General features: G+C 36.5%; 1 long non-coding RNA gene across 1 annotated transcript; it reads left to right on the plus strand.

The window, feature by feature from the left end:
- The first annotated feature begins 28,644 nt into the window (after positions 1-28,644).
- Positions 28,645-51,467, plus strand: LOC120851802. Its single transcript, XR_005718409.1, has 3 exons — positions 28,645-28,657; positions 45,589-45,594; positions 51,369-51,467. It is a non-coding gene; the product is annotated as an uncharacterized LOC120851802 (long non-coding RNA).
- The last annotated feature ends 20,622 nt before the right edge of the window (positions 51,468-72,089 follow it).

The following is a 72,089-nucleotide window of genomic DNA, read 5'->3' on the forward strand; positions in this document are numbered from 1 at the left end:
AATTGATGCTTTTGAACTGTGGTGTTGGAGAAGACTCTTGAGAGTCTTTTGGACTGCAAGGAGATCCAACTAGTCCATTCTAAAAGAGATCAGTCCTTGGTGTTCCTTGGATGGACTGATGCTAAAGCTGAAACTCCAATACTTTGGCCACCTCATGTGAAGTGTTGACTCATTGAAAAAGACTCTGATGTTGGGAGGGATTGGGGGCAGGAGGAAAAGGGGATGACTGAGCATGAGATGGCTTGATGGCATCACGGACTCAATGGACGTGAGTCTGAGTGAACTCTGTGAGATGGTGATGGACAGGGAGGCCTGGCGTGCTGCGATTCATGAGGTCGCAAAGAGTCGGACACGACTGAGCGACTGAGCTGAACTGAACTGATCTGATTTCCATGATTATCTGTGGCTTACACTTTTCACATAACTCTTGTTTTATTGGTGTTTTTCTAAGTCTGTATATATAAATGTGTCTTAGACATTTAAATTATTTCATATTGTACTGTGCATTGATATACACTTATTTTATCATTGGCAGAGATTTAGATACTTTCTACTTTTTAAGATAATATCACAGTTATGAAATATATATAAACTCTTGCTAGTGTATGGTATATATATTTTCGATTGTTATAGAATAGCAGCTGCAGTCTATTAATATAATATATTCTTATATATTAAGTTCATCAATATTCCAGTTTATTACAAAATGAAAAGTATAAGCAGAGAAAATAACCAACAAGGAGCTACTGTATAGCATATGGAACTCTGCTCAATGTTATGTTGCAGCCTGCATGGGAGGGTAGTTAGGGGGAGAATGGATACATGTATGTGTATGGCTGAGTCTTTTTTCTGTCTACCTGAAACTCTCACAACATTGTTTGTTAATTGCCTATACTCAAATTCAAAATAAAATTTTAAAAACCACATTATATCAATTTGTTATACAACATTATGACTCAGTATTAGTAAAAAAATAAAAAAAGGAAAGAAAAGAAAAAAACAGTGTTATGGAAATGACTGTTAACTAAAGTCAAATAATGATCCTCGAATTTTAAAAGTATTACATTATATGTTATACCAATATTAGTGACTGCTACTTATCTACTCAATAATAGGAGCCCTCTTTTGTCTTTATGAATAAAAAACCCATGTAGCCAAGTCTCAGTTAAGCATACTTAGCACTTCAGGCTCCGTACAGCTAAGAATGGTCTTGTAAAACTAGTCTTTCCAAGTAATTATAGAAAGAAATGTGGACATTGCCCCCAATGACCATTTGATAACACTGAGTTGAATAGGTTTCCATAACTGATGTATAATAAGTTGGAAAGTAATCTACCTTGATGATGTATTCAGTTATAATATTAGCTTTAAATTTTCTGATACCTAACTTTTTGTGGTGTGTGAAAATTAAGCCTCTATCTTTTTTAAGCTACAGTAAGTAGTAGAACTTCTTGTTATTTGAAATGTAGTCCTAACAAGCAACCAGAAATCTATAATATGCTAAAATTAGTTCTGTTAGGCTGATATTAACTTCCTATGTGAACATGTTTTTCTCCCTAATGACTGTAAGAACATCAAACACAGGAAGTTTTTATAAAGTAAGTATTTAATATATATACATAACTTTAAATGCTATTTACATTGGACACTACTGAAGTGACTTAGCAGCAGCAGCAGCAGAAATTTGAAATTAGAAAATTTCTACTTTTTGAACTAAAATTATCTTCTCATATCAAGTCTTACATAAGCAACAGATATTGTTCTGTCTCTCCTGGGATGTCTGACACAAATTTCAAATTTAATATAACCAAAGTTGAATGCTTAATCTTACTTAACAAATCTTTCTCCTCCTTCATTCTTCAAAAGCTCCACTCTGTTATTCAGGCAGCAACTTGGGTCACTTCCTCTTTACAGCCAACATAATCAAAATGTAGTATGCTACCAACGTGTATGACTGAAGTCTACTTCCAAAATTCTACCCTTTCCCTTGACCTCGAATTCAGCACCATGAAACATGTTATCATCTCTCACCACTGCTGCTGCAGTTCTCTCCCTAAGTAAACACTCTACTTTGCCTTCTACTCCCCCTCTTAATGGTTTTTCATACAGGAGTGATCTTTTAAAAATATAGGTTGAGTATTTCTCTTACGTAATTTTAAAAGCTCTCTATCATGCTATGAAAATTGTGGTTTTAAACTGTCCTGTATGACCAATTCCTGTGAATCACTTCAACTTAATCTTGTTTTCATTTTCCTGCCTTTTCATTATCTTCAAGAAATCATGTGTTATTTCAGTCCCTAAATCATTCTAGATTGTTTTCTATCCATGAGACTCTATTTACACTGTCCCTCTTTGTTGATTGTCTCCCTAGAAAATTATTACCTTTCCTTTACATCTAGGTTTTAATATTACCTCTTTCCTTAGTGTCCCTCACTGATATTCAATCTAAGTAAATATCCTCCTTGCTTTCTACCACTTATGTAATTATTCTCTTTGATAGCTCGCAGCACCATTACTTTTCCTTATTAGCACTTTATTAACAAAGGCAGAGGTCATCCATCTCCATTTACTTCAACACTGTATACTCACTAATTAGGGTAGAGTATGGTACATAGTAGCTGTCCAATAAAAGTATGTAATAATAGATGAATTTATTACAGAGTGAGTTTGCTGAAATGCATTATCAGTGGTTGCAGTGAAGGATTTCAGAACTGAGAGGGCAAATGAATACCACCAAGACATTATTTATGTTTCTAGAATATTTTGATACCATAGACCCTGGATCATTAAAATTCAATGAAACTATGGGTTTTAGTACATGATTTCAAAATTTTTTTTTTACACACAATCACATATTTATTAGTTCCCTCATAACTCGGTAAAGAATCTGCCTGCAATGCAGACCTGAGTTCAGTTCCAGGGTTGGGCAGATCCCCTGGAGAAATAAATGGACCCACTCCAATATTCTTGGCTGGAGAATCCCATGGACAGAAGAACCTGGCAGGCTACAGTCCATGGGATCATAAGAGTCACAACTTAGTGACTAGATCACCACCAAGGGGCATATTGGGCTTTTCCAATGGCTCAGCAGTAAAGAAGAAAAAAAGTGAAAATGATTGCTACTCAAAGTTGGACTCTTTGCAACCCCTTGGACTGTAGCCTACCAAGTTCCTCCATCGAAGAAATTCTCCAGGCAAGAATACTGAAGTGGGTAGCCATTCCCTTCCTTAGACTGTGATTGAGAACTCATTCACAGGGCATATTGGCAGTTCAGAATTCTCTTGTTGCTCTGAACACTGCATCTTGTAATCATCTACTGTCAAGTTCATAGATAATGGTAACCATGGGAAATAGGGTTAGGGACATGACTGAATAATTGAAAACATAGTTATTGTCCTGAAATTTGTTTGCAAATGAAATTATGTTAAATTTTCCAAAAGACTTAAATGAAAAACAAAACAAAACAAAACAAAACTGAAAGTGTTAGTTGCTCAGTCTGTTCAACTCTTCCAGATGCTTGTAGTCCACCAGGCTCCTCTGGCCATGGAATTCTCCAGGCAAGAATACTGGAGTGGGTACCATTCCCTTCTCCAGGCGATCTTCCCAACCCAGAGATCAAACCCAGGTCCCTCTTATTACAAGCATATTCTTTACTGTCTGAGCCACTAGGGAAGCCCTAGATTTATATGAAACAAAATCAAAATCATGCAGCCAACATGAAAGACACTTCCTGCTCTCTAAATTCATGAATGTAGCAGGAATAATTTAGCTGTTAGCACAGAAAATATAAAAAGAGACTAAAGGTATGAAGTCCAGTATTGGAGATTATAACTTCATATATGTCCATTTTGATAGAGTGGATTTTGTTATTCATTTCTCTTGATTTCCAAATGTAACAAAAATCTTTTGCAACGATTTCACACAAATATAGAAAATATTGCTCCAACTTATAGTTCATCTTGAATTTATTAAAAATTATGAAAGTGAAAGTCACTCAGTCATGTTCAACTCTTTGCAACCCCATGGACTGTAATAGTCTGTAGAATTCTCCAGGGCAGATTTCTGGAGTGGGTAGCTTTTCCCTTCTCCAGGGGTACTTCGCAACCCAGGGATTGAAACCAGGTCTCATGCATTACAGGCAGATTCTTTACAAGCTGAGCCACAAGGGAAGCCCATTAAAAACTATGAATGAATATGAACCTTAATGTGATCTAAACACACGTTAGCTAAATGGATTAATTTATCAACCTCAACATTTGCTGCTGTGTTATAAATCTTCATTGTATTACATTTTGTTGGTATTTACCTTAATCAAAGAAAATAGATTCAATGTTTTTGCTTTTCTTTATGGGGAATATTTTTGTCATTTATATGCTTTATTTTTGGAATACAATTTATAAATATATTTCCTTCATACTATTAGTAAAATACTTTCATATCTATTGTGAGATATACACTATCAAATGTGCTTGAAATACTTTATTTAATATCTTATCAAAGATATTTTTCTTTATATAGAGTGAATATTGACTATAATGACATTTGTGCAAAGAACATGCACAATAAAATGAGTAAGTCAGGAGAAAATTTGACAAATTATGTAAATATGAGTGTGAAAGTGAAAGTGAAGTCGCCCAGTCATGTCCGACTCTTTGTGACCCCATGGACGGCAGCCTACCAGGCTCGTCTGTCCATGGGATTTTCCAGGCAAGAGTACTGGAGTGAGGTGCCATTGCCTTCTCCGAGCGTATGAGTCAGTAAATATTTTGGCTATAATATTTCTAAGTTGATCATTAAAATCTAACATCCATGAATTCCCTTAGTTTTAATGTCTTTATGTTTTTATTCAGTTCAGTTGCTCAGTCATGTCAAATTTGCAACCCCATGGACTGCAGCACACCAGACATCCCTGTCCATCATCTGTCCATTGCTCTAACACACGTCCATTGAGTCAATGATGCCATCTAACCATCTCATCCTCTCTGATCCCTTACTCATCCTGCCTTCAATCTTTCCCAGCATCAGGCTCTTTTCCAATGAGTCAATTTTTCACATCAAGTGGCAAAATTATTGGTTTCAGCTTCAGCATTAGTCCTTCCAAAGAATATTCAGGACTGATTTCCTTTAAGATTGACTGGTGGATCTCCTTGCAGTCAAAGGGACGCTCAAGAGTCTTCTCCTATACCACAGTTCAAAAGCATCAATTTTTCAGTGCTCAGCTTTCTTTATGGTCCAACTCTCCCATTCATACACGACTACTGGAAAAAACATAGCTTTGACTATACAGACCTTTGTTGGTAAAGTAATGTCTCTACTTTTTAATATGCTGTCTAAATTTGTCATAGCTTTTCTTCCAAGCAGCAAGTGTCTTTTAATTTCGTGGCTGAAGTCACTATCTTCAGTGATTTTGGAGCCCAAGAAAATAAAGTCTCTCACTGTTTCCATTGTTTCTCTATTTTCCCGATGCCATGATCTTAGTTTTTAAGCCAGCTTTTTCACTCTCCTCTTTCACTTTCATCAAGAGGCTCTTTAGTTCCTCTTCAGTTTCTGCCATAAGGGTGGTATCATGTGCATGTTATTGATATTTCTCCTGGCAATCTTGACTTCAGCTTGAGCTTCATCCAACCTTGCATTTTGCATGGTGTTCTCTGCATAGAGGTTAAATAAGCAGGGTGACAATATACAGCACTGATGTACTTCTTTCTCAATTTGGAACCAGTCCATTGTCCCATGTCCAGTTCTAACTGTTGCTTCTTGACCTGCACACAAATTTCTCAGGACTCAGGTAAGGTGCTCTGATATTCCCATCTCTTTCAGAATTTTCTACAGTTTGTTGTGATCCACACAGTCAAAGACTTCAATGTAATCAATGAAGTAGAAGTAGATATTACTCTGGAATTATCTTGCTTTTTCTATGATCGAGCAGATGTTGGCAATTTGACCTCTGGTTCCTCTGCCTTTTCTAAATCAAGCTTGAACATCTGGAAGTTCTTAGTTTATGTACTTTTGAAGCCTAGCTTGGAAAATGTTGAGCATTACTTTGCTAGCATGTGAGATGAGTGCAATACTGTGGTAGTCTGAACATTCTTTGGCCTTGCCTTTCTTTGGGATTGGATTGAAAACTGATCTTTTCCATACAGTCCTGTGGCCACTGCTGTGTTCCAAATTTGCTGGCATATTAGATGCAGTACTTTCACAGCATCATCTTTCAAATAGGATTAAAAATATCTCAACTGGAATTCCATAACCTCCACTAGCTTTGTTTGTAGTGATGCTTCCTAAGGCCCACTTGACTTCACACTCCAGGTTGTCTGGATCTAGGTGAGTGACCACACCATCATGGTTATCTGGGTCATGAAGATCTTTTTTATATAGCTATTTTATGTATTCTTGCCACCTCTTCTTAATATCTCCTGCTCATGTTAGGTCCATACCATTTCTGTCCTTTATTGTGTCCATCTTTGCATGAAATGTTCCCTTGGTTCTCTAATTTACTCAGATCTCTAATGTTTCCCATTTTATTGTTTTCCTCTATTTCTTTACATTGATCACTAATATTTTTATTGGTGGTTTGCATTTAAAATAGTTATTTTTAAAGGTTTTATTTAACCCTTATACATTTTAAGTTTACAAAATCAATACAATCTTGATATAAGAAACTTAAAATATGAAGGTATATGAAAATAAACTTGTGTCTGCCATAATTTCATTATTCTCAACTGGAGAAAATTTAATATATTCAGCTATCTTATTATAAAATATCTTAAGTGCTTAATCCTTTCTATACATTACCCAGAACTATTTTGAACCAAAAAACCTTACACATATGTAACTGCCACAAGCAAATGCATTTCTAAGTCTTACCATAAAGCACGTGTAGCATCCACTGTAGAGGTCTATTCAAACATGTTGAAATAAATGAATCACAGCAGATTTTTCTGTGAAAGTAACTTTTCCTAAAATTCCTTTTTGTAAACTCCTCAACTTTCTAACACAAAGTTTTATGATTTTTAAAGTAATCTTGACCTAGTCATTCCAAAGTGAGTGTTCAGCCAAATTTTATTATGAATTGGGGTACTTCCCAAGTTTCACTTGCTTGATTCTGGCACAAATTAGTGTGACTAATTTTTAAAATAATTCTTTATTATTATAAAATTATAAATTTTAATTTTAATAATTTATTATAATATAATTATTAAAGCATAACTAATATTAATAATAATGTGTTTTTACTTTTTTCTAATTTCATACTTGGTTTTTAGTTAGATTGTTATTTTAAATGAAGTTTTAAATTTATTTTTATTTTATATTGGATTATTGTTGATTTGAGTATTTCATATTGAAGTATGTGTACAGATATGAAAGTTGAACCATGAAGAAGACTGAGCACCAAAGAATTGATGCTTTCAAATTATGATGATAGAGGAGACTCTTGAGAGTTCCTTGGACTGCAAGGAGATAAAACCAATCAATCTTAAAGGAAATCAGTCCTGAATATTTATTGGAAGGACTTATTCTGAAACTTCAATACTTTGGCCACTTGATGTAAATGGCTGAGTCATTAGAAAAGACTGATTCTGGAAAAATTAAAGGCAAAGGAGAAGGAGGTGGCATAGGATGAGGTGGTTAGATAACATCATTAACTTAACAGGCATGAATTTAAACAAACTCCAGGAGATGGTGAAGGATGGGGAAGCCTGGTGTGTTGCAATCCATGGGATCACAAAGAGATGGACATGACTTAGTGACTGAAAAGCAATAATTGATTTACAATGTTGTATTGGTTTCAGGTGTACAACAAAATTACACACACACACACATGCACACATACACACACGCACACACACACACATGTGTGTGCACACACACACATGTGTGTGCACACACACACACACACACACATATTCTTATTCAAATTCTTTATCCATGTAGTTTATTACAGAGTGGATAGAGTTCCCTGTGTTATACAATAGGTCCTTGTGATGATCTATTTTATATATAGTAATATGTATATGCTAATCCTAACCTCCTAATTAATCCCTCCCTCCTCCCCCTTTCCACTTGGATAACCATAAATTTGTATCCTGCCTGCTAGTTTGCCTGTTTTATAAATAAGTTCTTTGTATGATTTTTAGATTCCACACATAAGTGATACATATGATACTTTTCTTTGTCTGACCTACTTCACTAACTATGATAATCTCCAGATCAATCCATGTTGCTGCAAGTGGCATTATTTCTTTCATTTTTTTGGCTGACTAATATTCCAATATATATATGTGTACCACATTTTTTTAATTCACTCATCTGTCAATGGATATTTAGATTGATTTTATGCCTTTACTATTGTGAATAGTGCTTTAGTGAATATTGAGGTGCATATATCTTTTCAAAATATTGCTTTCTCCAGATATATGCCCAAGTGACATTGCTGGATCGTATGTCTGTGTTTAGATTTTAAAGAAACCTCCATACTGTTCTCCATAGGGACTATACCAATTTACATTCCCTTCAACAGTGTTAGAAGGTTCCCTTATCTTCACACTCTATCCAGCATTTAAAAGTATATATTTGTTGATGATGGCCATTCAGACCAGTGTGAAGTGATACCTCATAGTTTTGATTTGCTTTTCTCCAATAATAAGCAGTGTTGAACATCTTTCCATGTTTCTTTTTACCACCTGTATGTCTTCTTTGGCGAAATGTCTATTTAGACCTTCTCCACATTTTTTTTTTTTAATTGTGTGTGTTTTTGATATTGAGCTACATGTGAAGTTTGTATATTTTGGAGATTAATCCTGATTCCAAATTGGGAAAGAAGTACGTCAAGGCTGTATTTTGTCACCCTGCTTATTTAACTTCTATGCAGAGTAGATTGCCGGGGGCCAGCATGAGGAACTCCGCCCATGGCAAAGGTCATGAGGAAGGAGGCTTGGCATACGCAAAGGCGTGATCAAGCCTCAGGAAACCCCCTGTTCCCGAGCATCTACCCCAAAACCAGAGTCTGTTTTATGCTCTCCCCCATAACCGTTTCTCTCGGAGAAGGAGTAAACGTGCAGCTCCAAGGCAATAAAAATTCCTGGGCGTGACAAGAGTGTTTCAGCTTACGAACTCCTCTGAAGGTTATCTAGCCCGCCTGTATAGGTTTGTCCGGCCACATATGATTGTTTACAGCCTCCCAACCTGAGAGGCACGAGATGTTTTAAACTTACTAAAGGCAAATTCTTTTGGGGAGTTAGAAATTATTAGTATAATGGGTTGGTTAGGAATTATATTGGTGAAGGGTTTTTCATTTGTTGTACCAATAATTGCTGCTAATTCCCTGCTCTGGGTGGGACAAGGATGTCTCAGGTCAAACCTCTCTGCTGACAGACTAGCTTGTGTGACAGGATTATCCATACTCCTGCCACTACGCACATGATTGTTTACTACCTCTCAACCATAAACAGCACAGAGGGTTTTGGAGTATTTTGAGAGTCTTAATTAGCATATTGCCGCCAGGCCTCCATATCCTTAGGCACCTGGGAATATATTAATCAATGTATTTGAAATATAGAAAAGGAAATATAGTAGTTTTGATGTTAGCAATACTAGACTTTTAGAGTTAATGAATTTTCTCTTTTGTAACAGATCACTGTACTTATTATAAATCCCTGTGTCCTTGCCATGTAAAAATGTAACTTGATCACTATCTTAAGACTAAATAGATCTTAAGGGGAGCATTGGTGAAAGGATTTTCATTTGTTGGGCTGATGTTTGCTGCTAAATCTCCATATTCCCTGCCCTTATAATGAATATAACTAACATATAGGAGAAATAAGTATTAACCTTTAAGATTAATCCTGTTAACCTTGGGTTAAATAAATTCCTTTCTTGATTGTAACTCACTACACCCTCACCCTATAGGAAAGTAACTTTATTTGGAGGGTGGTGCCTGGTTTAAGAAAAAACACTGCTTGGAAGAAATAAAGTTTTTGGTTATCAGAAAGAAAGGATCATAAAATGTCAGCAGGTCTCATTCATGGCCAGAAGATGATGTAATATCCCTAAGACCTTTTTTTTATACATTTATGTGAAGCACCTGATTTTGATAAAGGTCAGGACTGCTGACCCCCTCTTGACTCTGTATTCATCCCTATGTGTAACAAAAGGTATATAAGCAAATCCAAAAATAAAGAAATCAGATCAGTTTCCGGAAAGACTGATTCCCCCATGTCGCTTCTTTCTTGCTCCCGTTTCTCTGGCTGAATTCCCATCTGGATTCAGCCTCCTTTTCTCCACTACACTATCTCTTACTACACTATCAGTTTCTAATCTCTCTCTGTATCTGTAATTAAATATGTATTTTTCCAAAGACGCCGACACCGTCCCCCCACCTTCGAATCACCCTGGATCCACTGGGGCTGGACCCCGGCAGTAGATCATGTGAAATGCTGGGCTGGATGAATCACAAGCTGGAATCAAAATTGCCTGGAGAAATAACAATAACCTCAGATATGCAGATGACATCACACTTATGGCAGAAAGCAAAGAAGAACTAAAGAGACTCTTGATGAAAGCGAAAGAGGAGAGTGGAAAAGTTGACTTAAAACTCAAAATTCAGAAAACTAAGATCCTGGCATCTGGTCCCATTACTTCATGGCCAATAGATGGGGAAACAATGGAAACAGTGACAGACTTTATTTTGGGGGCTCCAAAAATCACTGCAGATGATGACTGCAGCCATGAAATTAAAAGACACTGTTAGTCACTCAGTTGTGCCCGACTCTTTGCGACCCCATGGACTGCAATCCACCAGGTTCCTCTGTCCATGAGATTTTCCAGGCAAGGATACTGGAGTGGGTTGCCATTTCCTTCTCCAGGGGATCTTCCCAACCCTGCACTGGGTCTCCTGCACTGCAGGCAAATTCTTTACTGACTGAGCTACAAGGGAAGCCCTAAAAGACACTTGCTCCTTGGAAAAAACAGTTTTGATCAACCTAAACAGCATATTAAAAAGCAGAGACATTACTTTGCCACCAAAAGTCCATCTAGTCATGGCTATGGTTTTTCCAGTAGTCATGTATGGATGTGAGAGTTGGACTATAAAGAAAGCTGAGCGTCAAAGAAATGATACTTTTGAACTGTGGTATTGGAGAAGACTCTTGAGTGTCCCTTGAATGGCAAGGAGATCCAACCAGTCCATCCTAAAGAAATCAATCCTGATATCCATTGGAAGGACTGATGCTAAAGCTGAAACGCCAACCCTTTTGGCCACCTGATGTGAAGAACTCACTCATTGAAAAAGACTCTGAAAGATTGAAGGCAGGAGGAGAAGGGGACGTGTATAGAAATGCAACACATTTCTGTGTATTAATTTTGTATCCTGCAACTTCATTAATGAGCTCTACTAGTTTTCTAATAACATCGTTAGGATTTCCTATTTATAGTACTGTGTCATCCGTAAATAGTGACAGTTTTACTTCTTTTCCAATTTCAAATTTTTTTCTTTTTCGTCTCTAATTGTTGTGGCTTTGACAAAACTACTTGGAATAAAAGTGATGAGAATGAGTGCTCTTGCCGTGGTCCTGATCTTAGAGAAAATGCTTTCATCTTTTCACCATTAAGTATAACATTTATAATGTTAGCTGTGGGTTTGTCGTAATGGCCTGTATTATGTTGAGGTCTGTTCCTCTGTAATTACTTGCTAGAGAGTTTTTATCTTTAATGCATGTTGAATTTTGTCAAAAGCTTGTTCTATATCTATTGAAATGATCATATGATTTTCATTCTTTAATTTATTAATGTGGTGCACCACACTAATTGATTTGTGTACACTGAAAAATCCTTGCACCCCTGCAATAAACCCCACTTGATCATGGCATATGATCCTGTTCAAGTATTTTGGGATTTGGTTTGCTAGTATTGGGTTGGCCCAAAAGTTCTTTTGATGATAACATCCATAAAATGTTATAGGAAACCCAAACAAAATTTTTGGTCAACTCACTATTTTGTTGAGGATTTTTTGCATCTAAGTCCATTCGTGATATTGCCCTGCAATTTTCTTTTGTGTAGTATCTTTTTCTGATTTTGGTATCTGAAAAATGATGGCCTCATAGAATGAGTTTGGAAGTGTTCCACCCTCTGAATTTTTTGAGGTAGTTTCAGAAGGATAAGTGTTAACTGTTTGCTAAATATTTGGTAGACTTCACTTGTGAAGCTATCCGTTCCTGGGCTTTTGATTGTTGGAAGTTTTTAATCACAGTTTCAATTTCAGCGTTTGTGATTGCTCTGTTCAGAATTTCTGTTTCTTTGGAGTTCAGAAAGTATACATTTTGAGACAGTACAACTTTCTAAAAATCTGTTTCTTCTAGGTTGTCTACTTTATTGAAACATAGTTTCTGGTTGTATTTATTATGATGTTTTTATTTGTGTAGTGTCCACTGTAATTCACCTTTTTCATTTCTAATTTTATTGATTTTAGCCCTCTCCCTTTTTTCTTGATGAGACTGGCTGAAGGTTTATCAAACTTGTTTATCTTTTCAAAGAGCCAGACTTTAGCCCCATTGATCTCTTCTATTATTTTCTTTATCTCTATGTTATTTATTTTTGCTCTAAACTTTATGATTTCTTTCCTTCTGCTAAACTTTGGGGTTTTTTTGTTTTTTCTCTAGTTGCTGAGAAAGTTTTATGTATTTTAATTGATACTTTGAAAGAAACTGATTTTTATTCTGAAGGAAAATTTGTCATAGAGAAGATGCTGAACAACAATAAGCCTTTTTAAAGTAAATAAGTTAGATTAATAAATTTAAAAGTTATGGTAACTTTTAATGTACATATACAAATATTTTTCAGTTCCTTCAATGATCTCCTGTTAGTGACCATCTTGAATCTTGCCCTATGTAAAATTTTTGCTATTCTCTTCAACCAACTTTTTAAAGAAATAAAAAGAATATGCTACATGTATACCTCGTTTTATTGTGTTTTGCAGACATTGTGTTTTTTACAAAATTGAATGTTTGTAGCAACCATGTTTTGTGCAAGTCTGTCAGTGCCATTCTTCCAGCAGCATTTGCTCACTTCATGTCTTTGTGTCACATTTTGGCAATTCTCATAGTATTTCAAACTTTCTCACTATCATTATATTTGTTATGGTGACCTGTGATCAGAAATTTTTGCTGTCACTACTGTAGAAAAATTATGACCCACTGAAAACTCAGACGATGGTTAAAAATTTTAGCAACAAAACATTTTTAATTAAGGTGTGTGTATTTGGGGGAAACAAAATACTATTGCTCACTTAATAAACTATAGTATAATGTAAATATAACTGTTATATGCACTGGGAAGCCAGTGACTGATTTTGTTGTCATATTTGCTTAACTGTGATGATATGGAACAAAATCTGCACTAACTCTAAGGTATGCCTTCACACTTAATTTTAAACTTAGCCATATGGCCTCAAAGTAGATGGGAACATTTGTTTCATACCTGAAGGATGATTGTATGAGTATCCCCAGTGAATGGTAAACCTAGTATAGCAGTTATTGCACTTTTGTTTATGTTCAAAGTAGTTTTTTGCAATACACTCTTTTTTCTTTAGCATTGGTATGATACATATGTTTTCTCTGTTGTATTATAGTTCATTATATGACTATACAATGTTTTGTTGTTACAAATAATGCTATATTTTTGTACATGTTTCCTGGAACACATATGCAAGACATTCTCTAGAGTTTTAAAAGGTATAGAATGTGTATATTTTCATTTTACACCCTATTTTTTTCTAGCAAGATCACTTCAATCACTTCTACAAGCAGTGAATAATTTCCATTGCTGCCCAACTTCACACATATGTGGTTTGATTAGCCTATATAATTTTGATTAATATTTTCTCAAATTAGTATAGTTTTGTTTTGTATATTTGAGATTGTAATTTGAATTTCTGTGATTACCAATGAGCTTGATCATATCATTTGTTTTTGGTGTGCATTTATGTTTATCATCTTTAAACTATGTGTTCATTTCTTACATGTTTGTTTTTTATAATTTTCATAATTCCAATTTATATTATGAAGATTAAATTTTGGTTTATAATATCAAACATCTTTGCCCAGCTTATGACTTGTGCTTATAAATTTTATTGTTACTTTTAATGAAAAAAATGTATAATTTTATTCTAGTTGAGTTTTTCAAGCATTCCTTTTGCAATTTATAGTTATCATGAAGAGTTTTTATACTTAGTGGTGATGCAGCTGTTGTCTCCTATGCACCTTTAAATGTTTTAAGATTCTCTATTCTTGTTTGATCTTTATTCCATCTGGAATTGATTTTTGAGGAAGGTGTAAGTTTAAAGTGATATAGCATTTTTTCCAATTTAAATAATAAATTATTTCACCTCTACTTTGGCAAAATTTAGCAAATTCCTCCATGAATTTGTTACACAAAGGGAAGGGTTTGAAGTTTGGTGAAAATGAGCTAACTCACATATACAAGCTTTATTTTGTATATGACAGAATACAATTTTATAAACATAATCATCAATATCATCCCAGGGTATGTTCAGAAAACATGGCTTCTCACATCTGCCTTATTTGTTCACAAAGATGTAGTGGTGTTTTGCCTGATCATAGTGACATCATGATTTGTTGATAGAAAATTCAAGATGGGGGATGCCTCACATCTTCTATACTCAAAATTGTTGCCTTGGAACAATTATAATAATACTGTATAATCCCACAAGCTTCCTTTAGTTTTCTAACACCTTTGAGTGGAACTATGTCCATTTTGGATGTATTTCTGGTATTCACCATTGAGGTTTACTGACTCCAGTGTCATATCTTTGATACCATATATTTTTGATACCCTAAATATTTTGACTTATTAGCAAACTTGTTATCAATGAATGGTCATAAACAATCCTGTGTCCCCTGTATTATAAGTTGTATTAATTATCTAGGACTGCCATAACAAAATAGGCTGTATTGATTAAACAACATAAATTTATTTTCTGAAATTTCTGGAGATTAAAAGTCCAAGATCAAAATGTCAGAAGTTTTTGTTTCTCCTGTGACCTTACTTCTTGGGGATGGTCTTGATCATTTGCTCCTGTACAATGCCACAAACCTCTGTCCATAGTTCTTCAGGCACTCTGTCTATCAGATCTAATCCTTTGAACCTATTGTCACTTCCAATTTATAATCATAAGGGATTTGATTTAGGTCATATATGAACAGTCTATTCGTTTTCCCTACTTCCTTCAATTTAATTATAGGAATAAAGCCAGCTAAAAATAATTTCTTTACTGAATGAAAAAAAAAAATTCTCCACAAGTTGACATAGAAATGGCATTTAGTAAACTCTCAAAGAAGTGAATTTATTATTTTAACTTTTGATTAATACCATCAAACCATTTTTAATGCCATAGTAAAATATTCATCAATTTTCTAGGGCTTAAATTTTACAGATTGTACTCATCTCACAAGCTAAAAAAGTAATATTCAAAATTCTCCAAGCTAAGCTTCAACAGTATATTAACTGAGAGCTTCCAAAAAATAAGCTGGATTTAGAAAAGGCAGAGGAACCGGATATTAAATTGCCAACATCGATTGGATCATAGAAAAAGCAAGAGAATTCCAGGGGGAAAAGAAACCAACCAAACAAAAAAAAAATCTGCTTCATTGATTACACTAAAGCCTTTGACTGTGTGGATCACAACAAACTGTAGAAAATTCTGAGAGATGGGAATATCAGACTACCTTCCCTGCCTCCTGAGAAATCTGTTTGCAAGTCAAGAAGCAACAATTAAACCAGACATGGAACAACAGACTGGTTCCAAATTGAGAAAGGAGTATGTGAAGGCTGTATATTGTCACTTTGCTTATTTAACTTATATGTAAAATCAGTACATTAGCGAAATACTGGACTGGATGAAGTACAAGCTGGAATTAAGACTGGAGGAAGAAATATCAATAATCTCAGATTCGCATATGACACCACCCTTATGGCAGAAAGTGAAGAGGAACTAAAGAGCCTCTTGATGAAAGTGAAACAGGAGAATGAAGAAGTTGGCTTAAAAGTCAACATTCTAAAAACTAATATCATGGCATTGAGTCCCATCACTTCATGCCAAAAAGATGGGGAAACAATGGAGACAGTGACAGACTTTATTTTCTTGGGCTCCAAAATCACTGCAGATGATAACTCCAGCCATGAAATTAAAAGACACTTGTTCCTTGGAAGAAGAACTTATAACAAACTTAGCATATTTTCTTCTTATTTTGCTATTCTCTTTATATTTTTTTCATAGGCAATGTCATTTCTTAAAGAAGAATTGGAGTTCTGAGACTCTCAAAATCATCAAGTAAGCACAATGATTCTGTGGCAAAAGTTTATTCTGGAGATGATGTTGCTTATCAGACATGAAGAACCATAAGAATTTGTTCCAATGGAATACGGGACTATAATAGCATTTTCCTCAGCCTCAACTCAGAAGAAAATATGGAACCCAAGGAAAGTCACCTCACTGGTGCACAGTTGGCACACATCATTTCAGTTGCTCAGGCATGTCTGACTCTTTGCAAACCCATGAAACGCAGTACACCAGGCCTCCCCGTCCATCATCAACTCCAGGAGTGCACCCAAACCCATATTCATTGTGTCGGTGATGCCATCCAACCATCTCATCCTCTGTCATCCCCTTCTCCTCCTGCCCTCAATCTTTCCCAGCATCAAGGTCTTTTCAAATGAGTCAGCTCTTCGCATCAGGTGCCCAAAGTACTGGAGTCTCAGCTTCAACATCAGTCCTTCCAATGAACACCCAGGACTGGTCTCTTTAGGATGGACTGGTTGGATCTCCTTGCAGTCCAAGGGACTCTCAAGAGTTTTCTCCAACACCAGAGTTCAAAAGCATCAATTCTTCGGGACTCATCTTTCTTTATAGTCCAACTTTCACATTCATACATGACTACTGGAAAAACCATAGCCTTGACTAGACAGACCTTTGTTGGCAAAGTAATGTCTCTGCTTTTTAATATGACCAGTTCTTATGCTTTTTAATATGTCTAGGTTTGTCATAACTTTCCTTCAAAGAAGCAAGCTTCTTTTAATTTCATGGCTGCAATCACCATCCGCAGTGATTGTGGAGACCAGAAAAATAAAGTCAGCCACTGTTTCCCCATCTATTGCCATGAAGTGATGGTACAGGATGCCATGATCTTAGTTTTCTGAATGTTGAGCTGTAAGCCAACTTTTTCACTCTCTTCTTTCACTTTCATCAAGAGGCTCTTTAGTTCTTCTTCATTTTCTGCCATAAGGGTGGTGTCACCTGCATATCTGAGGTTATTGAGATTTCTCCTGGCAATCTTGATTCCAGCTGTGCTTCCTCCAGCCCATTTTTTCTCATGATGTATTCTGCATCTAAGTTAAATAAGCAGGGTGACAATATACAGCCTTGATGTACTCCTTTTCCTATTTGGAACCAGTCTGATGTTCCATGTCCAGTTCTAACTGTTCCATCCTGACCTGCATATAGATTTCTCAAAGGCAGGTCAGGTGGTCTGGTATTCCCATCTCTTTCAGAATTTTCCACTGTTTATTGTGATCCACACAGTCAAAGGCTTTGGCATAGTCAATAAAGCAGAAATAGATGTTTTTCTGGAACTCTCTTGCTTTATTGATGATCCAGCAGATGTTGACAATTTGATCTCTGGTTCCTCTGCCTTTTCTAAAACCAGCTTGAACATCTGGAAGTTCACGGTTCACCTACTGCTGAAGCCTGACTTGGAGAATTTTGAGCATTACTTTATTAGTGTGTGAAATGAGTGCAATTGTGCAATAGTTTGAGCATTCTTTGGCATTGCCTTTCTCTGTGATTGGGATGAAAACTGACCTTTTCCAGTCCTGTGGCCACTGCTGAGTTTTCCAAATTTGCTGACATATTGAGTGTGGCACTTTCACAGCATCATCTTTTATATTTGACATAGCTCAACTGGCATTCTATCGCCTCCACTGGCTTTTATTGTAGTGATGCTTCCGAAGGCCCACTTGACTTCACATTCCAGGATGTCTGGCTCTAAGTGAGTGGGAGTTATCACACCTTCATGATTATCTGGGTTGTGAAGATCTTTTTTGTATAGTTCTTCTGTGTTTTCTTGCCACGTCTTCTTAATATCTTCTACTTCTGTTAGGTCCATATCATTTCTGTCCTTTATCGAGCCCAGCTTTGCATGAAATTCTCCCTTGGTATCTCTGGCACACATTATAGCTATGTTTTCTAAATATGTACTTAACCCATGGATGAAAGAAAACATCATATTATAATTCATAATGTACTTGGAATGAGTCCCATCTCATTAGATGTTGCCACCTTTGACAAATTTTCCTCATTTGCTAAAATTATTGAATATAAAAATCATTTCATAAATCCATTTTAGCAAAATCAGGAAAATATCTGTGTGATTAATAATGGTTACAATACATATCTTCTGAATGTAGACTGTAATTTAAAAAAATTTGTAAACTGTCTTTTTTTTAATAGCAAATCATAGCAAATATCTAACTTTGTGTGTGTACATGCTAAGTTGCTTCAGTCATATCTGACTCTTTGTGACCCAATGGGCTGTAGCCCTCTAGGCTCCTCTGTCTAGGGTTCTCCAGGTAAGAATATTGGAGTAGGTTGTTGTTTCCTCCTCCAGGAGGGAACATGTTGTTCCCAATTCAGGAGTCAAACACCATGTCTCTTATGTCTCCTGAATTGGCAGGTGGGTTCTTTAACACTATCATCACCTGGGAAGCCCTAGCTAACTCTACCAATATCTTTTTCAAATCCCTGAAAGTGAATATTGTTGTTATAATTTTGGAAGATTCAGGCATTTGCAAACCTGATCTTGGAACATTTGGAGATATCTAGAAGGCAGAGCTAGGACAAAATTTAATGGCTAGAGCCTCAACATTTTTTAAGGAAATCACACTGTTTCTATAAAGTTAGCAATAATTGAAAGGATAAATCAGTCTCAGATAGAAAATATGCAAGAAGACATTTATAAGCATTCATGTTTAAAGTTAAAATTCACCATGGGTTCATTAACAATTTATCCAAAAATAGGAGATATTAATTTCATTATTACTAAATTATTATTAAACAAGGTACAATCAATGATTTAAATCAAGCTGGGCTAATTGAGAATGAATTATCATCATCTTCTGTGAGAATATTGCCCATTAATTACTTCTGAAGTCCAAAGGATTATTATGCATTTATTCTTGTAAATTATGGCTCCATGGTAAATTGGATAAGATTTTAATATTTTAACATTCATTAAATTCTGAAAGCTTAGAGCCAGCATAGTGATGAGCAAGCCTGTTTTGTCCTCTAATGAGAATAATTCAGTTACAGCTAATTGCCATCATTATCATATATTTATATAAATTCAGGTTAAGCTATAGAATTAAAGTTAATATTTATATTTTACATATTTCATTTTAGAATTAAGGAATATAGGTTTTGTTTCTACTCTTAAATAACTTTCTACTCTTAAGCATAAAAACTTAAACATGTGCAATATTGATAAAAATATCATTTTTATTTTGTACTTAGTATGCAAACTGTATAATTAAAGCTAACTTGCATTAGCTTTAAACTGTTCCTTAGTCTATGTTATTATGTACTCATTCATGTTTTCATATTTGTAGCTAGTGATGGATTGTGATGAAAGATGGAAGTATCTGGGGAGAGGGCAGCCTCTCTAGAAGTACACAGGCTTCATGAGGATGGACTAGAACTCTAAATAAAAGTCAGAGTACTGCTACCCAGAAAGAATGGAAATGGATAACTGGCGTCTGAAAATACAGATATTGACTATAGGAACAGAGGTAAAATCCCCCCAAAATAATAGAAAGGAGAATTAATTTGGCTTAGAAAAAATCCTATTTGAATCATCAGATAAAGTGAACTAGCCTGCTAATAAACTGTGTATAGCCCATTCTGTAATGTGAATTAGAGCTCTTCTGCAGTATTTTATTAGTCAAATTAGAAATATATAAATTTGGGGAGGAAATTCAACAGCTATTTTTACTGGCTAGTTTGATGGTCTTATTGTGTCGTTATACAAGCATCTACATATTAATTAATATGCTAGCTTACCAATATATTAAGGGACCTGATGACTCTTGATGATATTGCTGTGAGTATGTAAATGATTAAATCTACAATCTTGTAAGCTTAGACCCAGATGTAAATTTGCCTAACCCTTTACCATATGTTTTTAGTTTTTTAAAAAACATTGATTGCTCTACCATTTTTTGTGTGGATGCACTGCCTTTAATGCTTTATAACAGTAAATATACACACTGCATTAACTTAAGAATCTCATGATTAAATTAGATACCAAGTCCTGTGGTTTTTTAAATAAATACACCTAGTATTCTTTAGTAACAATCTATTAATAGTAGAAATGACATGGAAAAGCTTATCTTTATGTAGGTAGTAGCTATTTATTTCATTCCCATGAGGTCTTTGAAAATAAGAAATGAGATAAAAAATATAAATCAGACTAAAATATTAAGAAATGAAAAAATATATTTTTAGTGTTTTTATTTCATCTCAAATGTATATATTTCCCCCTTACAAGAAAACCATCCCAATTGTTCCAAACATTGAAAACAGTGTCTACTTCTACTTAACAGAAAAAACTAATAAACTATTCTTTGTGCTTCCATTGGGTATTGCAGTGACTTAACTACACGACAGCTTTCAGTCAAAAGTAAAGAATGAAGTAGGCCAGAAATAGCAGAGAGTTAAAAAAAGAAAAAAATCGAGCCCATTCTTGCTGTAATCTGCTTTTTGTCTTTATTATACCAGATTTTGTCTCAAAATAATTGTAAAATATAGCCAATAAATATTTCTACTAAGAGAAAGGTGCAAACATTCCAAATCAGATATTTGGATTTAATGAATTTTTATATATGTTCTGATTCATTAGCTGCCATTCCCATTTCCTCATTAATATGATATGAGATGCTCAGATTTTTTTTTATTTGCTTTGTTTTTCTTATTGAGGCCAAGACTGAATGAAGAATATTGTGTCATCTATTTTGCAAGGCATTCATTTATTTATTTAACAACGGTTTGTTAGTCACCTACAATTTGGTAGTTATTACAAGACAAATAGATAAAGAAGATTGACATTGTTTTCTGCACTCAGAAAAAGCCTGGTCTAGGAAGAATTATTTATAATTAATTATGTTTTGTAATTGTTTTTATAAAATATATACTATGTAAAATATAATGCATATGTAAAATGTATATCATTTATATATATAGTATTTTATATTCATGAATAAATATAGTGAATAAGCATTATAATTGTGAAGATAAATGGAGACAGTGTGTATCACACACAGAGTCAAAATCATTATACTGGAGAGACCTTGCTGCTTCCAAATATCTTAGTGATGGTAAATATGTCAGGGTCCTAGAACAAAGAATATCCCAAGCTCAGAAGGTAACTGTGGCTGAAGAGGATAGAGATTTGTGGACCATGTTAAGGATAAGGCATGTTTTTATAATTGCCAAAGAAAATACTTAAAGAGGGTACTTAAGAAGAGTGGTAACATGGTAAGTTTTGCATTTTATATGTAATCATTTTAAAGTGCTATTGATTTCTTGGAAAGAGTCACACAGGAGTAGGAATAAGAAGAGGCATTTGAAGGATGTCATGTGAGAGATAACTGTGGCTTGGGCTCTGGTATGGAAAGTGAAACTGAAACTTATGATGGAAGATTTGGAATATAAATAACATATAGAATGGATGTATCCATTAGTGATCTTTCACTTCCTTCTCACAAAAATCCAGCATGACAAATATTAAAGGTTATGGAATTTTCCCCAATTCATTTAGTGTGTCTTAGAATAAAGAGTAAAACCCAAGTATATGAGTTCAAAGCCTGAGAAGGTGTCTGTGTGTGTGTGTATATGTGAGCATATGCTCCTATGCACTCATACCAAATGTTGTAGAAGGACACCTAAAATGAGAAATGAAAAGCCTATATTGGATTTAGCACCATGAACGTTTTTGAGTTTGGGAATGTTGCTTTATTTTGTTTGTTGATATGGGTAGCTGTTATGTGGAGCAATATGTACCAATCTCAGACTTTTGGAGTTTGAATCCTAACTCTGTCATTTAGCAGCTGTGAGATGTAATGAATATAATTAAACTTCTTTCTCTCTTTGTTTCTTCATCTGTAAAATGGTGTAATAATAATGTATAGGTCTTTAGGAAAATTGGTATTATTGAGTTAACCAATTGTAAATTACTCTTTGGCATGCATTACCTGTTTCGTATATATCATTATAATGATGTTAATGATGGTGATGGCAAAGAAAGACAAGCTAGATTTTATGAGTCAAAGGGAGATGGATAATTGGAGATAGTAAGTATATATAACTCTTGGGAGAAGTAAATTTTTTAATAATTTAATTAATTTATTTATTTTTGGCTGTGCTGGGTCTTTGTTGCTACACGGGCTCTTCTCTAGTTGAGGTGAGTGGGGGCTACTCTCTAATTGAGGTGCAGGCTTCTCATAGTTTTGGCTTCTCCTATTGCAGAACATAAGATTTCTAAGGCATGCAGGTTTCAGTAATTGCAGTTCCAGGGCTCTAAAGCACAGGCTCAATAGCTGAGGTGCATGGACTTAGTTGCTCCATGGCATGGGCGATCTTCCCAGGTCAAGGATCAAACCCATGTCTCCTGCATTAGTAAGTGTATTATTTACCACTGAGCCACCCAGGGGAACCCTGGAAAAGTAAATTATTGAAGTGATAATTATTGAAGTAGGAAATATAGTGATGCAGGAAATAATTTGACCATTCCCAAATGGAGACCTAGTTTTTCCTTCATCTTCTTGGAGGTAATCTTTATTTGCCTGGCAATCTTTAGGTTCATCATATAGTAACAGTGTGATTTTGGGTGAAGGTTGACTATATATGACAGTCTTAAAGTGGGAGAAGCCATGTCAGAAAAAACAACCATGTGCTTTATGGTAGGGTCATCAGGTCACATTAGTTGATCTGAAGTTCAACCTTTTGAGCAATAAGTCATCATTCCTATGTAGTGAAGCCCCAATAAAAACTAGACACTTTAGATTTATGAATTTCCGGGTATATTGTCAAGCATATTGTCACACATCAATTCCAGGAGGAAAATGTCCTGAAAAAAATATCTTCAAGCTGAATGTAATTTTGGGCATGCTCATATACACCCCCAGTGAAGTTACAGTTAATGTAAGAAGTGAGAATCATTTATTGTGGACTCTTCCCTTTAACCTTGCCTACTCTGTACCCTAATTTCCTGAAGTTTATGTCCTAAGCCTTGAGTAGACTTGGCAGTCTGGATGACTGTGCCTTCAAACCATGAAGTTTGATTAGCTTGAGATTTTCTCTAGCCAAAGGAAATTAAGTTATGTAGGAATGTTCTTTAATTATGTTCATAAAGTACTTCATGACATTTATTTAAAATGTAAAGCTACAGGGGAAAAAATTTAAAGAAAAAAATGGGCCCTAAACTGACTACTACTGAAATAATGCACTTGTAATATGTGGCATACTTCATTTCAGAACTCTATTGATATCTCTCTTACCAATTTATTTACAGCTCAAAAAATAAATAGAGATTAGAAAAATATCAATCTAAATATGTAATGTAAGAGTATATTAAGTTAATATTGTCTTGAATTTTTTAAAAAATTAAAAAATGAATTGAAAGAACTGGTGTATTGAAAATAACTTAGCAAGTCATCTTCAATTCTCAAGAACAAAACTTACTAAATTTAGGGAAAATGAAAATAACCAAGGATTAGTGTATTTTAAGAACTAATATTTTAACATAATTAGAAATGATATATATTCTGCTTTTAATGACAAAGATATTTGCACACAGTTCTTTCTTTCCTGCCCTTACATCTTGATTATGTGAGTTTATACTATTCTTGTTTTACAGATATTCTTTTGTACAAACACAAATCTCTAAATTGCTAAACTCAGTTCTAAGTCCAAGCAAGTGGTTTTGCTTCTTAGAATCACTCATTTATAAAGGCTTCCTTATTTTGTTCTTCTTATTGGTTGGCTGAATTTATCATTGATTTTTTTTCAATAATGTATAATGGATACAATATTCTATGAGAATATCTTTTCAGTCATAACTTGTCAGCTTAACTTGGTATCATAATTTACCTCCTCATAACTTTACTGATAACATAGTCATCTAGACTTGAAGGTTATGCTGAATTTAAGACCAGTCTTATATTCTTTTATTTAGAACATCCTCTGATAAACAAACATCCATTAAGATAAATTTGCTGCAAGAAAAAAAAGAGAAAGTTCAGGTAATTTCAGCCTCTAAAAATGTAACCAAGTTCAAAGCTTGTCCATCTCTCACTACTGATTTTCAGAATTTCAAATATCAGAATTAAAGTAAAACAAAGCTACTAAAAGTAATTAAAATTTTATCTGCAATGCAAATTAAGAAATGACAAGTGCAAAGAGGACAGTACTTTTCTGTTTTCCCTTTTATTCAACTGTGTCAGCAATGAAGTATAGAGTTGGCAGTTTCTAGAGTAAAATGTATGTCAGCCAGAATGATGTCAGCCAACTAAAAATCTCAAAGCTAAGGGAGAATTTGCATAAGAAACAAATCAATAGAAAATTCTGAAAACTGAAATGCTCTAACTCTAGTTTGCATTCACACACTCTTATAATTTCAGTTTCTCCAAACTCATAGTCATTAGCTCTCAGAAAAGATTTTAAGGACTGACAATTGTGACCATAAAACAAAACGCAGAAAATGGCAGAGGACTAGGTGGACATGGAGTACATTTCTCCACGGATGCATCAGGAATACAGCTTCAGACATAGAATTTCATGCAGAACACCAGCTGAGAGTGGACAGGAGTACCTGACCAGTAGAAATGAATATATAAAACCAAGCAAAACTTGGTAGGATAAAGGAACTAGGGGGAAAGACAGGAGTGTTAGTAGGAATGGACCTGCCATTGGCAGGTAGGGGAACTGAAGCAGGGATCCAATCCCCACATCGGGGCAATTGTCTGAGTCAGAGGAGAAACATTTAAGGCTGAGAGTGAAACGGTTGTTCTGTGGCAGCCTAAATGGAATGAGAATCAGACAGTCCTTGTCTGAGCCATACATACCCTGGACTGGGACACAGGTCCCCTGGAAGGTGTAGCAGATGGGAGCTGGAATTTAGGGATTGTGGAGCAATCCAAGGGCAAGGGCTGCTGTTGATTGTGGAGATGGATCAAGGGGATGTGAGGGAGGAGACTGTGATGACAAATGCCTGTGGAGGAAAGCCAGGCAACCATGCAGGCAAAGTGATACTGCCGAGTAAGGTATAAAGGGATGGAGCTATCACCATAGGCTCTCTCTCCCCACATGCCAGCAACAGCAACTGAACAATAGAGACTGGCCTAGCAAATGCCTGACAGACTGATATACAGAGTGGGACCCCACCCAGGGTGCTCCTTCAAGTGCCTAATGCACTGACCTACAGAGTAGGACCCAGCCGGGGGGGCCCATCTACGTGCCTGATGTGCCAAACAACAGGACCCCAGGCAAGGGAGCCCTCTAAGTGCTGAATGGGTGGAGCGATGGAGAAAGACTGGCCAAAGAAGCCTTCTGATTGCCAGCTACAAGAGGATTGAAAAAAGACCCTGATAGGGCCATTATTCCTGAGGCAGACATAGTCTGTGTCCCTGCACACTTGGCTCTTCCAGGGTCCCCACAAGCCAAGCAGCTGTGCCACCTTCATGCTCAGCTCTCACAGGGGCAGAGCTGCCACAGGCAAAAGTCTTGTGTCTAAGCATGCAGGATCTCTTTGGTCATGTCCACCTCTTTGTGACCCTGTGGACTGTGGCCTGCCAGTCTTCTCCATCAGAGGATTTCTCCAGGCAAGAATACTGGAGTGCATTGGCCAGTACTGGTTGCCATACCCTTCCAGAGTACTATTTTTCCTGCTGCCCTAGCCACCAACTCCCCTGAGTACCTGGTGCTGCCAGAAGCCCTGAAACCCAAGCAGCTGAACCACCTCCAGACCATTGGGGTGACCGAAGTCCTCCAGGGAACCCTCAGGGGGAAACCACAGTGGAATATTCACATGAAGAGGTGGAAATAAATCCATGATTGAAACCCAGGTGCAGCGTGTCTCAGGAATAAGAACCAAAACCTTGCCAACAGCTGTACAAGCTGCAGATTGAATCCACACAATCAACTAGACAGACTCTGTGTCTATGGAATACATAAAAGGACACTGAGAGCTCCCATAAAGGAAAACACACTAATTCTAATAGCTGTGAACATTGAAGAAAAGAACACAAACGAGTAGGACCAGATTAGAATCTGAGTTGCCTCCACAGCAGTTCCAGAGACCAGCACAGTGTTGGAGTGCACCTTAGGGAGGTGAGATGGACTATGACTTCCAGTGAGGGAAAGGACTCCGACCACAGTGACTCAAGAAAACATTTATTATTGCTATGTTTTGACTTGTTCTGTAGATTCTTTTGGATATTTTTCTTCCCCTCGCCCCCCATTGCAGTTGTCTGTTTCATTGGCACTGTGAAATCTAATTTAACTTTTGAGCTTTTATTTATTTTTTTTTTCTCAGCCACATTTTTTATTGTTGTTATAAACCTCTGCCTCTACATGCCACTTTTGCAGTTCTGTGGAGTTTTACTTTTTTGTTGTTGTTTTTTCTTTCTTCTTCCTTTTTTAAATTTTCTTTTCTATTTTTTAATTTTAATTTTTTAAACCTATTATTATTTTTTTCTACATTCATTCCTTTGCTTTTCCTACTATTCTTTTTTTTCCCCTTGCAGTTAATCTTTAATATATATAAATCTTCTTTAAGTGTTAGTGTTAGTTGCTCAGTCGTGCCTGACTCTTTGCGACCCCATGGGCCGCAGCCCACCAGGCTCCTGTGTCCATGAAATTTTCCAGGCAAGGATCCTGGAGTGGGTTGCCATTTCCTTCTCCAGGGGATATTCCCAATCCAGGGATCGAACCCGGGTCTCCTGTACTGCAGGCAGATTCTTTGCTGACTGAGCTACAAGGGAAGCCCTGTATTTAACTTTGCATATCTGTTCTTTTTTTCTTTCCTTTCCTCTCGACATATTTGTTAGTTTTGGTTTCATTGCTTTATTCCCCACTTGGCACCTTGCTTTAGTTTTGTTTTCCAGTTTGTGCTTTAGTTAGTTTTGTTCTTAACTGGTAAATATAATTTTTGGTTTTCTTTGTTCTTCAGGTCAATCCATTGTACTTTATTTTTCTTGGACTGTTTTGATTTTGCTTATGGATGTACATATATGTGTATAGTCCATTATTTTAATTATTATTTGCCTGATTTTGTAAATGCCATTTGTCTGGGGTTCATCTTTGGTTTCTCATTTTGCAGTATGTGTTTAGGTCTCACTTAATGCCATTATGAACCACTTGTGGAATCTTCGTTCCTGAACAGAGATCAATCCCTGAGCCTTTGGAGTGGAAGCACTGACTCCAAGAAAATTCTAGATTCCCAGAAAATTAACCCTAAGGAATATCAAATAATGAGAACTCACACAAATGAAACCACTTGAATACAAGATCCAGCATCACCCAACCACCAGTAGCACCCTGTTCAGGACACCTCATCTAAACAACAAACAAAAATACAAACCCAATCATCAGAAAACAGGATTAGCACCTCACTCAGCCTTACTCATCAGAGGAAAAACAAACAAACAAACAAAAATCTCAGCACAAATCACCCTATATGAAATTTACACAAGCCACTGGACCAACCTTAGGAGGGAAGAAACCAAAAGAAAAAATTCAACCTGAAGCCTGGGAAAAGGAGACCTCAAACACAATAAGTTAAAAAAAAAAAATAATGAAAAGGCAGAGAAATACTACACAAATGAAGGAACAAACTAGAAACATAGAAGTACAAATAAATGAAGAGGAAATAGGCAAACTACCTGAAAAAGAATTCAGAATAATGATAGTAAAGGTGATCAAAATCCTTGAAAACAGAATGGAGAAAATGCAAGAATCAATTAACAAAGACCAAAAAGAATTAAAGAATAAACATACAGAGACAAACAACACAATTACTGAAATTAAAGATATTCTGGAAGGAATCTATAACAGAATATATGAAGCAGAAGAATGAATCAGTGAACTGGAAGGTAAAAAGGTGGAAATAACTTCTGAAGAGCAGAATAAAGTAAAAAAGAAAAGAACTGACAATAGTCTCAGAGACCACTGGGAAAACATCAATCATACCAACATTCAGATTATAGGGGTCCCAGAAGAAGCAGAGAAAAAGAAAGAGTATGAGAAAATTTTTGAAGAGATTATAGTTGAAAATTTCCCCAACATGGAAAAGGAAATATCAATCAAGTCCAAGATACACAGACTCCCATACAGGATAAACCCAAGGAGAAACATGCCAAGGCACATACTAATGAAACTAACAAAGACTAAGCACAAAGAAAGAATATTAAAAGCAACTAGGGAAAAGCAAAAAGTAACATACAAGGGAAACTCCATACATTTAACAGCTGATCTTTCAGCAGAAACTTTGCAGACCAGAAGGGAATGACAGGATATATTTAAAGTCCTGAAAGGGAAAAAGTCTACAGCCAAGATTACTGTACTCAGCAAGGATCTCATTCAAAATTTATGGAAAAATCAAACACTTTTCAGACTAGCAAAAGTTAAGAGAATTCAGTACTACCAAACCAGCTTTACAACAAATGTTAAAGGGAATTATATAGTCAAGAAATGCAAGAGAAGAAAAGATCTATGAATTCAACCCCAAACAATTAAGAAAATGGCACTAGGAACATATATATCAATAATTACTTTAAATGTAAATGGATTAAATTCTCCAATTAAAAGACACAGATTGGCTCAATGGACTGACATATTTTCTGTCTGCAAGAAACCCACTTCATACCTCAAGACACACATAGGCTGAAAGTGAGAGGAAATGGAAATGGAAAGCAAAAGAAAGATGGAGTAGCAAGCCTCATATCAGACAAAATGTTGTTGTTGTTTAGTCACTAAGTCGTGTCTGACTCTTACGACCTCATGGACTGTAGTACACCAGGCTCATCTGCCCATGGGACTTCCCAGGCAAGAATACTGGAGTTGACTGCCATTTCCTTCTCCAGGGGATCTTTCTGACCCTGAGACTGAACTCATGCCTCCTGCTTGGCAGGTGAATTCTTTATCATTGAGCTACCTGGGAAGCTCAGTTTGGTCACTAAGTTGACTCTTTTGCAACACCACAGACCATAGCCTGCCAGGTTCCTCTGTCCATGGGATTTCCCAGGCAAGAATACTGGAGTGGGTTGCCATTTCCTTCTCCAGGGGATATTCCCAACTCAGGGATTGAACTGCATCTCCTGCATTGGCAGGTAGATTCTTTATCACTCCAGGGAAGCCCCAGATATTTTGTTATTGACTGTTAATTAAATTAGATTGTAGTCAGAAAACACAGTATGATTTCTATCTTTGAAAACTTATGGACACTTATTCGGTGGCCTAGAACATAGTCTAAGTTGGTGAACATACCATGTGCATTTGAAAAAATGTGTATCTTGCAGTTATTGAATATACAAAATAAATATTAAAATAAAGAATATTACAAGAGATAAGGAAAGGACATGGCATAATGATCAAGGGATCAATCCAACAGGAAGACATGACAATTTTAAATATCTATGCACCCAACATAGGAGCAACTCAATACATAAAACAAACTCTGCTACTGCTAAGTCGCTTCAGTTGTGTCCGATTCTTCAGTTGTGTACGACTCCGTAGACGGCAGCCCACCAGGCTCCCCCATCCCTGGTATTCTCCAGGCAAGAACACTGGAGTGGGTTGCCATTTCCTTCTCCAATGCATGAAAGTGAAAAGTGAAAGTGAAGCTCAGTTGTGTCTGACTCTCTAGCAACCCCATGGACTGCAACCCACCAGGCTCCTCTATCCATGGGATTTTCCAGGCAAGAGTACTGGAGTGGGGTGCCATTGCCTTCTCCAAAACAAACACTAACAGACATAAAAGGAGAAATTGACAGTAACAAAATAATAGCAGGAAACTTTAACACTCTGCTCACACCAATGGACAGATCATCAAAACAGAAAATTAACAAGGAAACACAAGTCTTAAATGATACATTAGATGAGATGGATCTCATTGATATCTTCAGGACATTCTATCCAAATGCAGAAGAATACACCTCCTTCTCAAGTGCACATGGAACATTCTCCAGGATAGATCACATCTTGGATCACAAATCAAACCTCAGTAAATTTAAGAAAATTGAAATCATATCAAGCATCTTCTCTGATCACAACACTATGAGACTAAATATCAATTGCAAGAAAAAAACTGTAAGAAACACAACCAGATGTAAAGAACACGTTTCTAAGCAACCAACAAGCTACTGCAGAAATCAGAGAAATCTAAAAATTTCTAGAAACAATGACAATAAAACCATGACAACTCAAAACCTATGGGATGCAGCAAAACAGTACTAAGAGGGAAGTTTATAGCAATACAATCCTTCCTCATGAAACAAGAAAAACATCAAATAGACAACTTAACTTTATACTTAAAGTGACTAGAAAAAGAAGAAAAATTAGCAAAAGGAAAGAAATCATAAATATCTGAGCAGAAATAAATGAAAGAAACAATAGTAAAGTTCAATAATACTAAAAGCTGGTTCTTTGAGAAGATAAACAAAATTGACAAAACTTTAGCCATACTCAAGGAAAAAAGAGAGAAGAATCAAATCAATAAAATTAGAAATGAAAAAGGAGAGGTTGCAATAGACAATGCATAAATACAAGGGATTATAAGAGACTATTATGAACAACTATATCACAAAAAGTGGATAATTTGGAAGAAATGGACAGATTCTTAGAAAAGTTCAATCTTCCAAGACTGAACCAGGAAGAACTAGAAACTATAAACAACCAAGTTACAAGCACTGAAATTGAAGCTGTGATCAAAATTCTCCCAAAAAACAAAAGCCCAGGACCAGATGGATTCACAGGAGAATTCTTTCAAACATTTAGAGAAGATCTAATACCTATCCTTCTAAAACTCTTTCAAAAAATTGCAGATGAAGGAACACTTCCAAACTCATTCTACAAGGCCAGCATTATCCTGATACCAAAACCAAACAAAGACAACACAAAAGAAGAAAACCACAGGCTAATATCTCTGATAAACAAATTGAAAGATAAAAACCATATGATCAGCTCAATAGATGCAGAAAAAGCCTTTGACAAAATTCAGCACCCATTTATGATTAAAACTCTTCAAACAATAGGCATAGAAGGAACCTACCTCAACATAGTAAAGGCCATATATGATAAGCCTACAGCAAACATTATTCTCAATGGTGAAAAACAGAAAGCATTCCCCCTAAGATCAGGAACAAGACAAAGGTATGCAGTTTCACCACTATTATTCAACATAGTTCTGAAAGTCCTAGCTACAGCAATCAGAGAATAAAAATAAATAAAAGGAATCCAGATCAGAAGAGAGAAGTAAAGCTCTCACTGTTTGCAGATAACATGATATGGTGCATAGAAAACCCTAAAGATAGTATCTCAAAATTGCTAGAGCTAATCAGTAAATTTAGCAAAGTTGCAGGATACAAAATCAATACAGGGAAGTCACTTATATTTCTATATATTAGCAATGAAAAATCAGAAAGAGAAATTAAGGAATCAATCCCATTCACCATTGTAACAAAAAGAATTAAATATCTAGGAATAAACTTACCTAAGGAGACAAAAGAACTGTACACAGAAAATTATAAGACACTGATGAAAAAAATCAAAGATGACATAAACAGATGGAGAGATATTCCATGTTCCTGGGTAGGAAGAATTAATATTGTGAAAACGACTATACTAACAAATGCAATCTGCAGATTCAATGTGATCCCTATCAAATTACCAATGTCATTTTTCACAGAATTAGAACAAAAAATTTCACAATTCTATGGAAACACAAAGGACACCAAATAGCCAAAGGAGTCTTTAAAAAGAAGAATGGAGCTGGAGGAATAGACCTTCCTGACTTCAGATTGTACTACAAAGCTACTGTCATTAAGACAATATGGTACTGGCACAAAAACAGAAATACAGACATGAATGAAATACATAAATGAATGAAATACATCAATGAAACAAGATAGAAAGCCCACAAGTATACCCATAAACCTATCGGTAACTTATTTTTGACAAAGGAGACAAGAATATACAATAGGGCAAAGACAGACTCTTCAATAAATGATGCAGGGAAAATTGGACAGCTACATTTAAAAGAATGAAATTAGAATACTTCCTAACAGCATACACAAAGATAAACTCAAAATGGAGTAAAAACCTACATGTACGACCAGAAACTATAATACTCTTAGAGGAAAACATAGGCAGAACACTCGATGACATATATCAAAGAAAGATCCTCTATGACCCACCTCCTAGAGTAATGGAAATTAAAACAAAAGTAAAGAAGCGGGACCTGATTAAACTTAAAAGCTTTTGCACAGCAAAGGAAACTATAAGCAAGGTGAAAAGACATTCCTCAAAATGGGAGAAAATAATAGCAAATGAAACAACTGACAAAGGATTAATTTCCAAAATATACAAGCAGGTCATACAACTCAATGCCAGAAAAAGAAACAACCCAATCAGAAAGTGGGAAAAAGACCTAAACAGACATTTCTTCAAAGAAGACATACAAATGGGTAGCAAACATATGAAAAGATGTTCAACAGTGGTCATTATTAGAGAAATCCAAATCAAAACCACAGTGAGATATCACCTCACACCAGTCATAATGACCATCATCAAAAAGTCTACAAACAATAAATGCTGGCGAGGCTGTGGAGATAAAGGAATGCTTTTGCACTGTTGGTGGACATGTAAATTGATAGAGCCACTATGGAAAATGGTATGGAGATTCCTTAAAAAACGAGGAATAAAACCATCATATGACCCATCAATTCCACTCCTAGACATATACCCTGAGGAAACCAAAATTGAAAAAGACATATGTATCCCACTGTTCATTGTAGCACTATTTACAATAGCTAGAACATGGAAGCAGCCTAAATGTCCATCAACAGATGAACAGATAAAGAAGTTTTGGTATGTATACATAATGGAATATTAGTCACTCATAAAAAAGGACACATTTGAGTCAGTTCTAATGAGGTGGATGAACCTAGAACCTATTATACAGAATGAAGTAAGTCAGGAAGAGATACATATCATATTCTAATGCATATATACAAAATCTAGAAAAATGTTACTGAAGAATTTATTTATAGGGCAGCAATGGAGAAACAGAGAATAGACTTATGGACATGGGGAGAGGGGAGGAGAGGGTGAGATGTATGGAAAGAGTAACATGGAAACTTACATTACCATATGTAAAATAGATAGCCAAATGGAATTTGTTGCATGCCTCAGGAAAGTCAAACAGGGGCTCTGTACCAACTTAGAGGGGTGGGATGAGGAGGGAGATGGAAGGGAGGTTCAAATGATGGGAGGGAGTTTCAAATACATCCATGTATACCTATGGCTGGTTCATGTTGAGGTTTGACAGAAAACAAAATTCTGTAAAACAATTATCCTTCAATTGAAAAAATAAAAATAAAAATATGAATGCACTTCTTAGCATTCCTCAATAAACAAACAGAAGCTGGATGGCTTACTGTTGATTTCCAACTATATTAGTAAATAGCCCTGCTAATTTGGGTCACTTAATCATTTCTCTACTGCTCAGCTTCTTATCTACAACAACAGATTCAATGTTTTTTTGAGTTGCATTCTACTCATACTTGTGTTTTGCTAAATGCTTCAAGTGTTGGGATAGGAAAAACTGAGTAGAAGGAAAATGAATGAGTTGAGGATTCAATAAGCCTCTCTATTTTTGCTTACCATTTTCTTTGAAGGAGAAAATAAGGTCTGCTAATAAAAGAGAAATATAAATTTTATTTTAACTTTACAATTCAATTATGTTATATGTTTGTTCTTACAATATATGGTACAGTGTTGGCAGAGAAAACATGCAGAATAAATAGCTGTTTATTTTCTATTGATCAGGCATTCATAATAAATTTTCTTTTATAATCTTAATGCTTTCAACCTTTACTATCTCAACCCCATTGATATTCTCTAATATATAACATCCTCAGGAGATATCATAAAAATCAGATTTTACTTAATGGAGTAGTTATCTCAGTGAGAACACTTCCAAGGTTAAGCACCATATCCACATAGTATGGCAGTCAGTGCCTGGACATGATTGATGAATGTATTAGAGTTAGTCACTGAGTCAGGAAGTAAGATGGAGAAATGTCATGTATTCAAGTTCACTGGGTATACAAGTTAATATGAAGCAAATAATAAAAATCAACAATGCATTACCAAATTAAAACTTGAAGAGAATTATGTAGGTAAAGGACAAACTGTTGAAACATACTTAATATTATACTACTTTGCATTCAAATTATTACTTAATTCTATATTATTAGTAGTGAAAACTAATTACTGCTTTTATGTCCTAAAGGACCAAGAGAATGGGAAGTTAAATTTTATTACTTCCATTTAAGAATATTAAAGCTAATTAGATTACCAAAATACAACCAGGAAATATACCAGAAGTGCTTCAATGGTTGAAAAGTTTAATAATTCATTTTTAAGGTGACTTATAATTAAAGCTCTGCTGTCAAAGCTAGTGGATATGATGAAATTCCAGTAGAGCTATTTAAAACCCCAAAGGATGATGTTATCAAAGCGGTGCACTCAATATGTCAGTAAACATGGAAGACACATCAGTAGCTACCAGACTGGAAAAGGTCAATCCTCATCCAAATTCCCAAGAAGGGCAATACTATAGACTGTTCAAAACATTGAATATTGCACTCATATCCCATGCTAGTAAGGTCATGCTTAAAATCTTGCATGCTAGGCTTCAGCATAATGCAGACCAAGAACTTCCAGATGTCCAAGCTGGGTTTAGAAAGGCATAGGAACCAGATATCAAATTACCAACATTCACTGGATCATAGAGAAATCAAGGGAATTCCAGAAAAATATCTACCACTGTTTCAACGACCACACTAAAGCCTTTGACAGTGAGATCATAATATTTTTTGGAAAGATCTCAAAGAGATAGAAATACCAGACCATAGTATCTGTCTCCTGAGAAACCTGTATGCAGGTCAAGAAGCAACAGTTAGAACCCTGCATGGAACAACTGATTGGTTCAGGACTGAGAAATGAGTGCAACAGGCCTGTTTATTGTCACCCTGTTTATTTAACCTATACTCTGAGCACATTATGAGAAATCCCAGGCTGGATGAGTTACAAGTTGGAATCAAGATAGGCAGGAGAAACATCAGCAACCTCGGATATGCAGATGATACCACATTAGTGGCAGAAAGCAAAGAGGAACTAAAGAGCCTCTTGATGAGAGTGAGAGAGAAGAGTGAAAAACTTAAACTAAAACTAAAACTAAATATTAAAAAAAAAAAAACCTAAAATCATGGCATCCAGCCCCATTATTTCATGGCAAACAGAAGAGGAAAAGGTGGAAGTAGTGATAGATTTACCCTTCTTGGGCTCTAAAATCACTGTGGATGGTGACTGAAGCCATGAATTCAGAGGATAATTGCTTCTTAGCAGAAAAGCTGTGACAAACCTCTACAGTGTGTTGAAAAGCAGAGACATTCCTCTGCTGACAAAGGTCCAAATAGTCAAGGCTATGGTCTTTCCAGTGTTCACAGGCCACTGTGAGACCTGGACCATAAAGAAGGCAGAGTACCAAAGAGTTGATACCTTCAAACTGTGGTGCTGGAGAAGATTACTGAAAGTCCCTTGGACAGCAAGGAGATCAAACCAGTCAATCTTAAAGAATCAACCCTGAATACTCATTGGAAAGATTGATGCTAAAGCTCAATATCCAGTATTTTGTTCATCTGATATGAACAACCAGCTCATTGGAAAAGTCCCTGATGCTGGGAAAGATGAGGGTAGAAGGAGAAGATGACATCAGAGGATGAGATGGCTGGATGATATCACTAATGCAATGGACATGAACTTGGGCACACTTCAGGAGATGATGAGGTGCAGAGAAGTCTGGCCTGCTGTGGTCCATGGGGTCACAAAGAGTCAGACATGACTGGACAACTGAACAACAAAATGATTAAAGAAATATCTTCTTCTCACATTGTTAGTAATTACAATGATGTTATCAGTTTATCATCCTCCTGCATGCATCATTTTTATGATATATCCTCATATTCTCTTACCTCTAAGATTAGAGTGGCCTGCCTTCTCAGTTGGTCATGGATTCAACTGTGTGATTTGCTTTTTCCAATAGATATTAACTTATGTGCTGAATTTTGCTCCCTTGAACCTTTGCCATTATCATGAGAGTACGCCCAGACTAATCTGCTGAAAGACGAAAGATACATGGAGTCTAGCCAAAACACAAAAATAGTCCCAGCTAGGATCAACCAAAATCGGTCAATATCTAACTGTGTGAGTCTACAATATTAGAGACCACTGTATGTGAGTAAGAACAGCCAAGCCAGAAATGCTGACCAGATAATCCCAGTCTAAATTGCAAGCATTCGGACTAATGGATAAATAAATGCTGTATATACTTAGTCACTGGTTGTGGGGTAATAGATAACTGGTGCAGAAGTCCAAACATTTATTTACTCATCTATGCATAAAGTGAGATTTACTTATTTTCTAACATCTTGCATCTGTTTATCTCAAGATATGATTATGATATTTGTTATAAAATTAGAGCAAGACTATTTACAACAAGAGCATATTCTTGAAATAAAAGATACTCAGATTTGATACTTAAAGTGTATTCCTTGTATTGATACCAAGGGCAGTTTATTTTTTGGCAATTTTATTATATTTGAATGAGAATGGGGGAAAAGACAGTGATTCAGGTGTCTAAGAATCTTACTCAGTTCTCATACTAATTATTTATGTGAGCTCAAAATACATATATTCTTGGATGTCAACAAGACAAAGGACTAAGAAGTCTCAAGTCTTTGTTGTTCCACAAAAATATCAAGCAAACAACTACAGATAAATAAAGTAACTTCACAGGTCCTCTGGAGACAATAGATATATACTATTCAAGCAAATACCCCAATAAGAAAAAAGAAAATTGAAATCATATCAGCATCTTTTCTGACCTCAGTGCTATAAGAGTAAAAATCAACTACAAGAGAAAAAAGCAAAAAACAAACAAACAAACAACAACAACAACAAAAAAAAAACAGACACATGCAGGCTAAAAACAATATATGGCTATAAATAACCAGCAGATCATTGGTGAGATCAAAGAAGAAATTTTAAAAGTACATAGAAGGGACTTCCCAATCTACCTTACAATACAGGGGTTGTGAGTTTGATCTCTAGTCAAGGAATTAAGATCCCACATGCCACAGAGCAGCTAACAATTCATGCCGCAACTACTGAAGCTCACACACTCTGGAACCCATGCACCACAACTAGAGCTTCTGTGCACCACATCAAAAGATCCTGCATGACACAGCGAAGATCCTGTGTGCCACAACTAGACACAATGAAGCCAAATAAATAAATAAATATTGAAATACTTGGAAACAATTGAAAACAAATACATAATCATCTAATAGCTATGTAATGCAGCAAAGTCTGTTCTAAAGGGACATTTATATGATACAAACTTACCTCAGGAAAAAGAAAACATTCAAATAAACAACCTGATAATACACATAAAGAAACTAGAAAAAGAACTGAATCCATGTTAAAGTGGACAATTATCTACGAGGAGACAAGAATATACAGTGAGAAAACAATAGTGTTTATAGAAAAGGCGTTAGAAAACTGGGAACTACAGGTAAGAGAATAAAACTGGACTACTCACTCATACCATGCATACAAATTAATTCAAAATGAATTAAAGACTTAAATATAAGACCTGAAATTATAAAAATATTAGAATAAAACATGGCAGTATGCTCTTGGATATTGATCTTAGTAATATTTTCTTGTTATGTCTCTTCAGGCAAGAGAAACAAAAGCAAAAATAAACAAATGGGGCTACATGAAACATAAAAACCTTTGCACAAAGATTAAACTATCAACAAAATTAAAAGGCTACTTACAGAATTGGAGAAGATATTTGCAAATGATATGTCCAATATGGTGTTAGCATTCCAAAATATACAAAGAACTCACAGAATTAAGCATCAAAAAATGAACAAGCAATTAAAAATGAACAGAAATCTGAATAGGCATTTTTTTAAAAAAAAAAAAAAGAAGACACACAGATGGCACATGGAAAGAAGATAAATATCACTCATCATTTGGAAATGTAAGTCAACACAACAATGAGATATGAACTAACACCTGTCAGAATGGCTATTACTAAAAAGACAACACACAAGAAGTGTTGGCAAGGATGTGGAGAAAAGAAAACTCTCATGCACTGTTGGTAAGAATGCAAACTGGTGCAGCCAATATGGAAAGCTGTATGCAGATTACTCAAAAAATTAAAAAGAGAACTACATATGACCTTTGATGCTAGGAGGGATTGGGGTCAAGAAGAGAAGGAGACGACAGAGGATGAGATGGCTGGAGGGCATCGCTGACTCGAGGACGTGAATCTGAGTGAACTCTGGGAGTTGGTGATGGACAGGGAGGCCTGGCATGCTGCGATTCATGGGGTCGCAAAGAGTCGGACACGACTGAGCAACTGAACTGAACTGAACTGACATATGACCCAGAAGTTTGATTCCTGGTTATGAAAAATTAGAAATTAAAAAAAAACACACACACACTAGAAGTGATATATGCATGTCAATATCCATTGCAGCATTATTTACAATAGCTAAGATATGGAAGCAACCTAAGTGTCCACCAGTACATGAATAGATAAAGAGGTGGTATTTATATACAATGGAATATTATTCAGCCACAAAAGCTAATTAAATTTTGCAATTTGCAGTGACATGGATGGACCTAGAGGGTATTATGCTAAGTGAAATATGTCAGTGAAAGATAAATAGCATATTATTTCACTTATATATGAACTCTAAAAACCAAATAAATGAACAAGTATAACAAAATAGAAATCAAATTATGTATATAGATGATAAAGAGAGGTTTGCCAGAGGAGAGGGAAGTGTAAGAAGCAAGGAAATATGTGTGTGATATTAGTGATACAAAGTTCCAGTTACAAAATAAAAGAGCCACATATATGAAATGTACATTTTGCACATAATAGTCAGTATCTGGGCTTCCCTGTGGCTCAGTTGGTAAAGAATCCGCCTGCAATGCGGGAGACCTGTGTTCAGTCTCTGGGTTGGGAAGATCCCCTGGAGAAGGGAAAGGCTACCCACTCCAGTATTCTGGCCTAGAGAATTCCATGGACTGTATGGGTCGCAAAGAGTCAGATACAACTGAACACCTTTCACTCACTCATATATTTTTGCCTTTTGACAGATGTTAACTCAGCTTATCACAATGATCACTTTGTAATGTTCAGAAATATAGAATTACCATGCTGTGTAACAGGAAGTAACATAGTGTTGTAGGTCAATTACATTTAAACAGACTCGTTGAAAAAGAGATCATATTTGTGGTTATCAGAGACAGGGTTTGGTGGGGAGGAGTTAAATTGCAGAAAAATAGTCCAAAGATGCAAAGTTTCAATTATATGATAAATAGGTACTAGAGATGTTTTTTGGTATGTAACATGATAAATATAATTAACACCACTATGTCTTACAAATAAAAGTTGTTAGAGTAAATTCTAAGAGTTCTCAACACAAGGAAACATTTTTTTTTCTATTTCTTTAATTCTGTATCTGTGAGATGATGAATATTCACTAAACTTATTGCAGCAATCATTTCATGATGTAGCTAAGTCTAATCATGTTGTACATCTGAAATTTATATAGTACTGTATGTCACTTATATCTTAATGAAACTGGAAAAAAATAGTCAGAAAATCAACTAGACTAAAAACAAATTAGAAGAAAAATCCACTTTCAATTTGTAGAAAACTTCATTGGATTTTTATTTACACTTGCCTTATTTTTTCCTCAGTGTGACATACAGTTGTCTGGTTGAAGTAGTCTAATTCCAAGTTGCCTTCCTCAGAATGAAAGGAGCATAGTGTAATATGTTTAAAATATTTTGTCTGTAAACTGATCTCAGGGCTCATTTCTGTCTTAATTGACTGGAAGTCAGACAGTGAATAGGGGTATTATTGGAATTTCAGGCCAAGACTGCAAAAGATATTGGTGGGCACAGAGGTGTATACAAAGCTGTAGGAGGACGGCAGGGTGATCAACACCAGGGAGTGAGAAATCATGGGAAAAGTAATACAATAGAATGTCTAGGCCCTGAAAAGAAGCTGGCGTGAAAAGCTTTAGGAAATTAAGAAATTAAAAGCAGCATGGAGAAATAAACAATAAATGAATACATAAATAAACCACACACTCAGATCCAAACAAGACCTGTGCTCAGAAAATCTGAGAAGACCTTAAGCCTTTACCCAAGGTTGATCTCAAAGTTCAGGAGTCTGTTAAAAAGTGCAAGTCTTTTATGTCAGTCTGCAAAAGACTGGGAAAGGTGGATGTTTTTTTCAAAATGCCTAATTTTTAACAAAAGGCCACAACAGAGGGGAACACATAGCCCATTCAAAGGAAAAAACAAATCTCCAGAATCAGTTCCTGAAGAGATACAGGTATTATATTTAATAGAGAAGGACTTATAAAACAGTTGTCTTAAATATGCTCAGAGTGAAAGGAAAAGACGCTTACTCCTTCCAAGAAAAGTTATGACCAACCTAGATAGCATATTGAAAAGCAGAGACATTTCTTTGCTGACTAAGGTCCATCTAGTCAAGGCTATGGTTTTTCCTGTGGTCATGTATGGATGTGAGAATTGAACTGTGAAGAAGGCTGAGCACCGAAGAATTGATGCTTTTGAACGGTGGTGTTGGAGAAGACTCTTGAGAGTCCCTTGGACTGCAAGGAGATCCAACCAGTCCATTCTGAAAGAGATCAGCCCTGGGATTTCTTTGGAAGGAATGATGCTAAAGCTTATACTCCAGTACTTTGGCCACTTCATGAAAAGAGTTGATTCATTGGAAAAGACTCTAATGCTGGGAGGGATTGGGGGCAGGAAGAGAAGGGGACGACAGAGGATGCGATGGCTGGAGGGCATCACTGACTCGATGGACGTGAGTCTGAGTGAACTCCGGGAGTTGGTGATGGACAGGGAGGCCTGGCGTGCTGCGATTCATGGCGTCGCAAAGAGTTGGACAAAACTGGGCGACTGAACTGAACTGAACTGAACTGTATGTGAGACAAAAAATTTACTAGAGAGTGACAATAGCAGGCATGTGTTACTACAAAAAATAATAATAATAATAACAATAAAAAAGGCAGTAAAGGAGAAGATGAACAAAAAAGTATACATTCATACAAAAAGTATCAAAATTGTAAAGCATATACTTCTTTATTAGTAGTTACCCTAAATGTAGATAGATTAAATTTCCCAATCAAATGTTGCAGAATGGGTGATGAAACAGTATCCAATTATATGATGTTTAAAAGAGATCCATTTTGGATCTATGGATATGCAAATATGGGGCTATCCTGGTGGCTCAGCAGTAAAGAATCCACCTGCAATGCAGGTGACACACGTTAGATCCCTAGGTGAGAAAGATCCTCTGGAGAAGAAAATGGCAACTCAATCTAGTATTCTTGCCTGAGAAATACCATGGACAGAGGAATCTGGCAGCCTGCAGTTCATGGAATCATAAAAGGGTTGGACATGACTTAGTGACTAAACAAACAAAAAAGCATATGCATAGATAGAAAATGAAAGGAAGGGAAAAGGTATTTCATTCAATGACATCTTTGCAAAAATAGAAAAACCCATCTTAAAATTCATACAGAATCTAAGCAATCCAAAGAGCCAAAGCAATCTTGACAATGAGTAACATAGGTGGAGATCTTACATTTCCTGATACCAAAATTTATTACAATGAAATGGTAATCAAAATAGTATTGTAGTGGTATAAAAACAAACTTAGACCAATGGAATAGAATTAAAAATGCAGAAATACCCTTGCATATATGGTTAAATAATTTCAAACAGGATGTTAAATCATTCAATGGAGAAAGGACAGTCTTATAAACATTTGGTTTAGAAAGCTAAATATCTGTATGTAAAAAAAAAAAAAAACAACAACACTGGACCCATACCTTGTGTGTGTGTGCATGCACGCGCACTCCCATGCGCATCTGTGTGCGTGCTAAGTCACTTCAGTCATGTCCAACTCTTTGCGACCCTATGGACTATAGTCTTCTAGGCTCCTCTGTCCATGGGGATTCTCCAGGCAAGATTACTGGAGTGGGTTGCCCTCTTCCAGGGGATCTTCCCAACTTAGGTATCAAAACCAAGTGTCATATCTTCTGCATTGGTAAATGCGTTCTTTACCACTAGTGCCACCTGGGAAGCCCAGACCCATACCTTACACTATATATAGAAATTAACTCAAAATGGATCAAAGACCTAAAGTTAAGAGCTAAAACTATAAAACTCTGCAGAAAATATAGTGGCAAATCTTTATAACATTGGATTTGGCAGTGAATTCTGGGATATGAAACCAAAAGTACAGGCAACAAAAGAAAATATAAATTAGTTGGACTTCATTGACATTAAATTTTTTGTGCCTCAAAGGTACTATGCACAGAGTGAAATGAAATGGGAGAAAATTTTGCAAATCATATAAATGGTAAGGAATTAATACCCACAATATATACAAATCAAAACAAAACCCTAAATAATCTTATTCAGAAATGTGCAAAGGACTTAAGTAAACATTTCTCTGCAGAAGATATGCAATAAGCCCATGAAAAGATGTATAATATCACTAATCTTTGTTTAGTCTCTAAGTCATGTCCAACTCATTTGTTACTCCATGGACTGTAGCCCACCAGGCTCCTCTGTCCATGGGATTTTCCCAGCAAGAATGCTGGAGTAAAATGTGCTTTTTTGCATTTTAACAAAGAGGCATGGCATGAGCTAAGAGAATCTAACACTTTCCAAGGATAAATATTCTGTGAAGTAATATTAGGTCATCAACATTTTTTCCAGGAAGTCTGAATGTTGGTTCAACATGCATTCCTCCGTTCAATTGTCCACTCATTCATCTATCCCTCATTCACCTAGCCCTCCTCCAGAGGATCTTCCCAACTTAGGGATCAAACCCGCATCTGCTGCACTTCCTGCATTTCAGGTTGATTCTTTTACTGCTGAGCAACCAGGGAAGCCACATTAAACACTAGAACATTAAACATTAGGGAGATGTAAATCAAAACAACAATGTGCTGTCACCCCACACCCTGAAAAATGACCATTAACAATTACAAAAGAAGAAGATAGAAACAGAAAATAGCAAGTGTTGTCAACAATGTAGAGAAATTGAACTCTTATTCATTGCTGGTGGGAATCTAAAATGGTGTAGCTACTGTGTAAAACAGTACAGTGGTTCCTCAAGAAACTGAATATAACGTTAACATGTGGCATAACAATTCCACCTCTGGGTTTATAGTGAAAGTGAAAGTCGCTCAGTCGTGTCCAACTCTTTGTGACCCCATGGACTATACAGTCCATGGAATTCTTCAGGCCAGAATACTGGAGTGGGTAGCCTTTCCCTTCTTCAGGGGATCTCTCCAACCCAGGGATCGAACCCACGTCTCCCGCATTGCAGGCAGATTTTTCACCAGCTGAGCCACAAGGGAAGCCCTCTGGGTTTATAACTATGGCTAAAAGAAGGAAGTCAAATAGATAACTGGCATACCCATGTTCATAGCAACATTATTCACAACAGTACATGGTGGAAGTAACGTAATGGTTTATTGACAGATCAATGAATAAAGAAAATGTGGTGTTTACATATATTGAGGTGTTATTCAGCCTTAAAAAGGAATGAAAACCTGTCACATGTCACAACATGGATGAAACTTGAGGACTTTATCCTAAGAGAAATAAGCCAAACACAAAGAACAAAGATTGTATGATTTCTCTTTATATGAGGTACCTAGGGTAGTTGGTGTGGAAGGAAATGGCAACCCATTCCAGTATTTCTTGCCTGGGAAATTCCATGGACAGAGGAGAGTGGCAGGCTGAAGTCCATGAGGTCACAAAAAGGTGGACACAACTGAGCACAAGCATGAACTCATACAAGAGTAGTCAAATTCATATAAACAGAAAGTAAAATTGTGGTTGCCTGGGGGTCAGGGGAAGTTATAGTGTAATAGATATACAGTTTTAGTATGAAAAGATGGAGGAAGCATTGGTGATGGACAGTACTGATGGTTACCTAACCATATAAATGTACATAATGCCACAGAGTGTGTATAATGCCACAGAAATGTGCATTTAAAAATGTTTAATGTGATAAATACATATTTGTGCATCCATTTTCCCCACTGGGCCATATTTATTTCATTTATAAAATGTGTATATAAAACTATATCCTAACTGCAAAGGTTCTGCTTTTTCTGCTCAAGGTCTATAAAATAAATAAAATATTCCAAATTATTATATTTTTTCTCACCAATTTCAAGTATTTCACTGTCTCAGTGTCAGCTAGCCACTTTCCCCACCCAATTAGTATGGTCTACAACTATAGACATAGTCTTTCTCTCTCTCATAAACACTCATTCACACACACACATACACACACAGACACAAGGAGTGCCAAAAACTTTCAGCTATATTTTAAAACTTCTGTAATGAGAGAATGGTGGGTGCAGTCTCATGAACAGGCAAATTAAAGCAAAGTCTTCTGACTGGCACATTAAAAGCAACAATCATGAGACTGGATAGGCTGATGAGATTATATAGCAGGAAAGATGACAAATCTCCACTTGAAAGTAGTCTGCAGCTCCACTACGAAAACCTAGCAATAGTGAGAAATAAAATGAATAGTTTTGTTCATGTTCTGGTACTATAAGAACATGCATTAGTAACCTGAAGGGTAAAGATATTTTAATATGAGTTTTTTATACCCTAAGTTCTTCTTTTCCTCATAGCTGCAGCTTTTTACCTGGTCCATGAAGCCCAGAAAACTAATCAAACCAATCACATGGCCTACAGCCTTGTCTAACTCAAGAAAACTACGAGCCATGCTGTATAGGGCCACCCAAGATGGACTGGTCATGGTAGAGAGTTCTGACGAAATGAGGTCCATTGGAGAAGGGAATGGCAAACCACTTCAATATTCTTGCCTTGAGAATCCCATGAACAGTACGAAAAGGCAAAAGATATGACTGAAAGGTGAACTCCCCAGGTCGGTAGGTACACAAATGCAATTGAAGAACAGTGGAGAAATAACTCCAGAAAGAATGAAAAGATGGAGCCAAAGCAAAAACAAAATGCAGTTGTGTATGTGACTGATAATGGAAGTAAAGCCCGATGCTGTAAAGAACAATGTTGCATAGGAACCTGGAATGTTAGGTCCATGAGTCAAGGTAAATTGGAAGTGGTCAAACAGGAGACAGCAAGAGTGAACATCAACATTTTAGGAATCAGTGAATTAAAATGGACTGGAATGGGCAAATTTAACTATGATGAACATTATATTTACTACTGTGGGAAAGACTCCCTTAGAAGAAACGGAGTAGCCCTCATAGTCAACAAAAGAGTCCAAAATGCAGTTCTTGGGTGCAGTCTCAAAAGCAAGACAATAATCCCTATTCATTTCCAATGCAACCATTCCATATCATGGTAATCCAAGTCTATACCCCAACCAGTAATGCTGAAGAAGCTGAAGTAGAATTGTTCTATGAAGACCTATAAGACCTTTTAGAACTAACACATCAAAAATATGTCCTTTTCATTTTAACGGACTGGAATGCACAAGTAGGAAGTCAAGAGATACCTGGAGTAACAGACAAAATTGACCTTGGAGTACAAAATGAAGCAGGGAAAAGAGTAACAGAGTTTTGCCAAGAGGCACTGATCATAGCAAACACCCTCTTCCAACAATACAAGAGCAGACTCTATACATTAACATCATATCAGTTCAGTTCAGTTCAGTTCAGTTCAGTCACTCAGTCGTGTCCAATTCTTTGCAACCGTACGGACTGCAGCACTGCAGCACGCCAGGGCTCCCTGTCCAACAGCAACTCCCAGAGCCTTCTCAAACTCATGTCCATCAGTCAGTGATGCCATCCAACTATGTCATCTGTTGTCCCCTTCACCTCCCGCCACCAATCTTTTCCAGCATCAGGGTCTTTTCAAATGAGTCAGCACTTCGCATCAAGTGGCCAAAGGATTGCAGTTTCAGCTTCAACATCAGTCCTTCCAATGAACACCCAGGATTGATCTCCTTTAGAATGGACTGGTTGGATCTCCTTGCAGTCCAAGGGACTCTCAAGAGTATTCTCCAACACCACAGTTCAAAAGCATCAGTTCTTCAGCATTCAGCTTTCTTTATAGTCCAACCCTCACATCCATACATGACCACTGAAAAAACCATAGCCTTGACTAGACAGATCTTTGTTGGCAAAGTAATATCTCTGCTTTTAAATATGCTATCTAGGTTGGTCATAACTTTCCTTCCAAGGAGTAAGCATCTTTTAATTTCATGACTGCAATCACCATCTGCAGTGATTTTGGAGCCCCACAAAATAAAGTCAGCCACTATTTTCACTGTTTCCCCGTCTATTTGCCATGAAGTGATAAGACCAGAAGCCATGTACTTAGCTTTTTGAATGCTGAATTTTAAGCCAACTTTTTCACTCTCCTCTTTCACTTTCATCAAGAGGCTTTTTAGCTCCTCCTCACTTTCTGCCATAAGGGTGGTGTCATCTGCATATCTCAGGTTATTGATATTTCTCCTGGCAATCTTGATTTCAGCTTGTGCTTCTTCCAGATCATCTTTTCTCATGATGTACTCTGCATATAAGTTAAATAAGCATGGCGACAATATATAGCCTTTACGTACTCCTTTTCCTATTTGGAACCAGTCTATTCTTCCATGTCCAATTCTAACTGTTGCTTCCTGACCTGCATACAGGTTTCTCAAGAGGCAGGTCAGCTAGTCTGGTGATACCATCTCTTTCAGAATTTTCCACAGTTTATTGTGATTCGCACAGTCAAAGGCTTTGGCATAGTCAATAAAGCAGAAATAAATGTTTTTCTGGAACTCTCTTGCTTTTTCAGTGATCCAGCAGATGTTGGCAATATGATCTCTGGTTCCTCTGTCTTTTATAAAACCAGCTTGAACATCTGGAAGTTCATAGTTCACGAATTTGGTATTGAACATCACCAGATGCTCAATACCAAAGCAGATTGATTACATTGTTTGCAGTCAAATGTGGAGAAGCTCTGTACAGTCAGCAAAAACATAACCAGGAGCTGACTGTGGCTCAGATCATGAACCCTTTATTGTCAAATTCAGACTTAAGTTGAAGAAAGTAGGGAAAACGACTAGACCATTCATGTATGACCTAAGTCAAATCACTTACAATTATACAGTAGAAATGGGAAAAAGATTCAAGGGTCTGATAGACAGAGTGCCTGAAGAACTATGGTTGGAGGTTCATGACATTGAACAGGAGGTAGTGATCAAGACCATCTCCAAGAAAAATAATTGCAAAATGGCAAAATGATTATCTGAGGAAGCCTTACAAATACCTGAGAAAATAATAGAAGCAAAAGGCAAAGAAGAAAAGGAAAGATATACCTATTTGAATGCAGAGTTCCAAAGAATAGCAAGGAGAGATTTAAAAAAAGCCTTCATCCTTGATAAATGCAAAGAAATAGGATGGGAAAGACTAGAGATCACTTCAAGATATTTAGAGATACAAAGGCAAGCTTTCATGCAAAGTTGGGCACAATAAAGGGCAGAAATGGTGTGGACCTAGCAGAAGCAGAAGATATTAAATAGAAGTGGCAAGAATACACAGAAGAACTATACAGAAAAGATCTTCATGAGCCAGATAACCACGATAGTGTGATCATTCACCTAGAGCCAGACCTGGAATGTGAGGTCAAGTGGGCCTTAGGAAGCATCACTATGAACAAAGCTAGTGGAGGTAATGGAATTCCAGTGGAGCTATTTCAAACCCTGAAAGATCATGCTGTGAAAGTCCTGCACTCAGCAAGCTAGCAAATTTCGAAAACTCAGCAGTGACCATAGGACTGAAAAAGGTCTATATTCATTCCAATCCCAAAGAAAAGCAATGCCAAAGAATGTTCAAACTACCACACAATTGCACTCATCTCACACGCTAGCAAAGTAATGCTGAAAATTCTCCAAGCCAGGCTTCAACATTAGGTAAACCAAGAACTTCTAGATGTTCAAGCTCGATTTAGAAAAGTCAGAGAAACCAGAGATCAAATTACCAACATCCATTGGATTATGTAAAAAGCAAGAGGGTTCCAGAAAACATGTTCTACTTTACTGACTATGCCAAAGCCTTGCCTGTGTGAATCACAACAAACTTTGGAAAATTCTGAAAGAGATGGGAATATCAGACCACTTTACCTGCCTCCTGAGAAATCTGTTTGCTGGTCAAGAAAAAACAGTTAGAACTGGACATTGAACAACAGACTGGTTCCAAATCAGGAAAGCGGGATGTCAAGGCTGTATATTGTCATCCTGCTTATTTAACTTATATGCAGAGTATATCATGCGAAATGTTGGGCTGGATGAAGCACAAGCTGGTATCAAGATTTCTGGGAGAAATATCAGTAACCTCAGACATGCAGATGACACCAGGCTTATGGCAGAAATTGAAGAACTAAAGAGCCTCTTGATGAAAGTGAAAGAGGAGAGTGAAAAAATTGGCTTAAAACTAAACATTCAGAAAACTAAGATCATGGAATCCAGTCCCATCACTTCATGGCAAATAGATGGGGAAGCAATGGAAACAGTGGCTGACTTAATTTTCTTGGGCTCCAAAATCACTGCAGATGGTGATTGCAGCCTGAAATTAAAAGACACTTGCTCCTTTGAAGAAAAGCTATGAGTAACCTAGGCAGCATATTAAAAAGCAGAGACATTACTTTGTCAGCAAAGATTAGTCTAGTCAAGGCAGTGGTTTTTCCAGTAGTCATGTAGAGATGTGAGAGTTGGATTATAAAGAAAGCTGAGTGCCGAAGAATTGATGCTTTTGAACTGTGGTGTTGGAGAAGACTCTTGAGAGTTCCTTGGACTGCAAGGAGTTCCAACTAGTCAATCCTAAAGAAAATCAGTCCTGAATATTCATTGGAAGGACTGATGCCAAAACTGAAACACCAATACTTTGATCACCTAATGCAAAGAACAAACTCATTTAAAAGACCCTTTTATTGGGAAAGATTGAAGGCAGGAGGAGAAGGTGACGACAGATGAGATGGTTGTATGGCATCACTGACTCAGTAGACTGATTTTGAGCAAGTTCTGGGATTTGTTGATGAACAGGGAAGTCTAGTGTGCTGCAGCCCATGGGTCGCAAGGAGCCAGACACAATTGATTGACTGAACTGGACTGAGCCACTGAACTGAACTGAACTGATGAAGCCCATATCAGAGATGGTATACCTTAAACACAAGTCATTTTAATGCCAGTGAACTTTCAAAGAGCTTGCATGTAGTTTTGGCTGCAATAGAAACTGCTTTATCAGAAGGATTAGTATATGTATACATAATACCAATATTTGGGACAAAAATGTATGAAGTCAAAGAAGAAGCATGTCATAAAAGATGGTTTCTAGGAAGTGAGAGGATAATTTAAGTAGGTTAGGGAGATTAAGAAGTACAAACTTTCATTATAAAAAAATGATGATGGGATTGAAAAATAGAGTATAGCAAATATAGTCAATAATATTGTATGATGGTAAGTAGACTGTGGTGATCATTTAGTAATGTATAGAAATTTTGAATGACTGTGTTGTGCACCTAGAATTAACATGATGTTGTAGGTCAGTTATACTTCAATAAAAATAGTTAATTTTAAAAAAAGAAGGTTTCCAGTGATAAGTGATTTGATTATTTTCCAAAGAGAAAAATGTCCCAATGACTGCAAAGAAAGAATGCTAGTAAAGTTTTGACCAAGAAGAAATGAACATGCGTCCCTGTGTTAAAATGATCAATAATCCCTCATGCTTTCAGTTACATATTTACCTCAAGGAGCAAAAATGATTTTTAGCCTAGTGTCACATATTAAGATGTAGGCCCATGACCTTTTCCAGTAAAATATGTACAGTTACTTATAATATGGTTTTGCACATTCCACTGTTTAGGTCTTGTTTTAAATTTATCATGTCACATGTGCATCCTGTATTCTTGGCTCACATTATTATTCTCTTCATTAGAACTCTGTAATTTAAAGAGGCTTTTATTCCCTTTTGATAACTTGTTAGTGTCACAAAATCTCTATAAAAGTAGTACATATATGAAAATTTTAATGTCCTGATTCTTTTGTGATCAATTTCCATGAAAAAAAAAGTCTAATTTTCTTTTGAATTGTGTTTCCTGTTGAACTCACACTTTGTGTGTGTGTGTGTGTGTGTGTGTGTGTGTGTGTGTGTATGTGACTGTGACACTGGTTATGTTAGAAATTGTTTTTTGTTTTGTTTTTTCTGTTATATATTTTTACATTCCTAATAAGGAGCATAACCCATATGGTTAAAATAACAAAAATTTGAAAAAAATATTGTAGTGTTAGTACATAATTTTATACATCTCTCGACAGTTATAAATAAGTTTACACCAAAAAAGCCAACTTTTAACACAGTTAAATTCTACATCAATTAAAGAAAAATAAAGATCAAAAACAAATTCTAGAGTTTTTTAGTATGTATGAAGCCAAATGGCCAGTTTCATCTTCAAAATATGATTCACCATTTTCATGTTTTTGTGTCTGCAAGTATTTTTGTGAGTTTTATATGTGTGTTTACTGTTATCCTTAGCCAAGGATATCAGTATCCCTCAAGTTATCCCTCAAGATAACTTGACAAAATGGAAAGTTTTTATGGAGGCCCAAACATTGTGCAAGAGGTGGTGACCAACACCATCTCAAAAAACGAAATGCTAGAAGGCAAAATGGTTGTCTGAGGAAGCCTTACAAACGGCTGAGAAAAGAAGGAAAGTGAAAGGCAAAGGAAAAAGGGAAAGATATGCCCATCTTGATGAATGCAGAATTCCAGAGAATATCATGGACAGTTAAAAAAAAAAGAACCTTTGTAAGTGAACAATGAAAATAGAGGAACATAAGTGAACAGGAAAAACTAGAGGTCTCGTCAAGAAAATAGGGATTTTAAGGGAGCATTTCATGCAAAGATGGGCACAACAAAGGACAGAAATGGCATGAACCGAAAGGAAGCAGATGATATTAAGAGAAGGTGGCAAGAATACACAGAGAACTATACAAAAAAAGTTCCTAATGACCCAGACAACCATGATGGTGTGGTCACTCACCTAGAGCCAGACATCCTGAAGTGTGAAGTCAAGTAGGCCTTAAGAAGCATTACTAAGAACAAAGCTAGTGGAGGTGATGGAATTCCAGATAAGGTATTTCAAATTTTAAAAGATCTTGTTAAAGTGCTGCACTCAATATGCCAGCAAATTTGGAAAACTCAGCAGTGGCCACAGGACTGGAAATGGTCAGTTTTCATTCTAATTCCAAAGAAGGGCAATGCCAAAGAATGTTCAAACTACCACACAATTGCACTCATTTCACACATTACCAAGATTATACCCCAAATCCTTAAAGCTAGACTTTAGCAGTACATGAACTAAGAATTTCTAGATGCACAACTGAATTTAGAAAAGACAGAGGAACCAGAGATCAAATTAACAACATCTGTTGGATCATAGAGAAAGCAAGGGAATTCCAGAAAAATATATAATTCTTCATTGACTGCACTAAAGCCTTGGACCCTGTAGATCACAACAAACTGTGGAAAATTCTTAAAGAGAAGAGAATACCAGAAAACCTGACCTACCTCCTGAGAAACCTGTATGCAGGTCAAGAAGTAACAGCTAGAACCAGATATGGAAAAACAGACTGGGTCCAAATCAGGAAAGGATTATGTCAAGGCTGTATATTGTCACCCTGTTTATTTAACTTATATGCAGTGTACATTATGAGCAATACTGGGCTGGAAGAAGCACAAGCTGGAATCTAGACTGTCTGGAGAAATATCAACAACCTCAGATATGCAGATGATACCACTCTAATGGCAGAAAGTGAAGAGGAACTAAAGAGCCTCTTGATGAAAGCAAAACAGGAGAGTGAAAAGCTGACTTAAAACTCAACATTCAAAAAATTAAGATCATGGCATCCAGTCACATTACTTCCTAGCAAATAGATGGGGGAAAAGTGAAAACAGTGATAGATTTTGACTTCCAAAATCACTGCAATGGTGACTGTAGCCAGGAAATTAAAAGACGCTTTACTCCTAGGAAGAACACCGTGACAAACCCAGACAGCATATTAAAAAGCAAACACATCACTTTGCCAACAAAGATCTGCATAGTCAAAACTATGTTTTATCGAGTAGTCATGTATGGATGTGAGAGTTAGACCATTAAGACGCCTGAGCGCCAAGGAATTGATGCTTTAGAACTGTGGTACTTGACAAGACTCTTGAGAGTCCCTTGGACTGCAAGGAGATCAAACCAGTTAGTCCTAAAGGAAATCTACCCTGAATATTCATTAGAAGGACTGATGCTGAAGCTGAAGCTCCAATACTTTGGCCACCTGATGCAAAGAACCAACCCATTGTAAATGACCCTGATGCTGGGAAAGATTGAAGGCAAAAGGAGAAGAGGGTAACAGAGAATGAGATGGTTAGATGGCATCACGGACTTGATGAACATGTTTGAGCAAACTCCAGGAGATAGTGTAGGACAGGGAATCCTAGCAAGCTGCAGTTCTTTGGGTCAAGAAGTGTCAGACACAACTTAATGACTGAACAACAACAAATTGTACGCATGTTTTCCTCTTCTTCTACCAGGTCCTAATGAACTAGGTGACTCTTTAACTGTTCAGGAATGTAAACTATGCAATCTGGATTGCATTTCTTTTTACATTACACCAAACAATCCATAAATCAAAAGTTGCTGTTTCAAATTGTCATCTCCCTCACAACTTTAAACTCCTTGAGGGTAGGCCCTGTATGTCATCTATTTTCTAATTGAACAGTGCGCCTATGAGTAGATGCTTATTACATGTTTAATAAATGGATTTATGTCTCAGAAAGAAAAAGATATAAAATTGCAGAGAACATTACAAGCCTTATAATTTTTCCACCTCTTTCATTAACCTCAATTTATACTCATAAACTCTTTTTCATGGTAAGTTGGCAATCTTATTTAATGGTTAGTATAGGATGGTGATTACATAGAAGAAATTTTAGAATTATATACAATCAAATTTAGATTCTAGATCTGCCGAAGAACTTGGAGACAAGCTATTTAAAGTCTGTAAACATCAATTTCTTCACCTATAATATGGATATAAGTATCGTCTTAATGTGAAGCCTTTGAATACATGGTCAGGCACTTAGGAAATGTTTTATTCTGAGCAGATTTTGTTATTTCTGCTACTAAATTCACTTGTGCATGTTTGCTCATAAAATTAAAGGTTAAAAATTGAATTAGCATATATGATATTCACTCCACATTTATTTTTTTAATGGCTTGATTTTCATTCAAAGTCTGAGCACAAAAGTGTGTATCCACAGAAAGTAGAGTTATCAGTAATCTGGTGTTTGATCTATAGATATTTTAAGGGTGGTGAATATCTGCCATTTATTTCAGTTGCTACATGTTTGAAATGAAATGCATTTGTAATTAAGTTTTCCATCCTCAAGTCAGCATTAGTTGCTAATTATTTCATTTATTTATTTAGATAGAATCAGTTCTTGAAAAGCATAATTGAAATGCAACACACAGATAATTTTTTGTTAAAGAAAGGTGGACTATGGGTCTTATCTCAGATTCCTTAAGAGTGAAAAATTCATAGCAAGAAGTCTGCCTTAGGATGAAGCAGATGAAGAATGTGAGAGCAAGAGCAGCTGGAAAAAAGGTTCAGAGCTTTTGACACTTTACTTGAATATGGAAATTAGACATTTAATTTTATACCAAGCATTTGATATTTTCATATAACACATTTCACCTGAGAAAGAGGAAATTCAGAATCTAGCTGCTGCTGCTGCTGCTAAGTCACTTCAGTCATGTCCGACTCTGTGCGACCCCATAGATGGCAGCCCACCAGGTTCCCCTGTCCCTGAGTATCTCCAGGCAAGAATACTGGAGTGGGTAGCCATTTCCTTATGCAGTGCATGAAAACAAAAAATGAAAGTGAAGATGCTCAGTCGTGTCTGACTCTTAGCGACCCCATGGACTGAAGCCTACCAGGCTCCTCTGCCCATGAGATTTTCCAAGCAAGAGTACTGGAGTAAATTGCCATTGTCTTCTCTGTCAGAATATAGAGCATGGTTTAAAATCTTATATTGGAACCATCTTAGAAAAAAAAAAAAATACTCTTCTTATGTCTCATCTCCATACATTTTCACTTAATTCACATGAGGTGAGGCCTGGGTATTGGGATTTTTATAAGCTCCCTTAGTGATTCTCATACACAAGAATCAGAATCACCAACCTAAAGAAAGAGGGAGAGTTGAAGTAAATACTGGAAAGTTTCTTCTCCAATGTCTAATTAAGAATAAGAAAAGAAATTGCAAAGTAAGGTATTCTCAAGTCAATAGCTAACCATAGTTTGCATATTATGTTTTCGGGTCACTTTTGAAAACTATATAACTTGACAACTTTCATAAAGAAAGTTATGATAAGTTATTCAAATAGCTTATTTACCTCAGATTTTTCTTTTACAAAATTGACTTATTTCCAAAATATATTAGTTTCCACTGTTACTAAGATTTGGGAAATTTGAAGACACTATTTCCTGACATAAAGAGTGGCTACCAGAGAACTTATGGTTTTTGAATTTTAACTTCATCTCTACAACAAAACAATAGCCATCTGATTTTCAAGTATAAAAATTCTAATATTTGTGACAACACACTATACAATATGATATAAAGTGGATTTATTTATATTTCTTTACTGATACGAGTGGTAAAAAGCAGTGTCTATTTTAAATGTGATTTTCATGGTTAAAAATTCTGAATGTATGAGAAATCATTGCAATTCTTGTTCTCACACACCTAAGTCCTATGTTTAAGTCTATTAAAAAGCAGTGAGGTGACATATAGTGTTCCCTCAAAGCTTTCAGAATGAATAATATCCAGCTTTTATGGTGTTCAACAGAATGCCTACTGATAAAGATGAATTCCCATGCAGACTGCCTCAGATATTAGGGAAATCATTTCCTTTAACTAATATTAGATACTCAAGTTTTGCATCAGTTATCAGTCTTTGAAAAATATCCCTAAACATCCAAAATATTACTTCACTTAAACAACTGTAGTTATTTTGCAAATAACACACCATGTCCAGGAAATACAAATATAAAGTGAAATAAATAAATGTGCTCCTTGAAGGTCTGAGCTTTATGTTAGGCAGGGAAATATTAACATGACTTAAATTAGAGCCATATCTCAATTTTATGTACACTTGATTTTGTAGCCACAGTAAATTATTTTGAAAAATTTGTATCCACACTACCAACAAAACTACTCCACACTGAGAGCTAGCCAAAAAGTGAGTCTTTGGGAAGTTCAAAGTAAAAATGTAATGAATAAAATGTTATGTATAGTACAATGACAACATATAATAAAGATGGCAAAATAATTGCAGTGTAATAAGTATATCAAACAACTACTAGTCCAGTTTTGTTATTTTCCTCAGTGAGGTATAAACCACACAGAAATCCTATATTACTGCCAATCTTATAATTTATTTATGTCGTTTCTTTTCCATTCCCACTGAAGTGACCTTGGTTAAGATTCTTAACATTTTCATACTCAAAATACTACCATAAAGATCTAATTATGCATCCTGCCTCTCTATTCACATTCATCTTGTGTGATGCTGCTAGATTTTAAAGCATTTGACGTTATTTATCTCATTTATTTGACTAAAAAATGAATTGATTGAATATTTACTAAGTTTCAAACATTATGCAAAAAACACAGGATCCTTTGTTGGGTGGGGGAGTGGGAAGCAGTTCTGCTACTTTTAATATCCTAACAGTCTCAGCATGAAAACCTGATTAAAAAAACACATAATTAATCAATTTCTAAATCTCACTACTCACTGTTTATGAGACCAATTTATTTTCATATTGCCCAGTTACAGTTTCCCATTAGGAAATATAAATAAAAATACTTTTCCAATAGGATTAATTAGAGAATTAAAAAGAGTACAAATGGCTTTCCATGTAGAAACACTCAAAAGATTTCAGTTGACTTCACTTAGGGCTTCCCCGGTGGCTCAGTCAATAAAGAATTTGCCTACAATGCAGGAGACCTGGGTTCAATCCCTGGGTTGGGAAGATCCCCTGGAGAAGGGAATGGCAACCCACTCCAGTAATTTTGCCTGGAGAATCCCACAGACAGAGGAGCCTAGTGGTCTACAGTCCATGGCGTTGCAAAGAGTGAGACGCGATTGAGTAACTAACACACACCCACTTTGGAGAGGAGACAAAATAATTGTTTTTTCTTTTTTTTTTTTAAGCATTTAAGAAAATGAATCACTTTTAAAAACCCAGATTGTTTCAGTCATTAGCAGAGCAAAAGTTGAAGTGTAAAAGAATGAAGACATCATTTTTTTAAAGACCATGTGTGTTTTTCAAGGCCTTAAGCAAGGTTTAAGAAAGAATACAATTTTATTTTTGATCTAAACAAAACTTTAGAAAGAGACACAAAGTAAAACCAAAGGAGTAAGTTTCAACAATAATAGAGCCTCAAGAAGCAATTGGCAGATGTTTCAGTGCCACAGAATTGATATTTACTCATTAAATGTCAGCTCATTTCCATGAAGTCAAAAACAGCTAATAAGGCATATGGATTTTCTTGTTAAATCAGCCCACAAATATGCCAGACCTGGTCCTTGAATACATATAAAGCATTATGAAGAAAGAAATCCAAATAAGATATACAAGATAGATTTTTTTTTTCTTTGTTGGGAGCTTCCAATAGGGTGAGACATTTTACTGAGAAAGGGAATTAAAATAAATGAGTCTCTATTGTGAAAGATCACAGAAAACCACAAAATAATGTTGAATGGAGACAGTTTTATGGAGAATAAGTTAGCTATCAGGAATATGATGATGCTTATATGTGTTGTCTTCTGTATTCTTCAGTTAAATTATTATGGTAATATTGGTGTGAACAAATAGTAAACAGAGATTAGATTATTTATTCAGACTCTTCATGGACACAGGAGAAGGAAATAGTGTGAGCTTCAGTTTCTAAGGTTCAAAACAGAAAGAAATAAAAGCAGCATTTTGGGGATCATTAGATGGGCACAGTAATAGTCAAGATAACAGAAAATACATGATTATGACCATATTCTAGATTGTAGATTTGGTTGCATTTTATAAAACTGAGAATACCAAATGCTAAGTTAGCAAGTGCTAGTCAGTCATGTATGATTCTTTGTGACCCCACGGACTATAGCCTGCCAGGCTCCTCTGTCCATGGGATTCTCCAGGCAAAAATACTGGAATGGGTTGCCATTCCCTTCTCCAGGGGATCTTCTCAACCCAGGAATTGAACCCAAAATTAGCAAGGATGGGGGACAAATGAAATTCTTATATATTAATGTGGAGAATGAAAATAGGTACCATTATTTTTGAAAACATTCAAATTTTTTTCTGTAAAAAAACGTAAAGCGGTAATTATATTATAAGATCCAGTAATTCCTGTTCTAGGTAAATATCCAATAAAAATGCACACTGGTAGATTTCATAGACATGCACAAAATGTTCACAATAGCATTATTCATGTATCTATATTTCTTTTTGGAGAAGGAAATGGCAACCCACTCCAGTACTCTTGCCTAGAAAATTCCATGGGTGGAGGACCCTGGTTGGTCAGTGAATTGTTTGTTAGTTTAATGAAGATTGTTACTACCCAGGGATCGAACCCACGCCTCCCGCATTGCAGGCAGACGCTTTAGCCTCTGAGCCACCAGGGAAGCCTGAAGATTGTTACGGTTACCTTTATTTCATTCTTTCCCACTAATATGTCAAATTCTATGTAGATGTATATGTATATATTATAATGTTTATAAAAAATATGCATAATAATATACTCCTTAAGATTGTTATTATATAGTAATGTATATGTTATACTATAAAATATATATTTTACATGCAATTGTATAGTATATAATATAGGCTATAAACAAAATATATAGCTAACTTATGTATCAATTTATTTGTCTATTTTCCTCTTAGTGAGATTTTTTTACTCTTTTCAGGTTTTTGCAGTTATAATGAAATCAACAAAGTGTATTCACGTACAAGACAGTTTGTAAAACTGTTGGGGTTTATGGTCTGCACGTCTTCAATTTTACAGAAATTGTCATATTGCTCTCCAAAGTCATTGTGACACTATTCATGCAAGCATTTTATAGATCTTCCTGATTTGCAATTTATTACAATTTAGTGAAAGTTGTATGTAATTGTGTTTTTTCTTTCCTTGCCATGATAGCTAGAGAGATTTTAAATCTCTTGATGTTTTCTTGTTGTTATTATTTGAGCTTTCTCTTCTGTTACATGCATATGCTAATGTTTTACCCAGACTTTTGTTGAATTCCTTTTTTAAATCAGTATATTTGATCAGTTTATATATTCCTACCCGCGTCCCAGGTCAGGGGCAGCAGCCGAGAAGAGCTACCCCTCATCTGAGGCCAGGGGTGGCAGCCGGGAGGAGCAATCCCATGCCTGAGGCCAGAGGTGGTGGCTGGGAGGAGCAACCCCACATCCAAGGAGCCATGGCTGTGTGGGCATAGGAGGGCCTAGAGGAGCTATCCCACCTTGAAGGTCAGGAAGGGCAGCAGTGAGGAGATACCCTTCATCTAAAGTAAGGAGCAGTGGCTTCACTTTACTGGAGCAGCCATGAAGAGATACCCCACGCCCAAGATAAGAGAAACCCAAGTAAAATGGTAGGTGTTGCAATAGGGCATCAGAGGGCAGATACACTGAAACCATACTCACAGAAAACTAGTCAATCTAATTACACTAGGACCACAGCCTTGTCTAACTCAATGAAACTAAGCCATGCCCGTGGGGCAACCCAAGACGGGTGGGTCATGGTGGAGAGGTCTGACAGAATGTGGTCCACTAGAGAAGGGAATGGTAAATGACTTCAGTATTCTCGCCTTGAGAACACCATGAACAGTATGAAAAGGCAAAATGATAGGATACTGAAAGAGGAACTCCCCAGGTCATTAGGTACCCAACATGCTAATGGAGATCAGTGGAGAAATAACTCCAGAAAGAATGAAGGGAGGGAGTCAAGGCAAAAACAATGCCCAGCTGTGGATGTGCCTGGTGATAGAAGCAAGGTCCGATGCTGTAAAGAGCAATAATGCATAGGAACCTGGAATGTCAGGTCCATGAATCAAGGCAAATTGGAAGTGGTCAAACAAGAGATGGCAAGAGTGAACGTCAACATTCTAGGAATCAGCCAACTAAAATGGACTGGAATGGGTGAATTTAACTCAGATGACCATTATATCTACTACTTCGGGCAGGAATCCTCAGAAGAACTGTAGTAGCCATCATGGTCAACAAAAGAATCCGAAATACAGTACTTGGATGCAATCTCAGAAACAACAGAATGATCTCTGTTCGCTTCCAAGGCAAACCACTCAATATCACAGTAATCCAAGTCTATTCCCCAACCAGTAATGCTGAAGAAGCTGAAGTTGAACAGTTCTATGAAGATCTACAAGATCTTTTAGAACCTACACCACAAAAAAATGTCCTTTTCATTAGAGGGGACTGAAATGCAAAAGTAGGAAGTCAAGAAACACCTAGAGTAACAGGAAAATTTGGGCTTGGAATAGAGAATGAAGCAGGGCAAAGACTAATAGAGTTTTGCCAAGAGAATGCACTGGTCATAGCAAACACCCTCTTCCAACAACACAAGAAAGACTCTACATATGGACATCACCAGATGGTCAACACCAAAATCAGATTGATTATATTCTTTGCAGCCAAAGATGGAGAAGCTCTATAGCGTCAACAAAAACAACACCAGGAGCTGACTGTGGCTCAGATCACGGACTCCTTATTGCCAAATTCAGACTTAAATTGAAGAAAGTAGGAAAACCACTAGACCATTCAAATATGACCTAAATCATCCCTTATGATTATACAGTGGAAGTGAAAAATAGATTTAAGGGCCTAGATCTGATAGGTAGAGTGCCTGATGAACTATGGAATGAGGTTCATGATGTTGTACAGGAGACAGGGATCAAGACCATTACCATGGGAAAAAAATGAAAAAAAAAAAAAAAAAAAGCAAAATGGCTGTCTGGGGAGGCCTTACAAATAGCTGTGAAAAGAAAATAGGTGAAAAGCAAAGGCATCTGAATGCAGAGTTCCAAAAAACAGCAAGAAGAGAAGAGAAAGCCTTCTTCAGCAATCAATGCAAAGAAATAGAGAAAAAGAACAGAATGGGAAAGACTAGAGATCTCTTCAAGAAAATTAGAGATACCAAGGGAATATTTCAGTCAAAGATGGACTCGATAAAGGACAGAAATGGTATGGACCTAACAGAAGCAGAAGATATTAAGAAGAGGTGGCAAGAATAAACAGAAGAACTGTACAAAAAAGATCTTCACGACCCAGATAATCATGATGGTGTGATCACTACTCTAGAGCCAGACATCCTGGAATGTGAAGTCAAGTGGGCCTTAGAAAGCATTACTATGAACAAAGCTAGTGGAGGTGATGGAATTCCAATTGAGCTATTTCAAATCCTGAAAGATGATGCTGTGAAAATGCTGCACTCAATATGCCACCAAATTTGGAAAACTCAGCAGTGGCCACAGGACTGGAAAAGATCAGTTTTCATTCCAATCCCAAAGAAGGGTAATGCCAAAGAATGCTCAAACTACTGCACAATTGCACTCATCTCACATGCTAGTAAAGTAATGCTCAAAATACTCCAAGCCAGGGTTCAGCAATATGTGAACCGTGAACTTCTTGATGTTCAAGCTGGTTTTAGAAAAGGCAGAGGAACCAGAGATCAAATTGCCAACATCTGCTGGATCATGGAAAAAGCAAGAGATCCAGAAAAACATCTATTTCTGCTTTATGGACTATGTCAAAGCCTTTGACTGTGTGGATCACAATAAACTGTGGAAAATTCTGAAAGAGATGGGAATACCAGAGCACCTGACCTGCCTCTTGAGAAATCTGTCTATAGGTCAGGAAGCAACAGCTAGAACTGGACATGGCACAACAGACTGGTTCCAAATAGGAAAAGGAGTATGTCAAGGCTGTATATTGTCACCCTGCTTATTTAACTTCTATGCAGAGTACATCATGAGAAACGCTGGACTGGAAGAAACACAAGCTGGAATCAAGATTGCCGGGAGAAATATCAATAACCTCAGATATGCAGATGACACCACCCTTATGGCAGAAAGTGAAGAGGAGCTACAAAGCCTCTTGATGAAAGTGAAAGGAGAGTGAAAAACTTGGCTTAAAGCTCAACATTCAGAAAACGAAGATCATGGCATCTGGTCCCATCACTTCATGGGAAATAAATGGAGAAACAGTGGAAACAGTGTCAGGCTTTATTTTGGGGGGCTCCAAAATCACTGCAGATGGTGATTGCAGCCATGAAATTAAAAGACGCTTACTCCTTGGAAGAAAAGTTATGACCACCCTAGACAGCATATTCAAAAGCAGAGACATTACTTTGCCGACTAAGGTCTGTCTAGTCAAGGCTATGGTTTTTCCTGTGATCATGTATGGATGTGAGAGTTGGACTGTGAAGAAGGCTGAGCGCTGAAGAATTGATGCTTTTGAACTGTGGTGTTGGAGAAGACTCTTGAGAGTCCCTTGGACTGCAAGGAGATCCAACCAGTCCATTCTGAAGGAGATCAACCCTGGGATTTCTTTGGAAGGAATGATGCTAAAGCTGAAGCTCCAGTACTTTGGCCACCTCATGTGAAGAGTTGACTCATTGGAAAAGATTCTGATGCTGGGAGGGATTGGAGGCGGGAGAAGAAGGGGACGACAGAGGATGAGATGGCTGGATGGCATCACGGACTCGATGGATGTGAGTCTGACTGAACACTGGGAGTTGGTGATGGACAGGGAGGCCTGGTGTGCTGCGATTCACGGGGTCACAAAGAGTCGGACACGACTGAGTGACTGAACTAAACTGCTGAATATTGATCCATTTCTCTCATATGTATTATAAATATTTCATGTAGAGTTAGTTTGTCTTCTAATACTTTTAACATGACTTTAGTGGCAAAGAGTTTTATATCATTATGATTTTAGTATTATCAACGACTATCAGAGCTGCTTTCTTGCAAAAAATAAGTAGACCTATTTACAATTTTCTAAGTGAATTACATATTTCATTTAGAACTTTACTAATGTTTTGCAGTTCTCTCTGTAAAAGATGTGCATATTTTTCATTGGGTTTATTGATTTTTGTATCATTTGTATGTGTGTTAGATGATCAGTTGTGCCTGACTCTTTGCAACCCCATGGGCTCTATGTAGCACATCAGGCTTCTGTGTCCATGGGATTTCCCAGGCAAAAATACTGGAGTGGGTAGCCATTCCCTTCTCCAGGGGATCTTCCTGACCCAGGGATTAAACCCAGGTCTCCGTCCCTGCAGGCAGATTCTTTACTATCTGAGCCACCAGGGAAGCTCTGTTGTTTGTATAAATAGTACCTTAATATTTGATATTTTTATTGCTATTTTTGCTTCTAGCCATGTTAATAACTTTCTAATAATGGATCTGAAGGACCAGTAGGAAGTTTTTCTAAGGAGATAACATACAATACTGGCTATAAGTAATATATATAGTAGAGAGTAACCTATCAATGTGAATGTATTCCAAAAATATATCATTAATAAAAATAGCATATTTTCAAGAAAAGAGATATATGTGGTGCCACTATATAATGTTTTACAAAATACAAAACATGTCCTATGGAAAATTTGCATCAAGGACATTAAAAAATACCCATGCTTTCAACCCCTTATAATTTGTATCACTTGAAATTTTCTTACTTGATGAGCAGATGGACATAGACATACTTTTATTATTCTTTGATTTTAACAAAATACCTCTAATATTTTATCATTGATTTTAATATTTGTTGCAGATTTTTATAGGTATCTCTTACCGTATTAAGAATGTTCCTTTCTATTGCTAGTTTTCTAAGTGCTTATAATATGAATATAAGCTGGATTTTATCAAAGAGTATTGTAGTTTCTCTTACAATGATCATATGATATATTATCTATAATGTAATATGGTATGAATTATCTTAATATAACTTGCAAAATGAAGCCATAATTGTATTCTAAGATAGCATCATCTTGATCCTTTACAAAATACATGGGTATTTTGATCTAAATTTTATATTTGGGATGATCATATCTATGTTCCTAAGTGATATTGGCTTGCAATGTTAATTTTTATGCTGACTTAACTTGTGTTGGATTCAAAGTTATATGGGCCTTAGGAAATGAACCTCATTTTATTCTCTCTAGAAAGGTTGAGATAAGACTGAAATTCTGTTTTGCAAGAAAGTTTGGCAGAAATCATCTCTGAAATTGTACAGATTTGAAAAAAAACAATTTGTGGTTGTATTTTTAGTACTGCTGCTGCTGCTGCTAAGTAGCTTCAGTCGTGTCTGACTCTGTGCGACCCCATAGATGGCAGCCCACCAAGCTGCCCTGTCCCTGGGATTCTCCAGGCAAGAACACAGGAGTGGGTTGCCATTTCTTTCTCCAATGCGTGAAAGTGAAGATGTTCAGTGGTGTCCCATTCCTAGTGACCCCATGGACTGCAGCCTACCAGGCTCCTCCATCCATGGGATTTTCCAGGCAAAAGTACTGGAGTGGCTTGCCATTGTCTTCTCCTACTAAGAAGATTTTTTAAACGGCTATAGTTACTCAAATTTTATCTTTATTTTGAGTCAACTTGATAGATCTCAGTTTTCTAAAAATCTACTTCATGCTAATTTAGTGGCATAAATTATTCAAAGTATATGTATAAATTTTAATATCAGCACTAAATGTTATATTTTCTATTTCTTAATCTTAATATTATGTATTTGTAACTTATATTTTTTCTTGATTAATTTTAGCAGTGATTCAACATTTTTGCTAATATTTTTACAAGTAAGCCTCAGATAGTTCTCTCCTTATTTTCCCTAAATTTAAACTATAATGTTAACTCTACTCCACATGAAGTGCTTTATTAAAGAATTAATAAACACAAAAGTGATACCTAGCAGATAGAAACTTTATAAATGCTAATTTAGTTCAGTTCAGTTCAGTTGCTCAGTCGTGTCCGACTCTTTGTGATCCCATGAACTGCAGCATGCCAGGCCACCTGTCCATCACCAACGCTGAAGTTCACACAAACTCATGTCCATTGAGTTGGTAATACCATCCAACCATCTCATCCTCTGTAGTCCCCTTCTCCTCCTGCCCTCAATCTTTCCCAGCATCAGGGTCTTTTCAAATGAGTTAGCTCTTCGCATCAGGTGCCCAAAGTACTGGAGTCTCAGCTTCAACATCAGTCCTTCCAATGAACACCGAGGACTAATCTCCTTTAAGATGGACTGGTTGGATCTCCCTGCAGTCCAAGGGACTTTCAAGAGTCTTCTCCAACACCACAGTTCAAAAGCATCAATTCTTTGGCACTCAGCTTTCTTTATATTCTAACTCTCACATTCATACATGACTACTGAAAAAAACCATAGCCTTGACTAGATGGACCTTTGTTTGCAAAGTAATGTCTCTGCTTTTTAATATGCTGTCTCGGTTGGTCATAACTTCCCTTCCAAGGAGTAACTGTCTTTTAATTTCATGGCTGCAATCATCATCTGCAGTGAGTTTGGAGCCCCCCAAAATAAACTCAGTCACTGTTTCCACTGTTTCCCCATCCATTTCCCATGAAGTGATGGGACCAGATGCAGTGATCTTAGTTTTCTGAATGTTGAGCTTTAGACCAACTTTCTCATTCTTCTCTTTCACTTTCATCAAGAAGCTCTTTAGTTCTTCTTCACTTTCTGCCATAACGGTAGTGTCATCTGCATATCTGAGGTTATTGATATTTCTCCCAGTAATCTTGATTCTAGCTTGTGCTTCATCCAGCCCAGCATTTCTCATGATGTACTGTGTATAGAAGTTAAATAAGCACGGTGATGATATATAGCCTTGATGTACTCCTTTTCCTATTTGGAACCAATCAGTTGTTCCATGTCCAGTTCTAAGTGTTGCTTGCTACCCTGGTACTGATTTCTCAAGAAGCAGATCAGGTGGTCTGGTATTCCTATCTCTTTCAGAAGTAGCCCAAAGGGACTAAGACAGTCCTTATTTGTGAATATAGCTGTGTTCTTAAAAGTCTAATGACTATATTTTACTCATTTTCATATGGCTAATTTTTGTTGTTGCTCTTGAGTTGCTAAATCATGTCCGACTATTTGTGACTCTATTCACTGTGAATTTTTACCTGGAGGATATTTCAGAATATTCATTATCCATGGTTTATGCATGGTTTATGATTCACATATATTTCTGATAATCTAGTTTCTTTCCTTATATCCTCATTTATTTTAACCTCAGTTCTCAGGAACATCACAGATCTAACTCCTTTCACCTTTATATGCTGGTCTTATATCTTGGTTTTTATTTTGACTTCTTTCTATTCTCTTCAGTTTACTCATGGTTTCAGCTTGACAAGTCAGGCACCATGTCTTAAAGAGCCTTTCTCTGTTTCTTATACAGTGTCTGCCTAGTGTGATGTCTTAAGTTTAATTTTCAAGACACCTTAACCAAAAAGAGAATAGAAATTGATATAGCCACTATGGAGAACCTTATGGGGACAGGAAACACACTATTTACAATAAGCAGGACATGGAATCAACCTAAATGTCTATTGGCAGATGAATAGATAAAGATGTGTGTATGTATACACATGTATATATTCATGCACACATCAAGTGTGTATACACTGTGTATATACATACACACAGTGGAATATTCAGTTGAGCTTTAAGCCAACTTTTTCACTCTCCACTTTCACTGTCATCAAGAGGCTTTTTAGTTCCTCTTCACTTTCTGCCATAAGGGTGGTGTCATCTGCATATCTGAGGTTGTTGATATTTTTCTCGACAATCTTGATTCCAGCTTGTGCTTCCTCCAGCCCAGCATTTCTCATGATGTACTCTGCATAGAAGTTAAATAAGCAGGGTGACAATATACAGCCTTGACGTACTCCTTTTCCTACTTGGAACCAGTCTGTTGTTCCATGTCCAGTTCTAACTGTTGCTTCCTGACCTGCATATAGGTTTATCAAGAGGCAGGTCAGGTGCTCTGGTATTCCCATCTTTTTCAGAATTTTCCACAGTTTACTGTGATCCACACAGTCAAAGGCTTTGGCATAGTCAAGAAAGCAGAAATAGATGTTTTTCTGGAACTCTCTTGCTTTTTCCATGATCCAGTGGATGTTGGCAATTTGATCTCTGGTTCCTCTGCCTTTTCTGAAACCAGCTTGAACATCTGGAAGTTCACAGTTCACGTATTACTGAAGCCTGACTTGGAGAATTTTGAGCATTACTTTACTAGTGTGTGAGATGAGTGCAATTGTGCAGTAGTTTGAGCATTCTTTGGCATTGCCTTTCTTTGGGATTGGAATAAATACTGATCTTTTCCAGTCCTGTGGCCACTGCTGAGTTTTCCAAGTTTGCTGGCATATTGAGTGCAGCACTTTCACAGCATCATCTTTCAGGATTTGAAATAGCTCAACTGGAATTCCATCACCTCCACTAGCTTTGTTTGTAGTGATGCTTTCTAAGGCCCACTTGACTTCACTTTCCAGGATGTCTGGCTCTAGGTGAGTGATCAGACCATCGTGATTATCTTGGTGGTGAAGATATTTTTTGTACAGTTCTTCCATGTATTCTTGCCACCTCTTCTTAATATCTTGTGCTTCTGTTAAGCCCATACCATTTCTGTCCTTTACCGAGCCCATCTTTGTATGAAATGTTCCCTTGATGTCTCTAATTTTCTTGAAGAGATCTCTAGTCATTCCCATTCTGTTGTTTTTCTCTATTTCTTTGCATTGATCACTGAGGAAGGCTTTCTTATATCTTCTTGCTATTCTTTGGAACTCTGTTTATTACTCAGTCATAAAAATGAATAATATTATATCATGGATAGACCTAGAATCTTTATACCAAATAAAGTAAGTCAAAAAGATAAAAACAATGCATATGTATGAAATAGTACAGATGAACCTATTTGGAAAGCAGATGTAGAGAAAAAAAATTGGGCACCTAGGGAGGAAAGGGGGAAAGGGATAAATTGTGAAATTGGGATTAACAAATGTGCACTGCATTTGTAAAACAGATAGCTAGTAGGAACCTGCTTATAATGCAGGAAGCTAAGCTTTATGCTCTATGGTGACCTAGATTGGTGGTGGAATGGGGATGGAGTGTGAGGGAGGTCCCAGAGGGAGAGGATATATGAATACTTATAGCTGATTCACTTTGTTGTAGAGTAGAAACCTATACAACATTGTAAAGCAACTATACTCCAATTAAAAATAAAAAGAAAATTATGCCCACAGGGTCAGTTGAAACAATGTGCATTATTGTAAAATGTTATTAGGTGAATTAGATCAGATGTTATTAATAAAAATAGTATGTGTACATTCACAGTACCATAGCTAGACTGTATGTGTCATATGAAGGCTATTTTCTCTTTAGTTTAATACTCTTTTTTGTGATATTACTTTCTACTCATATTCTACATTTTGACTAGTTTTTGAGTTACAACACTGTCTTAGTCCATTCAAGCTGCTTATAGAAAAGAATTCCAAGACTAAGTGACATATAAACAAATGAAATTCATTTCTTACAGTCTGGAAGGCTGGCAAATCCAAGATTAAGGTGCCAGAAGGTTTGTGTCTGGTGAGAAACTGCTACCTGGTTCATAGACATCAGTCTTTTTGCTATGTCTTCACGTGGAAAAGGGGTGATGGAGCTGTCTGGGGTCTCATAAAAAGGGCACTAATCCCATTCATGTGGGCACCACCCTCATGACTAAGTCACCTCTGAAGGTTTCACTAATAATAACATCACATTGGGCATTAAGTTTCAGTGTATGAATTTTGGTAGAACACAGCCAGTCAGTCTATAGTAAGGATAACATCACTAGCTTTCTTAGAGTTTAAATGTTAATAATGTTGTTACATGACTAGAAGCTACTACATGGTTTTAAAGAATTTTTTTAATGTATGCTCTGGGTGGAGGAGAGCCATTTTGAGTTAAATGAAGAGACAATGGAAATACCAAACAAATAACCACCATTATTTTTCACAAATGTGCTGGGCTGACAGGTTATTTAATATAAATGGAATAATGTGTGTCCTGACATTTTCAAATTGTCTGGGAACTTTTATAACTGAATACTTCATCATGCCTTTAGTTATTCAGTGTTCTTTTCAGAAAATTCTTCCTGCCTGAAATAAATGTATGACATTAGATTTTCTAGTAAGAAGACCACAAATAAATCTACCTTTTAAAGAAGCATTTCCAGTGTTCAAATCAGATAGAAATTTCAGGCAGACCTGAAAATATACATTTATACTTATACCAATTTAACTTTCACATGTATCAGAAAATTGCTTTGATAAAGTTTGGAATGATGGTTAACTATTTTTGGAAAGGATTGGAAAAAAAGTTTTATTTCCAGCAACTTCTTTGCTCTTTTCTAATATTCAGTTTCACAAAAGCATATACATCAAATATACAGAGGAGCTCTACCTTAAGAAACCAAATAAATTAACTTACATAAAAAAAGAAAAACAATTTTTAAAAGACTGAATACTGTTTGGTTTATTGTTTTAGGAAATTATTCAACATAGGCATCATTACCACTGTATGTAGGAATAAAAAATAAGTAATTGAGCACACACACAAAATCATTTTTAAATAATAATTTGTTTCATTCTGTCGGATAGTGTCTCATTCATAGTATCTGCAGCAATTCAGTTCTGTTCAGGTCAGTCACTCAGTCGTGTCCGACTCTTTGCAACCCCGTGAATCGCAGCACACCAGGCCTCCCTGTCCATCGCCATCTCCCGGAGTTCACTCAGACTCACATCCATCGAGTCCGTGATGCCATCCAGCCAGCTTATGCTCTGTCGTCCCCTTCTCCTCCTGCCCCCAATCCCTCCCAGCATCAGAGTCTTTTCCAATGAGTCAACTCTTCTCATGAGGTGGCCAAAGTACTGGGGTTTCAACTTTAGCGTCATTCCTTCCAAAGAAATCCCAGGGCTGATCTCATTCAGAATGGATTGAATGGATCTCTTTGCAGTCAAAGGGACTCTCAAGAGTCTTCTCCAACACCATAGTTCAAAAGCATTAATTCTTCAGTGCTCAGCCTTCTTCACAGTCCAACTCTCACATCCCTACATGACCACAGGAAAAACCATAGCCTTGACTAGATGGACCTTAGTTGGCAAAGTAATGTCTCTGCTTTTGAATATGGTATCTAGGTTGGTCATAACTTTTCTTCCAAGGAGTAAGCATCTTTTAATTTCATGGCTGCAATCACCATCTGCAGTGATTTTGGAGCCCCCCAAAATAAAATCTGATACTGTTTCCACTGTTTCCCCATCTATTTCCCATGAAGTGATAGGACTGGATGCCATGATCTTCGTTTTCTGAATGTTGAGCTTTAAGCCAACTTTTTCACTCTCCTCTTTCACTTTCATCAAGAGGCTTTTTACTTCCTCTTCACTTTCTGCCATAAGGGTGGTGTCATCTGCATATCTGAGGTGATTGACATTTCTCCCAGCAATCTCTCACCAGTTCAGTTACATTATGTTAGCTGGACAGCTGTTTAAGGAAGATGAAGATTTTTATGGTATCATCACAGCAGTGGCTCTTATCTTTAATTTTTATGTTATGAATAATTATTAGTGCTTTCTGGAAATAGACTTGGGATAGTTAAATTCTTAGTCATCCTGAGCTGTTGGTGCTTAAAATAAAGTTATTAATGGTGAATACTTAGTTAGTTCAGTTGCTCAGTCGTGTCCGACTTTTTGCAACCCATGAATCGCAGCACGCCAGGCCTCCCTGTCCATCACCAACTCCCAGAGTTAACTCAAACTCTGTCCATCAAGTCGGTGATGCCATCCAGCCATCTCATCCTCTGTCATCCCCTTCTTCTCCTGCCCTCAATCCCTCCCAGCATCAGAGTCTTTTCCAATGAGTCAAATATTCGCATGAGGTGGCCAAAGTACTGGAGTTTCAGCTTTAATATCATTCCTTCCAAAGAACACCCTGGGCTAATCTCCTTTAGAATGGACTGTTTGGATCTCCTTGTAGTCCAAGGGACTCTCAGGAGTCTTCTCCAACACCACAGTTCAAAATCATCAATTCTTTGGTGCTCAGCTTTTTTCACAGTCCAACTCTCACATCCATACATGACCACTGGAAAAACCATAGCCTTGACTAGATGGACCTTTGTTGGCAAAGTAATGTCTCTGCTTTTTAATAGGCTATCTAGTTTGGTCATAACTTTCCTTGCAAGGAGTAAGCATCTTTTAATTTCATGGCTGCAATCACCATCTGCAGTGATTTTGGAGCTCCCAAAATAAAGTCTGACACTGTTTCCACTGTTTCCCCATCTACTTCCCATGAAGTGATGGGACCAGATGCCATGATCTTCATTTTCTGAATGTTGAGTTTTAAATCAACTTTTTCTCTCTCCTCTTTCACTTTCATCAAGAGGCCTTTTAGTTCCTCTTCACTTTCTGCAGGCAAAATCGAATACTGAGTTTTATTTCCCTGTGACTCTATGCATGCTCAGGCATGTATGACTCTTTGCAATCCCATGAACTGTAGCAGGCTCTAGGCACCTCTGCCCATGGAATTTTCCAGGCAAGAAAGTGGAGTGGGTTGCCATTTCCTACTCCAGAGGATCGTCCCAGCTCCAGGATCAAACCCACATCTCTTGCATCTCCTGCATTGGGAAGATGATTCTTTACCACTACATCACCTAGGGAACCTTTTTGTCCCTCTACTTCTGTCTGAAAAATAAGTCCAGCATTCATGTAATTGAACAAATTCTAGCATGACCATAAACTCAAATATCACACAGTGACTTACTTTGAAAAGGTAGATTTGACTGGACATGTTTTCTACACCTTACTTCTCTGTAGCACTGACTTAGCAAGTTATTCATACTTGCTTGATTGTTAGCTAAGTTTACATTTGCAAAGACAGGTTCCTCCACTGACCTGTTAATTTCACTATGAGCTTTTTTTATTTCTTTGTAACACACACAATAAATAAAATATTATTTAACGTATAGCTTTAAATAAATATGTTTTGACTTTATGTTTCCATACAGTGGAGAGATGTTTCATATAGTTGAACCTCAGATCAATAGGAATAAACATCTTCGGAGTAAAACTTGATTTCTGCAATACTGACACCACAGCACAATGGTTATTATGAGAAGTAAACACAAGAAGACTCTATGAATATAGTAGCCCCCAAACAAGAGTGGTAGAAGCCAGTGGAAGGGATTGAACTATATATAAGGAATGCTAAAACATTGAGAGCAGTATCATTTATGGCTCTTCTGTGCTTATTCCACTCTAGATTTGGTTTTGCTGAGAAAAGAGTGAAATTTAGTGTGAATTTGATACCAAGGGCTTCCTAAAACAAAATGGTTTCATTTTTGAGTTGTCAATAGTGTCTTTGATTACTAATGTCAGTTGATATTCT

The sequence above is a fragment of the Oryx dammah genome, unplaced genomic scaffold (assembly GCF_014754425.2).
Source record: "Oryx dammah isolate SB20612 unplaced genomic scaffold, SCBI_Odam_1.1 HiC_scaffold_25, whole genome shotgun sequence".
Lineage (NCBI taxonomy): Eukaryota > Metazoa > Chordata > Mammalia > Artiodactyla > Bovidae > Oryx > Oryx dammah.